General features: G+C 40.1%; 2 protein-coding genes and 2 pseudogenes across 3 annotated transcripts; 1 reads left to right on the top strand and 3 right to left on the bottom strand.

Annotated features, from left to right (window-relative positions):
• LOC101442747 (olfactory receptor 10J1-like) overlaps nt 1–611 on the bottom strand; it is a 996-nt pseudogene extending 385 nt beyond the window's left edge.
• A 23,794-nt stretch (nt 612–24,405) lies between these two features.
• On the bottom strand, nt 24,406–25,337 carry LOC101442306 (olfactory receptor 10J1-like; annotated as a pseudogene).
• Nucleotides 25,338–39,034: 13,697 nt separating this feature from the next.
• LOC101441870 (olfactory receptor 10J3) lies at nt 39,035–39,973 on the top strand. The gene has a single exon (XM_004474269.3). The coding sequence runs from the start codon at nt 39,035–39,037 to the stop codon at nt 39,971–39,973; it is 939 nt and encodes a 312-aa protein (XP_004474326.1).
• Nucleotides 39,974–44,382: 4,409 nt separating this feature from the next.
• FCER1A (Fc epsilon receptor Ia) lies at nt 44,383–50,747 on the bottom strand. Of its 2 annotated transcripts, XM_004474252.4 has the most exons (5): nt 50,663–50,747; nt 49,909–49,929; nt 48,594–48,848; nt 45,933–46,187; nt 44,383–44,789 (listed from the first exon to the last, which is right to left on the bottom strand). In XM_004474252.4, exons 1-5 carry the CDS (start codon nt 50,715–50,717, stop codon nt 44,629–44,631), a joined length of 747 nt encoding a protein of 248 aa, XP_004474309.1. In that variant the 5' UTR covers nt 50,718–50,747; the 3' UTR covers nt 44,383–44,628. The 2 variants fall into 2 exon arrangements, with proteins under 2 accessions (XP_004474309.1, XP_004474310.1); XM_004474253.3 differs by lacking the exon at nt 49,909–49,929 and having other exon boundaries at nt 50,663–50,741.
• Between the last annotated feature and the right edge of the window lie 21,342 nt (nt 50,748–72,089).

The raw sequence follows: 72,089 nt of genomic DNA, 5'->3' as shown, positions 1-72,089 counted from the left end.
TGACAAGCACCAGAACACTGATGATCAAAGCCAGGATCTCATTGACTGTGGTGGTGATGCAGGAGAGCGTCATTACAGGTTGGATGTTACAGATGGAGTGGGTCACCTTTGTGTTACAGAAGGGCAATTTGAACACAGCTGATTCCTGTGTCATTGTTACAATTGGGCCAATGCCGCAAGGCCCCCATGCCAGTTGTATGCACACCTCTTATTCATGATGACCGAATACTGCTAGGGGTTGCAGATGATCACATAGCTGCCTTACCCCATTCCTGTGAGTAGGTAGCAAAGTGATGAAAAAGAACATCTGAACGGCACAGCCTACCGAGGAAATGGGCTGAGTAAGGCCTATGTGGTTAAAGAACATACATGCTCGCAATAATCACCAGCATGTACACAGTCTCTGAAACTGACAGCAAGCTAAGGAAGAAGTGCATGGGAGTGTGGAGATGGCAATCAAGGTTAATGATGGTCATCGTGATGATATTGTCCACCAGGTTTAACAAGTACAGTGTAGAAAATATTACAAAGAGGGTGAACTGGTGCTTACAGAAGCTGGAGAAATCCTGGGAAACAAAATCACTCACCAATGTGTGATTATCTTTCTTCATTAAATCATATATGGTATCTAAGAAAAAAAATTATGTAAGGAACCTAAATAGGTGATCTCTGTCAAATATAAGTTGGGAAAATTCTTGTGGATAAACTACTTTATGTCTCTGCTTGTAGAAACTTTCTTTTCTCGCTAAGAATGTATACATTTTTAGAGTGAAATGTTGTAAACTCATATCCTAGTTCTATCATGCAATAACTTATCTTGGGTCAGGAATTAACATCTTCAGACCAATTTCCTCATCTTTAAATGGATGCAGCAATGATAACAACATCACAGAATTGTTGACAGAAAACTGTTTAATTATTACATTTATATTACACTTTTAGAAATCAGGTCATTCAGGTTCAGTGATAACATGCAGAATTCCAGGCTCTGTATCTGGAACTAGCTATCTACTAATTCCTGAGCTTCTAGAATTTGTATACCATGTCTTTCCCTGTGGCTTATATATTGCTTCTGCATTCTTTCTCCAGTCCTTCGACTCTGATGATACACTTCTCTCATCTTCTGTCCTACACCTCTCTTACATAGCATCGCTCCTTCTTCAAAGCTACACAAAGCCATGTTGTCCGTAAAATATATTCCTTTTATTCTCTCTCACTCTCTGAGTCTTAATGTCCTTTTACATGTAGGTAGCAAAGAACTGGTTACTGGTTCTTTTGTATGTAAAACACCATATAGTACATTTGGGATTGATTATAAAATATGTCACATGTCCTCCCTGGAGCAGGGAGGACAAGGATTAAAACATGGATCTGCTCTCTTTTCATAATTGTCCATGGACACAAAGGTATCAAAGGGCAAAATCAATACTTTGTCTTTTGATCCCCACGTCCATTATTCCTCCCACTAAACAAAACTGCATGTTAGCACTTCCCACACTATAGTTAGGTCACACAATTTTTGAGCACAGGGACAATGTCTTTTCACACTTTATGACCCCAGTGTGACCACCACAAAGTTGATAGAATCCTTAAAGGTCATTGTTCCATCATACAGAGAGCCCGGTACGAAGAGAATGCTGGAGCACCACAGTGAAGTCTTCAAGAAGAGGAAGGGTAAATACTTGCAACTTCTACCCCTTTCCCCTGATGCCTATGCCAGTTGACAGCAACAAAAAACTAAAGAATTGGGCTAAATTTTAACACTGGAATAATAATATTATAATACTAGAAGACAGCATGGTATTAGCTTCTAATTGGAAAATATACTGGTAACGCAACTTTTCTAGTAGCTTTCACACTATTACTGACTAACATATAATCATGTGTAACAGGTCAGCTGTAAAATAAATATGTTCAGTAATAGAATAGATGGAGTTGCCTGAAAAGTACCTTTTTCTGGAAGCAAAACAAATTAGCCACATTGCAAAATTATTTACTACTGGGCACATTTCAAAGGTAAACTCCTTTAGTGATTTAAAAATTAAGTTTAATTTGTCCTTTTTTTCCCCCAGAAGTCCATCATTTTCCATAATGGAAATCTACCAAAAGATCTTTATGAGAGTTTGCTGCACAGTTATGCTTCAACTCCTCAGCACATACTATGGAAGGAAAAGGGATTTATTTGCAAAAATTAACTTTTATATAAGATAGCAACAACCATTGCTTGAAAGGAAGGTTTTTTGACTTGATGTGTGTAGCATGTTGAATAACTGTAAACATGCTCCATGAGGCTTATAAACAGAGTCTCTGCTGATTAAATTTGTTTGAAGACAGGACTATGGACAAGGAAACACAGCTGATAAGTGGTAAAGCCACATTCTTTATTACCATATTAGTTAAGATACTCTCTAATTCTGGGAGATCATGATTTCTTTGAATTATTAGGAGAACTTTCAAAGTAGTAAATCAAGGAAAAAGAAAAACTCGAATTCGTAAATACCAGGATCCTTTCCCTCTTGATATAATTTGACTCTTTAACAATAATAACATCCATACATGTATTTTGATCCCCATCTGGTTCCCTCCTTTTTTCCAAATCTCACTTACTTTACACTTGGCAAATTTTTGACTCAACAGAAAAATAGAGGTAGACGGGAGAAATGTGACACATATCACAAGCATTCACAAATCAAGGTCATGAAGAAAAGGCTTCTGAATGTAGCCATTCTACCTGTCCTAGGGCTGGCCTGGAATGGCAATAGAAGGAAAGTTAGAGGGAGTTCTTTGGAAACTAGGCCCTCCCTCCAGCTAGAGGAGGAGCCTTTGACACACTAGAAGGCTTCTGAGGATCAGCTCTCCAGGCTCTAGATGTCATTCCCTGAGCACACTTGCAAGGCATGTGGGAGCTAAAAGGAAGCAGACAGCTATGTCAAGGAAACTAGTTATGTATAGGGCACATTTACCAGATTACATAAATTTGTGTCCTGGGAGTCTTAGGGCAGTTTTCATTGCTAGTAGAAACAGCAGTGGCTTAATTGTCAGGCTTGATTTTTTTAAACACATATTCTATTTTTATACAGTTGCACCTTGGAAAACCATGGTTACGAACCCCAAGTGAGCTCTAGCTAAGAGCCACTTGGTTTCAGCTCACTCTTTAGTCAGGAACTCTGCTCAACATTTGAAGCTGTTTGTTTGGAACTAAAGCAGTTAACTCTGACTATATTTTTTGTCATGTGGGATTCAGAAATGGGAGCTCAAAGCTCACTTGACAATAGAGACCCCTCTAGAAAGCAAGGAGACCACTGTGAATAATCAAACAAACCTGAATCAAGATTTCATCCCAAGGGCAGCAGTCCAGCAGACAGACAGTTAAATACACTGGACTGCATGAGTCTAGTGCTGGGTAGTCTCATAACTAGCTTCCCTGCCCCAATCCCAGAGACATTTTATGCATTTATTTATTTACTTACTTACTTAAAAGAGCACCTTATTCTCACTAATCAAACTCCATACTCTCTCTGCCTAGTTGTGTATGTAACCTGATCATCCTTTTTGGAATGCTTAAGTTCCAGGTATTCTTGGAAAAAATGAGAGGAAAATGTAAGCCTCCCAAAAAGGGAGATTCTAGATGTATTGCTAATTAGAATTTAAGACTATTTTAATTTGAGTTGAAGAATAAAAGAGATATACATTTAGTGTATTGGTTGATAACAGTAAAAGGCAAATAAAATTCCCTAAACAATTTACAAAATTAACAAATCTCTGGCTAGGCTGTAAAGGAGAATCTGAAGACACCATTTGGGATTTGCCTATAGGTTTAAGCAAACACGTGTAGGCTGGGCATATGTCTTCATCTTTTCCAATTTAAAAATATAACATTTCTTTATCATTTTAAATATAATATGTGGTATTTACAAAATATGTTTAAAATATGTAAGTTATGAAGCTTAATAAGAAAATCAACATTTTGGAACACATTGCCCAACTTAAGAGCTATATTCACTTAGGTATTTTTCATTTTTCCAATCTTCCTAACTCCTTAGCCCATACCCTACCACCAGTGGTTGTTATTATGCTGATTTTTATGTTTATTTTTACCTTACTTATTTTTATACCTTTCTCTATTTTTGAGCTTTATAAAATGTTATATTGTGTATAGTTTCCTGGGATGTGCTTCTCTTTAAAATTTAATGTTATTTTTCTAAGATCCAGGATAGATCTGAAGTTAATTTGTTTTAACTACCTTAATCCATTCCATTATGTGAATATACAACTATATATATATATATATATTTAACTCTTCTACTGTTGAAGGAGACTAGGGCTATTTACAGATTTTAGTTACTATAAATTGTAATGTTTTAAATATTTTTATACCTCCTTCCTTGAGCATATATGCAAGAGTTTTTCTAAAGTTTATATCTTTAAGAACATACTAGCCCTTGAAATATAAAGTTTTCAACTTTGTGAGATTATTCTAAGTTGAAATTTGAAATGGTTGTACCAATTTACACTATGACTATAAAAGAATAAGAATTCCATTTGATCTAAATCTTTTCAAACATTTATCAGACTTCCTAATTTTTGTCAAACTAGTGGGTAAAAAATGGCATCCCACTATGTTTTAAATTTACATTATCCCGAGTACTAAAGAAGTTGAGCATCTTTTCAAAATAATTGCCCATGCATATTTTGACTTCTGCAATATGTCTACTTATGTTTTTGCCCAGTTTTTTATGGGGTTGTTTGTACTTTTCTTATGCAAATATAGCATATTTTTATATATTCTGGGCACTGAACTCTTGTCCTTTATATGCCTTGCAATTATTTGTTCCCTTTTTGTGTCTTGTCTTTTCATTTTATTTATGTGTTTTTATTGAATAAAAAATAGTTTAATGCAGTCAAATGTATCATTTTTCTCTTTTACAGTTAGCATCTTTTGTGTTGTCTTAGACTTCCTTTAAAGAATAATCTCTGTTGTTTTCCTTCCACATGTATTGACATTATATATTTCATTTAAATCCATCTGAGGGAAACGGACTTGGCCCAGAGGTTAGGGCGTCCGTCTACCACATGGGAGGTCCGCGGTTCAAACCCCGGACCTCCTTGACCCGTGTGGAGCTGGCCCATGCGCAGTGCTGATGCGCGCAAGGAGTGCTCTGCCACGCAGGGGTGTCCCCCGCATAGGGGAACCCCACGCGCAAGGAGTGCGCTGCATAAGGAGAGCCGCCCAGTGTGAAAGAAAGTGTAGCCTGCCCAGGAATGGCGCCGCCCACACTTCCCATGCCACTGACGGCAACAGAAGCGGACAAAGAAACAAGACGCAGCAAATAGACACAGAGAACAGACAACCGAGGGGGGGTGGGGGGGGAATTTATTTATTTAATTTGTGTCAAGGGGCTCCAATACTACCCTCAGGCTTAATAGTTCACTAAAAGGACTCACAGGTCTCAGAAAAACTGTTATACTCATAGTCACACTTCATTACAGTGAAAGGATACAGATTAATATCAGCAAAGGGAAAAGGAGAATGGAGCAAAGTCCAAGGGAACCAGGTAAAAGTTTCTAGATGTCTTCTCCCAGTGGAGTATCACAGATGTGCTTAATTCTACCAGCAATGATAAACAACAACATGTGCAAAGTGTTGATAATGAGGATGACTCAAAAAGAAATGTTAAGTATAAATCATTGTAATTGACAAAAAATGTTACCATAATATAAATTGTTAGTATAAACAATCTGATATAACTGGTATTCTGTGGCTCAAGTCTTCAAGCATACACAAACAGATGTTTGCCATAAATCATATTGTTAGCATAAACTATCTGATCAAACTGATACTGCATGGTTCAAGGCCTCAGCCATACAAAAACACTCACATCAGGCAGAATATTCCAAGGGCTTAGAGCTCAGGTCCTAGTAGCTGGTCAAGGGGTAGTCCAAAAAATAGGCCTTTCTTGGGAGTATATAGGATTTGAGCAATGTAGGCCTGCTGAATTAACCCTTTTCTTCACAAATATCTTTAAAGAAATTTGTATAATTTTCTCATATGAGCTTTTTTGTTTAAGTTTTTTGAGATTTTTTAAGATTCAAGTTCAAACTTACAAAAAAGTTACAAGAATAGTACAAAAAATTCTGAAAAACTTTTATCCAGATTCCCCAATTATTCACATTATTACATTCTTTCTCCCTTTCTTTCTCACTGCTTCTGTCAAGCTATCTACCTATCTGTTTGAGTTAGCTAGACTGCTTAAGGCAGATAGCATCTAATAGATTGGCTTTAAACAATGGGAATTTATTAGCTTACCATGGAGGTTGTGAAAATAACCAAATCAAGATAATTCTTCTTGCTGAAGATGGGTTGCAGGCAATCCTTTTTCCTCTGTCGCACGGCCAGGCATGTGGCAGCATCTGCTGGTCTCTCCATTCTTGTCCAGGTTTCACTGCTTTCAGCTTCTTACTTCTGTTGCTTTTCTCTTTCTTGTCTGAATTTCATTCTCAAATAAAGGAATCCAGTAAAAGGAATAAGACTCATCCTAAATGAAGTGAGTCACACCTTAACTAAAGATCCTACATGCAATGGATCCACAACCACAGGAACGGATTAAATTTAAGAACATGCTTTCCTGAGGCCCATACAGTTTCAAATCATCACACTAAGTATTTTTCTAAATATGTGACATTTTCCAAATCACTTGATAGTAAATTCTTTAGTGTGCATCCATATGAAAAATATTCTTTTGCATAGCCATAATATAATTAAAAACAGAATTTATAAATAATATTATACAATGATGCTATCTAATCCACAAATTATACTTAAATTACCTCAATTATCTCATTAATATCCTATATATCTAAACTTCTAACATTTTTTCCCAGTCTAGGACCCAATCCAGGATTACTCATTGCATTTTATTGTCATGTTTCTTTAGTGTTCATTAATCTTAAACAGTATCTTGAATTTCTTTGTCTTTCTTGATGCTACTACTTTTGCAGAGTACAGCTCAGATATTTTGTAGACTGTCTCTCAGATTGTCTAAAGAGTGGATTTTAATTTTTTCCTCATATTCATCTTCAATTCCTTTCTCCCTATCTCTCTCCTTTGTAATTACCTTGGTTTAAACCCTTTCATGATTAGATTGTGATTATGAATTTTCAGCAAGAATACCACAAAAGTGATGTATCAAGAGGCACAATATTTCAATTTGTCCCAGTATTGGTGATATTAATTGTGATCTCTTGTTTAAGGTGATGTCCACCAGATTTCTCCATAGTAAAGTTACTATTTTTCCATTTTTATAAAAGTAATTTGTAGTGTGATATGTTGAGACTAATATTTTGTTCCTTATCAAATTCTTACACCCTTGTTTTAAGATCAGTTGATGACTTCCTAATTTTACCGTTCTTCTTACAGGTTGGAATTCTACTGTAAGAAAAACTATCATCAACTACAATATTATTTTTTTGATGTTTAAATCATCCCAGAATTTTCCAATAAGATCTGCCTCAACCTGACTCCTATGTTCTTTTGACAGGTCTTCATAATAGTGAAGTCGTTTTTTGCACTGTAGCCCAACAAGATATTCCAGACTTCCTGTACCTGCTCTGGAATCAGTTATTTTTCCAAGAGGCAATTTCCCCAAGGGGCTCCAGTACTATTTAGTGGAAAATGATATTTAAAAACCAAGATTTGGTAACAGATGCACCCATTGCCACTGATGTATCATTCATTTTAGGCTTTGTCAGTGATAAAACAAGAAATTATGTATATGGGTATGTGTGTCTTGATATCTATATCTTAAAAACCATGAATTCATACTGGTATTTCAATACCAAACTAATATATGCTAGTGTTCCTCCTTTCCATTTCCATTTTTGTAACTCTTTTCTCTAACAATAAGAAACCTTATTTCCATTATTTTCAATATAATGGCACATTTGCTTAAGTCTAAAATACACAGAAAGAAGTATCAGAATTATCAACTCCTATCACAGCAAAACAAAACCTACTAAGCAGAGTTTAGAAATGTCCTATGTATATTCCTATATGTGTGTATGTAATTTTCATGTAATACAATAATAAATAAATAAATGAATAAATAATTTAATCTATCCTGACTACTAATGCTTATACGTATTTAGGCTGTCTACAGTTTTGAGCAGTTATTGGTAGGACTGTGAAGAGAATCACTGTTCATATATAATTGTGTATCTCTGTAGGATACATTCTTGAAAGAAAAATTTCTTGGTCAGGGATGTAAACATTTAAAAACTTAATGGACATTGCCAAACTGCTACCAAAATAAGATGTACCCATTTAGACACTCAACAACACTGAGAATGCTTCCATACCCATGTTTCCATCAACATGGACATTTCCTACTCTTTAAATACTTGGCAAGCTCATAGGTAAACATAATGCTTCATGTTTCTTTGAATCTTTATGTATTTAGCTATAAATAAGACTGAGTATCTTTTCATAAATGCTTATTAGCCATTTGTATCTCATTTGCTGTGAACGTCTATTTACATACCTTGCATAATTTTCATACTGGATTTTTATTTATCCTTTTATAAGAGTTCTATGACAAGAAAATAAGTCTTTTATCATATGTGCTGCAAATATTTTTCTTCCATTTATAATTTTACTGGTCTAGTGGGTTTAAAATTGTATTAATATTATATTTATGTATTTATATTATATCTTGATATCAGACTTTATTGTTTCTGCCTTTTGTTTCATGTATAAAAGGTCCTTACTAACTCAAGATTTTTTTAAAATTACCTATGCTTTCTTCTATATATTTTATGTTTCAACTTTTGATTAATCTGGAATTTAACTGGTTACAGTAAGCAAAGTTGGATATACTTTCTAAACACATGTAGGATATAGCTTTTGATTCCCAGATACTATCCCATTGTTTCAACACCATATATCAAATAACAAAAAGGCTCAAACTGCTAATGACTTATGTTAACATCTGATAATTTTTCACACATTATTCTTTTAGAGTTATCTTAGTTTTTCTCACATTTAATAATACATGCTTTCTCATTGTATTCATAGAAACTCAAGAATCACCATCTTTATACTCTAAAACTCCAAGGTTTTCCATCCAGTACAAGATTTTTTAAAAACTGTTCAAGACTTTTTTATGTTTCAGTAAATTTTAAAAATATTCTTCATATAGATAACGTACATTTCTTATTCCCAATTTGATCTGGAATTAGAAGTGGAATCTTTTTTCCATTATATTTTCTAAAAACTGGTGTTTTCATCAAGTTTCATCTTTCCAGTTCCCTCCCAATGGTACCTTAACACAAATAATTCCTCAACATAAAAAAATCTTCCAATATATATATATTCATTCTATCATTTTCAGTATCTCTTATGCTGCTCTCTGCTTCCATCCTCTCCTCCCTCCCTTCCCTTTAAGATTCGATAGACTATCATTTAAGCTATTACCTTGCTTTCTCCTTTAATTTACATGTCCATATCTCACCTGGCGTAATATCAACCTTGGTAAAATCAAATTTTCCTCTTGCACAGAGCACCTATGCAGCTGAATATGACTCATGAAAAATACATTATTATGATGGCTGCTCTTACTTAAAATTAATGTCATTTAGCCTTAAGTGGGTTCTTGATGTTGCTGGGCAAACCTATATGTCCTGTCTACCTTTCTCTCTCTCATCCTCTTTGGCATCTTTTTACACATTGGTTTCTATCCTCCAACTTCCAAAATTTCTTCTCTATCTTCATTTTTAGTAGATGACATTATTTTCTATTTTGTTAAGAATCCAAAGCAATTACAGGGGAACATTTACATATTCCCACCACCATATCCACCCGTCTTGTGCATCAGTACCCAAATTCTAAGCCTTATGTACTTCCACTTTGGGTGAGCTCCTCATACACTTCTAACAAGGTATCAATTCTCTTTTGCAGTGGATCTCAATCCCTCTTGCTTATTCAAAGATATTGTTTCAAATTTGATAATTCATTTGAATCATCAAATTTGTATTAGATTATTTCATTTCCATTTACAAATGTATTTGTTCTTATTTCCCTCATACTAAAAGACCAAAGAAAAAAAAACAGTCTTTCCTGGGTCTAAATCTCCCTCCTACTACAGCCCCATTTACTTATTCTCTTTTCCAGCAAACCTCTAAAGGAATTGCATTGTCTTTCAATTCCTCTCCTATTCTCTCTTGAATTCACACTTTTATCCCCATCACTCTACTAATACAGCTTTTGTCAAGGTGACTAAACATGCTGTATTGACAAATTTTTGTCACTTCTAACTCTTCTTCTTTCATGGCCTACTGGTAGCATTTGACCCAAGTGATCAATTCTTTCTTCAAAACCTTTTTTATGTGGCTTTCAGGACAGACCATGTGGTAGTTTTCATACTCTTCTCTTTGTTTCTCCCTCCCAGTTCACCTTTATTCCCTTTTTCTTTTCTCAGTGTCTTGATGTTGAAGTGTATCAAGTTTCAGCCACAGACCAATTCTGTCTTTATACTCTCAATCAGTTGACCGTTTCTTATTGTGGCTTTAAACAATTTCTATTACCACCTAGATGGGCTCATTGTCTGATGCACACAGAAGTCAATGTCATGACACGAGGATTTTGAGAGAAATTTATTGCAAGGCCAGCCCAGCAAGAGACAGGAAACAAGCCTCAGATTTGCCACCAAGCTGAAAGGGTTTGGGATTTTTTAATATGGCTTGCAGAGGATTGGTCCAGGGAAATGTGGTAGTTTGAGGCTTTCATGGACCCCAGAAAATTATGTACTTAAATTAATCATTCCTGTGTATGTGAACCTGTTGTAGGTAGGACCTTTTGGTTGGATCACTTTGATTAAGAGCCTTTGATTAGATTGCTTTGGGGTGTATCCCAGGCTGGGTTTTGGTCCTCTTGCTGGAGTCCTTTATGAAAGGGATGGTTCGAAGAGACAGACAGAGAAAAAAGACCCAGGGAGTAGGCTTTCCTAAAAAGATAGAATTTTGTGATGTGAGGTGATTTCATGTAGGTGCTAGGAAAAAAATTGAGCTTGAAACAACTCTAAGAGACCATTTTAAAAATTAAAACTTTCTATTCTGATTTGACAGAATTAAAATCTTCCCTGTTGCCAAGAATGAGTATATTATTTCATTTAGGAACTATATGCCAAGAATGTACTGGGTGGGTTGCTTACAGATAACAGATCATTGGACTCTAGATGGGCAGCAGGGAGTAGAGGACATCCCAGGAAAGAAGAAAAATATGGACATAGGCACAGATTTGACAATGGGTTTTGGAAGTTTCCTGGACCTTGGGGAGGTTGAACTGCAATGGAAGAGATGGTAAAGATAGCAGATTGGCTGCATAAGAATGGTGTGGTACTTTGAGACCTTTATGGACCCCAGAAAAGACCATGTCCTTAGAGCTAATCCATTCCTGTGGGTGTGAACCTATTGTAGGTGGGACCTTCCTTTTAATTAGATTACTTCAGTAGGATGTGATCCAGGCTGGATCTTAATCTGCTTACTGGAGTCCTTTATAAACAGGATTAATATGGAGAAAGGGAGCCTTAGAGACATAGAAGCAAGACCCAGGAGCTCAGAGAAGAACCCACAGAGGCTGAGAGAGAAAGACACAGATGGAGCAATCAGAAGTTGAAAGAAACAGAGCCTGAGGAGAAAGTAGAGACCAGCACACTGTGACAGAGGAGACCAGGATCTCCAGGGAAAAGCATTGCTTGATGAAGCCTTGATTTGGACATTTTCACAGCTTCAGAACTGTAAGCTTTTAAGTTAATAAATCCCCATTGTAAAAGCCAACCCATTTGTGGTATATTGCCTTAACAGCCTTTTGCAAACTAAAATAGTGAGTGACACAGGATGGGGTGTAATGACATGGGTTAAGGAGCAGGGTTAAGTGGAGCATGCGCTGTTAATAAATCATGAGAGTTCATGTACTGCGTATTCAAAACTGGTGGCTTAGCATGATGAGTGGGTGTGATTTTGCTATTATAATTAGGTATAGGGAGCAGACTTGGCCCAGTGGATAGGGTGTCCGTCTACCACATGGGAGGTCCGCAGTTCAAACCCCGGGCCTCCTTGACCTGTGTGGAGCTGGCCCATGCGCAGTGTTGATGTGCTCAAGGAGTGCCATGCCACGCAGGGGTGTCCCTGCGTAGGCAAGCCCTCTGGGTGCAAGGAGTGCGCCCTGTAAAGAGAGTGGCCCAGCACGAAAGATAGTGCAGCCTGTCCAGGAATGGTGCCGCAAACATGGAGAGCTGGCACAAGATGATGCAACAAAAAGAGACACAGATTCCCATGCTGCTGACAACAACAGAAGCGGCCAAAAGAACAAGCAGCAAATGAACACAGAGAACAGACAATGGGGCGGGTGGGGGGAAGAGAAGAGAAATAAATAAAAAATAAATCTTTAAAAAATAATAGTAATTAGGTATAGGTTAACTTCTGGTCAGGGCTTCTTCTGTCTGTGCATGTCCCTGTGGCCTGTACTGGTTAGGGCCAGCTTCAGCCGGTGATGCAGGGCAAGAGAAAAACAGGAACTTACCTTGCTGTGAAGCAAGTTTCTTGTGGATAACCATAAGGAAGTGGGAGTTCTAAAAAAAAAGGGAAATGGAAACTTCTACAAGCTAGTAAGGGAGGGGCTACTTTGGAAAATGGGTTAATAGGTGGTGGTTTTATTTCCAAAGTTAAATCTCCACCCCACACATCTTCTCCAAGCTCCAAAGTCAACAACCAGCCCAATATCTCTACTTGGCATCTCAAACAAAACATATTCCAAACTGAACTTGTCAACTTCCCATTCAAATCTACACCTTATTCTAAGCCTCTATCACCTCTAACTTGGACCACAGGGAAAAGGTTCAGACTGGTTTTTTCTCATTTTCCCCTTTGGTTCCTGAGGTCAGTTTTTATACAGATCTGTATAAATCAGATCAATTTTTTCAAATGTCTTTACAATGACTTCCCATGCCTCTTAGAATAAAATACGAAGTCTTTTCCTGTAACTCATAAGACCCTGGGTCAGACCTTCCCCTCTCCATTACTCTCCAGTCATGCTGTCTTGTTTGCTGTTCCTTACACCCAAAGGTAACTGCCTCCTCAGGACCTTTCCCTCCCTTTTCTCTCTGCCTGGAGCACGCTTTCCCCAGGTTTTTGTATTGTTCACTCGTTCCCTCACTTGATTCATTTTTTATCTCCAATATCCTTCCCAGAAAAGCCTTTCCTAACCACACTACTTAAAACAGCCACTGTCCCCTTTCCCTCAGGAATGACTATCCTTTTATTGATTTTTTTTCTTTTTCTTCAGAGCACTTATCACTTCCCATAATATTCTATATTTACTTATAGACTTTTGGCATCCTCTATTTTCCTCTTGGACTATAACTGTCATGACAACGAGAAATTTGTTTGTTCACTTCTTATTAGTCCTATTAATGCTTAGCAATTGCCTAGTATACAATTTTCTATTCCTTATTTTCAACCTCATTATTTTATTGCAGAGAGTGATAAGTGTTATGGAAACCATAGTACAATGTCAACTAATGAGGAGTGACATTGGCAAGCATTAATGTAGGTGAGATGCTTGGGAAAAAAATCTCTGAGGATTACTTTTCATTTCCATTTAGGTCTGAATGATAGACTGAATGAGAATAAATGAATGTGACTCTGAAGAAAAGATAACACTGTAAACAAAAGGAACAGCAAGCACAAAAATCCTAAGTGGGAATAAATTTTCTATGTTGAAAGTGACTGGAGTAGTAAGTAAGGGGTTAATCATGGGAGATGAAGCCTTAAAAGCACGTGTTAACAAGGACATATAGGGTGTTACAGGCCATAATAATGAAAGAGAATTTTATTCCAAGAACAATAGGAATCCACTGGATTGTTTTAAATAAAGCAGGGACATAATCTGATTTCTATTTCTAAAAGATAACTTTGGCTGTTATGTACAGTAGGGATTGGAAAGGACAGAAGTATACAAAGAGAGTAGATAGTGAGAGAAAATTGTTTCTACACAAGGGAAGTTTCAATGGCAATAAAAAGCATAGATATATGGTGATCCATTTTGTAGGTAAGCTGACAAACTTTGTCAGAGATACCAGTTTTTCAGGGCCCAAACATTCCTTTTCTTTCTCTTTTCCACAGTTTGCAGTTCTAAGTTAGTTCACTGGAAGGACACGTTGATACCAGTTGCTGAGCTCTTCATGCCCTTTATCTAAAAAGGCTACTTCTTCAACAAGGCAGCTCCTATCATTACATGATATTCCCCATTTCTCTTTTCTCATAAAGATGAAAATTATGACAGAGGCAGGCTCCTATGTTCTACCCAGTCTAGTTGTGCTTAGCCTAAATTGCAGGGTAATGAGACCTCACAGGATTGTCTGTACCCTGCCACTTCTCCCCTTGAAGATTTCTCCCCATGTAATCCCATAGTCTTTACAACATGTGATGTAACTCTTTGACAACTTTACCTATGACTTCTTATAAAGAACTTATCTGTTTAGGTTGGTTCTTTCTGCTTTACGCTGATCGTTGAGGGGAATAAGGGTAAACCCCAAATGTATAATTCCAGCTTTGATTCTTTCTGGATCCAGACTTATCTAACTAACTGCTTATTTTTAACACTTCTATTAGGTGTCTAAGATAATCCCAAATAAAACACATTAAAAAATGCTTAGTATGCATTCCCCAAACAAGTCGATGCCACCATCTCTACCCTATTGCTTAAACCAAAGCCAATGAATCCATCAAGCAAAAGGGACACACATGCACTTCATGGGAACTTGTTTCATATACTTAGTATCTATAACTGAATTAAGGCCTATGACAGTTGCTAGAGGCTTTCACTAAACTTCATCATGGCTATTACTGTCTTGCAATAAACTTCATGGACTATTAATGCTATACCTATATAGTTAATGTTTCAGAAATTCTCAATTAATGCTGATTGCCAGTATATGTGGAAAGGGAAACTCAACAGAGGTTGCCAGAGTGATTGTAATTCTGCTTTCGGATAAAGAAAATACATAATAACTCTGCTGAATGATTCATAAACATATCAATACATGGAGTCTTAGTGTGTGAAGATGTTCACCAGTTTTCTATGTATGGTAAGACAGCAAGCTAAAATACTTTTGTTCCACTCTCTATATCTGAAAAAAAGAAGTGTGTTCTATGAATAGTTACCTACAATGACACTCTGTAAGTATATAAAAACTTATTGCCATAAAAAGCATTAAATATGTTTGCTATTGTTCCATTAATACTGATGGTTCTGAATGTTTAAATCTATTAACAAATTTCACCATGTAAATGAAAAGAAAAAAAAATATGTTTTTATCTTCAGGTGCTGAAAAAGATATTTGACAAAATGTAACATCCATTCTCCATTTTCAATACCAATGAAATAGGATTAGATATATAACTCCTTAACATTATAAAAATATGTGTATCTCCACTAACAATTCCAGCATCATGCTTTGCGAGAAAAAATAAGAAACATTCCCAATAAGTAAAATAACAAGACAAAATGAGCACTATCACCATTATTAATTTTTTGCAGATATAGCAACCAACCTAACTCACTCAAAGGAAAGAATTAAAAGGTATAAAATTGGAATGAACGTGTAAAGTTATAATCACTTCCAAATGATATATTAGATTATCTGGAAAATCCTATAGAATCCACTAAAAAACTAGTGATGCAACTAGAAAAAGACCTTGAATAAAAGGGGCACGTGGTAAAGAAAAATGAATGTATATGACTAAGAGACTTCAAAATGAAACAGGAGGTCATCAGGAAGGTTGTGTTTATGCACATCTCAGCAGGATCCCAGAGACAGCCAAAGTAGATACAACCCCAGGTAGTGGTTCTCCTGAGGACTATGGAGACACACACATTCTATAGTCATGGCAGATGGCTCTGGAGTTCAGTGCCTTGCCAGTGGACCCTACTTTGGAATTTTTTTTTCATTTATTTATTTATTTATTTTTTATTTTTTTATTGATTTTGCAAAAATATTACATTAAAAGAATATGAGGTCCCATTCAACCCCACCACCCCCACCACACCCCTCCCCCCCAGCAACACTCACTCCCATCATCATGACACATCCATTGCATTTGGTAAGTACATCTCTGGGAATCTCTGCACCTCATGGTCATTGGTCCACATCATGGCCCACACTCTCCCCCATTCCATCCAGTGGGCCCTGGGAGGATTTACAATGTCCGGTGATTGCCCCTGAAGCACCATCCAGGGCAACTCCAAGTCCCAAAGGAGCCTCCACATCTCATCTCTTCCTGCCATTCCCCATACCCATCAGCCACTATGTCCACTTTTCCCACTCCACTGCCACCTTTTCTCTGTGGACCTTGGATTGGTTGTGTCCGTTGCACCTCTATGTCAAGAGGACGCTCAGATTCCACATGGTTACTGGATGCAATCCTCCTGCTTTCAGTTGTAGGCACTCTAGGCTCCATAGTGTGGTGGTTGTCCTTCTTCAATTCCATCTTAGCTGAGTGAGGTGAGTCCAATAAATCAGATTGTAGGAACTGGAGTCTGTTGAGGCTCAGGGCCTGGCTATCATATTGTCAGTAAAAGGATTCAATCCCCTAAATATATCTTAAACCCCAATACCAACTACAATTCCAGTAAAGTAGCATGATAGTCTTATGAAAAGAGATCCTCTCTGGGTCCAGTTTCATCATGCAGAAACACCAGCTCCAAAGAAGGGCCATCTGACATGGCAGTGAACCCTATCTGCCATGACCATAGAACCCGTGGGTCCCTTTAGCCCTCAAAGGAACCAATACCTGGGGATTGTATCTACTTTATCTGTCTCTTAGACTCTGCTCAGTTGTGCATAAGGGCAATCCTTCTGACAGCCTCCAGACTCTTTTTTTTTTTAGAGACTCATAGCCATATAAACTCATTTCTCCTTTCTATTTCCCCCTTACATTAGGTCAAACAGCATGTGATGGAGTTGGACTCAGATGTGACTTTTCTACACATGCTTCTTCTGTCACTTTTACTGAGCCTGTGGTTGGTGCTACGGTTGGTATATACTCAGGAGACTTGAATCTCTGGACTGGCCATGTTCCAGCTGGGTCCTGAGCCTCAGCAGAGTTGTGACACCTACTCTCCAGTTTGCTGGACTTACCCAGGTTAGTGAACAGGGAGGGAAAGATGGCCAACCACCACACCAGGGAACTGAGAGGGTCTACAACTGCAAGCAGGAAAATTGCTTCCATCAACCATGTGGGATCTAAGCCCCCTCTTGATTTAGAAGTGGAGTGGACATCACCATTCCAGAGTCCACAGAATGGAGGAATAAAATATGGACTAGAGTGGACTTACTAGTATTCTACTATAGAACTATTGTGACTCTAGCAATGGAAGAAATTGTATCATTGATGTGGAGACAGTGGCCACGGGAGTTGCTGAGGGCAGGGAGAGGAAAGAAGAGGCATTTTTGGGACTTGGAGTTGTCTTAAATGATATTGCAGGGACAGATGCAGAACATTATATATATATCCTGCCATAACCCACTGAATGGACTGGGGGACAGTGTAAACTACAATGTAAACTATAATCCATGTGGTGTAACAGTGCTCCAAAATGTATTCTCCAAATGCAAAGAATATGCCACAATGATGAAAGAGGTTGTTGATGTGGGAAGAGTGGGGTGGGGTGGGGTTATTGGGCATATGGGAACCTCTTATATTTTTTAATATAACATTTTTGTGATCTATGTATCTTTAAAAAAAAGACAAATAAAATTTAAAAATTTTTTAAAAACTAATACATATGTTAAAATGATTCCATAATAGATCTGGATACAAATTTATCATTATCTTAGCTATATACAAATAAAAGCAGTAAATAATTAAATGAAGGAAATGACATAATTTTCAATATTAAATGTATAAGAAACAACAAGGACTTAAGAAATGTACAAATCTACAGAAAAATGGATTTTGGTCTAGACAAAATTGTTTCTCCCTAGTCTCCCGCTAAGGACAAAAATTAACCCTGGAAATATTCCAAGAGGCAACCAAAGGAGAACAGTGAAAGCTGGTAAGAGGAAGGTGAACCTGCTTGGAACTTCAGGACTGGAGGAACAGTGCAGTGGCAGAGAAGCTCATGTCCCCCACCCAGCAGATGAAGGCCACCTTGCCAGGTGTTTCCTGACTGCCAGCCGACCAACAGAAGGCAGCACAGGTAGGTTCATTCCTTTCCTGGAGAGAATGGGGAGTTGGGAGTCCCTCCACCAATACCAGCTCAGCCCAGCACCACCAGCAAGGAATTTGGATAAGGACCCCAGCTAACAGTAAGAAGCCAGGGAAGGTATACTCCTTCCTTGAAGGGCCTGTAGCTCCTCTTCCCCACTGAGAAATACCCAGGTAATTGGGTGGCACCAACTCAACAAGCCACCTAGCCACTCTGTCCCTTCAAGTCTCAGACTTCCCTCCCGCCCTGGAAACATCTGGGTACAAGGTGGCACTGGCAAGAGGGACCTTGACACAGTAAGTGACTAGCTCAGGAAGGCTCTTTTATCCCTTGGACCTTAGACATCCCTCCCCACAGGCTGCCCTGCCAGCAGAACCAGCAAGGACCAGTGGGCGTTCCAGCAGCACCAGATAAATCCAGCAGACCAAAATACATTGTAAATGCTCTGGAAAGTAAACTGTCACTGGCACCACAACCCTTAAATGTAGGCTTGGACCTGCATGCTAACTCTAAATTGAGGACTAACTGCTGAAATAAAAGATTTAAACAGAATGCAGTCTCCTAACATAGTAGACAAAATATCCAGGATACAAGCTAAGAATCAATAACAGAAAGACAAAAGAAAAATCTCACGAAAAATAAATAGCACATATCTAAATAATTGTGAGTCAAGAAGTTTCAAAGTAAAAGAAAACATAAAAAGGAATGAAAATTAATATGCAACATAATAAATATGTGAATGCAGCTAAAGCAGTGTTAACAGAGAATTTATGCTAACATCAAAAAGGAGAAAAATCTCAAACCAATAATCTAAGTTCCTACCTCAAGAAAATAGAAATAAAAGAGCAAAGTAAATCCAAAGAAAGCAGAAAAAGGGAAATAATAAAGATAAGGGTAGAGATTAATTTAACTGAACATAGGAAAATAAAAGAGAAAATCAATGTAACAAAACAGGTTCTTTGAAAAAAATAATAAAATTGATAAACCTCTAGCAAGACTGGCAAAAATAAAAAGAATAGACAAATCACCAATGCCAGAAATGAAATAGAAGATATCGCTATAGTTTCTGTAGTTATTAAAAGGATAATAAAGAAATATTACCATCAGGTTTTTGTTCACTAATTAGGCAACATAAACAAAATTACCCAATTCCTGGAAAAACACAAACTACCAAAACTCAACCATATAATCTGAATAATCTTGTAACTAGTAGATAGATAATAGATAATATGAATAGTCTTACAACTATCTATTAAAGAAATGAAATTCATAATTTAAAAATTCCTGAAAAAGAACTCTTCAGGTCCAGATGTTTTCACGGGGAACTCTCCCAAACATTTAAGGAAGAATTAACAATAATTTTACACAATCTCTTCCAGAAAAGAGAGGAAAAGAGAACTTCTCAATGCATTTTCTAAGTCCTGTCTTATCCTGCTACCCAAACCAGACAAGACAGCACAAATAAAACTACAGGCCCATTTTGCTCATGAACTTATATGCAAAAATTCTCAATAAAATATTAGCAAACCAAATCAAAGATGTTAGAGGAATTACACACCATGACCAAGTCAGATATATTCCAGAAATGCAATCTGGACCAACATTCAAAAACCAAGCACTATTATCTGTTATATTAACAAGCTATAGGAGAAGAATTATCTGATTATATCAGTTTGACACAGAACAAGCATTTGACAAAATTCAACACCCATTCAGGACAAAAATTCTCAGCAAGTTAAGATTATAGGAGAATTACCTCACCTTAATAAACACATATCCTGAAAACTTGCATCTAACATTGTACTTACTGATGAAAGTATGCATGCTTTCCCTTAACATCAGATGCCAGGCAAGGATGTTCATAATTACCACTGTGATTCAAAAAAATGCTGGAAAGTCTAGTTACTGAAACAAGGCAAAATAAAATAAAAGGCAAATAGATTTAAAGGAAAAGTAAAACTGTCAACTCTCCTTATTTGCAGATAACTTGGCTTTCCACACAGAATAAACCAAGAAAAATAATAATAAAATTCTCTTAGAACTAACAAGTTAATTCAGCAAGAATACAAGATACATCATCAACATGCAAAAATGAATAAAATACTAACAAAGAACATGTGGAAACTAAAATTAAAAAACACAGGGCCATTTACAATTGATTAAAGAAAATGAAATACACCTAATAAAACATATATAATCATCTGTATGCAGAAAAGTGTAAAATACTGATGGAAGAATCCAAGACCTAAATAAATGGATTTCCTTGATCTAAACTTCATGCCTTATACAAAGCTTAACTTAAAAATTGATCATTGACCTAACTGTAAATGTAAATATAGAAAAATGTAAAAGCTCCTGATTCAAAAGATTTGAACCATTGGAAAATAACAGCATGTTCTTGAATAGGAAGACTCAAATATGAAGATGTCAATTTTCCAAAAGTTAATTAATAAATGCAATGTGATGCCAATAATATACCAGCATAATTTGGTTTACATGCTGTTATGGATTGAAACAAAGTTCTAATTCAGAGTTCTGAAATGTGAACTCATTTGTAAAACAGATTTTAGAATATCTATTAGTTAAGATGAGGCCAAACTGAATCAGGGTGGGCCTTAATCCAGTATGACTAGAGCTCTTATAAAGAGAGGAAATCTAGACAGGGATACAGATGACTGAGCAGAAGACAGGAGGAGTCAAATGGCCATGTGATGAAGCAGAGATTAAGTTATAGATTGCCAGCAGAACGCTAAAGACTTCAGAGAAAGCACAACGCTGCCAACATCTTGATTTTGGACTTCTACCTTCCAAAACTATGAGATAATTCCTGTTGTTTAAAGGCAACCATTTACAGCACCCCTGGCAAAATAAGACGCATGCACATGGGTGTCTGTATTCCTGAAGGAGGTGAAGTAGAGGTGCTTCTAAAATTTATAAGGAAAATGCAAAGAAGCAAAAGCAGTCAGACAAATTTCTGAATCAAATGCTTCCCCCCTTTTTTTTCATTGTTACTATTATTCCACATTGTTTGGGGAGACATTAATTTGCCCCAGGGAAGGGTAAACAGAAGAATCCAGGAAAAAAGTCAGCTGAATTTTTCAAAAGATTTTTTTAAGTCATAACTGAAACACTTGTTTTGGAAGCTAAATCAGTTTTTAAACAAACTTTTCCAGAGAAGAAAGCCACTTTTAGTTTACAAAGAATGGTCTTAGATAGCAAAAGCTTAAATATTAAAATATTAAAGTTATATATTAAGTGAAATATATAACTTAAACTATAGAGTTTGGGAAGATGTCGTGTTTTTCTTACAAAATAAATGGAAAGGATCCAGCTGTGTGGAGAAGAAGGGAAGGAGATGAGAGCACTAGAGCATCACTGTAGAAGGGATCCTTCCCTCTTGCTCCTCCCCCAGCTAAGCCCTGCTGTAAGGAAGGAGGGCAGGAAGCTGATAAAAACAGAGCAGGTCTTGTCCCCTACTTCCAGAGGGGACACAAGCATCTTAGATATGACCTGATTCCCAAAAAGTTGCCAAAGTGGTGGAGCAGAAATGGATGAGTGAGGCAAATAAGTGGATTGTTTGAGGATACCTCTGTGGGTCCTGTGCACTCCCTGTCAAGGTCAGCTTGATATCCAGGTGCATTCAAGAAATGGCTAAGAGAAGACAGTGGCCCTAGAGTGGCCTCAGGGTCTTCACAGGGAAGATATAAAGGAAAGATCCCCAATTAAAGAACATGAGAGGACCAAAGTCATCTTTTTAGAAGCCAACAAGGATGGCCAGTGGGGATCATGTATCTCCTTAGGGCAGGTGAAAGTTGCCATGAGTCAGCTTCTTTTTTCTCCATGTTAGGAAAACAAGAAGCCTTGACCAGAACTTGTTCTCCCCAAGGATAATGGGGAAGATGAGGAAGGAGAAGAAACCTGAATTTCATTGTCTTTATTCATAAAATAATTTATTAATCATGAATGTACTTGAGTTTACCTGAGTTTTTCTCCATCAAGCAAAAAGGGAACTCAGAACTCAAAAGTAGATGGAAGCGGCGGACTTGGCCCAGTGGTTAGGGTGTCCGCCTACCACATGGGAGGTCTGCAGTTCAAACCCCGGGTTTCCTTGACCCGTGTGGAGTTGGCCCATGTGCAGTCCAGATGCGCGCAAGGAGTGCCCTGCCACGCAGGGGTGTCCCCCGCGTAGGGGAGCCCCACGCACAAGGAGTGTGCCCTGTAAGGAGAGCTGCCCAGCCAAAAGAAAGTGCAGCCTGCCCAGGAATGGTGCCGCACACATGGAGAGCTGACACAAGTTGACACAACAAAAAGAAACACAGATTCCCATGCCGCTGACAACAACAGAAGCGGACAAAGAAGACACAGCAAATAGACAGAGAGAACAGACAACCGGGGTCGGGGGGAGGGAAGAGAAATAAATAAATCTTTAAAAAAAAAAAAAAAGTAGATGGAACTGCAGAATATTCTTACAGTTAGATTTTATGTACTTGCATCCATATCTCATAAAATTCATAATTGCTTTATACATGGTAATTGATATTTGTGTATTTTTAAAATATTTTGTAATGAAAATACTGTGTAGTCATGTATTTCTTGATCATACTTTATAAAAATCTCAGTAACTACAAATGTTAATCATTGTGGTTTTATTCAACACCTATTTTATCTTACAGATTGAGTCAAAATTCACCCTGATTTTTTTGAGGAGAGGAACAGTAAATCATCTTTTTACTATTTCATTTATAATAATTGCTTTTTACAGAAGTTTTCATGTCAAAATTCCTTACTGTTGACTTTTTTCATCTTTTTAGGAGTGTTAGGGATTGAATCAGATCCTTCACAAAAGGCATGTTCAAGTCCCAACCCCTGATCCTGTGGTTAGGAACCCATTTGTAAATAGGACTTTTGAAGATGCTATTAAGGTGTGCCCAAAAAGAATGAGAGTGGGCTTTACTCTGATATGATTGAAGTCCTTATTAGCAAAGGAAACTGAACAGAGAAAAAGCAACAGGGAGTGGCCAGAAGCTGGAAGTCAACAGAAGTCAAAAGAGGAGAAAATGCCATCATGTACATTCCTATGTGATAGAAAAGCCAAGGAACCCCAAAGATAGTGGGACAACAAGAAGATACCAGTCCTGGGAAGAAGCTAGCCTTCTACTTTATGAAACCATGGGGCAATCAATTCCTGTTGTTAAGTCAACCCATTTTATGTTACTTGATTTTAGCAGCCAGGAAACTAAGACAAGGAGTAATGAAATATCTAATATATATCAGAAAGGGTTCTGTTAACTTTTTTGCATTTCCATTTAATTCTCTTTCCTTGCCATTGGACCTGGTTTACAAAGGGAAGTAGCAGACTCAATTAGAAAAAGCTTTGCTAAATTCTTTTGACTCCTCTTGACCCTCTCCTTATCTACCTTTGCCTTCTCTTTTATCACAGGAAGCCTCAATTTGGATTTGCTTTCTCTTCCTCCTCCTCCTCCTCCAATTTCATAATATTTTTTTCAATATTTGGCTTCCTGGGCATATTACTCTTTCTCTGAAAACATCCCTCTCTGATTCCCCCTATCATTTAAAAAAGGAGCCTAACATGTGGGTGAATGGAAACTTGGTATTGGTTGCTTGAAAACATCCACTCTGGAAGAATTTTAGCTCATTCCAAGTCTTAAGAGCTATCTTTATTCTCCTTTGCTTATCTTATTAAAACAAAAAGCAATTAGCTTTCTTCACAATAACCTTTCTAATAACCTCTGATCAGACATCCAATTTTGGTTAAGAGAAGATTCAGTTGAGTGGTGGTGATTTTATTGTGGTGATACTTCAGTCAAATGGGCTGATCACTTTAAATTTAAATTTAAGCTTGGGGTGAACAGTAGGTCACACCTTGAACTTATAGTCATTTCCTGGAAGAGCACCAATGGGATGTCTGTTTACAGATCTGTGGAGTAACTGCAGAGTATATTGTGTTAACAAAGAGGCTGAGAAAGTGAGAATCAATTATTAGAGGTTAGCCCCCAGCTTTACTTTTGCCTTGGCCTGACTATAATGTATGAAAGCTTAATAATCACTTGAAACCCGGGCTCTATAACTACCTATAAATTTCCATCTGGAAGATGGACAACTATTGAGTAGAAACTTTCATCTTAGGAAAGAGATTTCCAATACATCACTCTCCTCAGAGCATCCTGGACTTCTTTATTTCTCAGCCTGTACACAATAGGATTCAGTAGGGGGATGATGACAGTGTGGGTCACTGAGATCAGCTGATCCTGGTCCTTGGTGTTCTCTGATTTCGACTTGAAGTTAGCAATGGAGGCACAACCATAGTGGACGATGACCACAGTGAGGTGACAGGCACAGGTGGCAAAGGTCTTCTTCTGACCTTCAGATGAGGCAATCTTGAGGATGGTGGAATTAATGAGGATGTAGGAGATGGAAAGAAAGGCTGCAGGGGCTATGATAGCCAGTAGGCTGATAATTAAGGTCAGGATATCACTGATCATTGGAATAGCACAGGCAAGGTCCAGTTAAGTTTGAACATCACAGAAGAAATGCTCTATCAGTGAGTCAAAAAAGGGCAGTCTAAAAATAGCCACAACCTGAACCAGGGAGAGAAAGAACCCTGTGGCGCAAACTGAGGATGCCAACATGGCACACTCCCTCCAATTCATGATGATTGAGTAATGAAGTGGGTTGCAGATGACCACATAGCAATCATACCCCACTACTGCTAGCAGGAGGCAGTTGTTGATGGCAAAGCCAAGGAAGAAAAAAACCTGAGCCCCACATCCCTCCAGGGAGATGGATGGGCTCAGGCCTATAAGGCTGGAGAGCAAGCATGGGATAATGACCAGGGAATAGAAAGTCTCCAAGTGGAAAGGACACTGAGAAAAAAGTACATAGGGGTATGGAGATGATGGTCAAAGCGGATAATGGTCACAATAATGATATTGCCAGCCAGAGTTAGCATGTACAGGATGAGAAACACCACAAAGAGTGTGAACTGATGTTCTTGGACATTAGAGAAACCTTGAAAAACAAATTCTCTTACCTCTATGTGGTTGGCTCACTTCATTGAAGATCTCAGATCTGAAAGATAAAGAGATCACACCATTCACTGGCATCAGAGAGCATTCTCACCTCCGGTGAGCACACTGTATGGAGCAAAGATGTGACACGGCAAAGACCTGGTTCAAAACTTCGTGATTTACCTGCCTTTTCCAGGACAAGGCAGACAAGGCTTTTGAATTGAAAATAAAGACATAAGAAGTTTGAGCAACCATATTTAAAAGTTTTATGGAAAGTATTATTTTCATGTACACGGGGGACATTTTTTAAAATGGCCACCTGTGTCCCATAAAGTTGGTCTCAAAACATTTGCAAGACTAGAATCACGTAGACCACATTCTCAGACCAAAGTGCAATTAAGTTAGAAAATGGAAGGGAAAATAATAATAAAACAGATATTAAGCATACATAAGAAATGAATAAAATAGAGAAGATGCACAAAGGTAAAACTTTATAAGCTTTAGGTAAACTGCTAATGAAACTGATCAAGAAAAATGAAAGAAGAAATAAATAAACCCTATTATGAATTCATAAGGTGATGCAATTACAGAAGTTTCAGACACAAAAAGATGAAAAGTAATATTAGGAACAGTTTTATCCCAATACATTTTAAAATTTCAAATGAAATGGATCAATTTCTAGAAAAAAAATCACTTACCAATATTGAAATCAAGAAGCAGAAAACTTTAAAAATCCTGTAACTAGTTTAAGAAATAGAAACAGTAGTTAAAAATCCATAAATAAACAAACTTTAAAGTCAAGGCAATTTTGCTATAAAACATTCAAGGAAAAATTAATTTCAATCCTATGCAAATTTAGATACTAGGAAAGAAGGAATGTTCACAGCAAATTTTATGAAACTAGAATTACCTTTTTTTTTCAAATTCTACTCAATTTATTCATTTTTTAAAAGATATTACATTCAAAAAATATGAGGTCCCCATTCACCCCCACCAACTCCACCCTACCACTCCCCCCACAGTAACACTCTCCCCCATCATCATGACACATCCATTGCGTCTGGTGAGGACATCTCCGGGCATTGCTGCACCCCGTGTCCCGTGTTCCACACCATAGCCCACACTCTCCCACGTTCCATCCAGTGGGCCATGGGAGGCTAGAATTATCTTGACTCCAAACTCAACAGGCCAATCTAACTCAAAGATCTAGATATAAAATTCTTAAACAAAATGTTATCAAACCAAATCCAGCAATGTATAAAATGGGTGCATGACCGAAGTATTAGTCAGCCAAAGGGGTGCTGATGCAAAATACCAGAAATCTGTTGGGCTTTATAAAGGGTATTTATTTGGGGTAGCAGCTTACAATTACCAGGCCATAAAGCATAAATTACTTCCCTCACCAAAGTCTGTTGCCATGTGTTGGAGCAAGATGGCTGCTGACATCAGCAAGAGTTCAGTCTTCCTCTTCCTCTTAAGGCTCCATGGTCCCAGCTTCTTCCAATATCAGTTGTAGGCTGGGATAAGTCTTGACTCTCTCTTGGGGCTTGAGTCTCTCTGGGCTCAGCTGCTCTGCTCTCTCCATAAGGTCAGCTGTAAATTCTCAGGTGAATGGTTCGTCTCTCTTCCTGGGGCCTCTATAGTGTCTAATGGAGCCTTCTTTCTTTTCCTATGTATCTGTTTCCCTGTGTGTTTATTAGCTCCAGCATTAAAACTCCAACTTTCTTTTCTACCATGTCACCTTTGGTGGGCAGGGACTCAATGTCCTACTGATGTGGCCCAAACAAAACCTTAATCATAATTTAATCAAGTAAAAGTGAAATCTCTGAATTCGATCCAATCTAATATGCCCAGAGGAATAGACAAGTTTACAAACAAAATCCAATATCTATTTTTGGAATTCATAAATAATATCAAATTGCTACAACCAAGTAGGTATTATTTCAGAATGCAGAGTTTGTTTAACATTGAAACAGTCTGGTTATATATTTCCTCAGATAAACCACTTAAAGTTTTTTTAAAAAACACCACATATGATTATTTCAATAGCTATAAAAAACAGCATTTGTAAAACTCAATGGCCCTGCTTATGAGAAGAACCCTTAGGACTCTAAGGATAAAAGATTTTATTTAAGCAGATAAAGCATATGTACAGCAATTCTACAGCAAACATCATACTTAGTGGTGATATGTTGAAGGATTCTCTTTAAGATTAGGAACAAGATAAAAGTGATTGCATTATCCACGTCTCTTTAATATTGTATTGAATATTCTAGACAGCTCAGTAAGGTAAGAAGACATTAGAATTGAAAAGGAAGAAATAAAACTGACATTCTTTACAGATGATGTTACTGTGTACATAGAAATGCCAAAAGAAATTGCAGTTGGATTAATAGAATTAAGAGGTTTTGCAAGCTTTCTAGTAAATATATGTAAAGGCTATTGCATTTCTATACTTCAACAAACTGATAGAAAATGAAATTTAAAGGGGTTATCATTTATAATAGCTTTACAATACTGTAATGAAGAACACTAAAGACTGAGATAAATTGAGAAAAATACTATGTTTATGTAGATATTATGAAGATTCCACTTAACACAAAATTGATCTATAGGTTCAATGCAATTCAATAAAAATCCCCTAAAAAGCTGTTTTTGATTGTTTGTTTGTTGAAATGTCAACTGTTATTAGGTTGGTGCAAAAGGAATTGTGATTTTGGACAATGAATTTTAAATCATTATAACTAGGCTCAAACACATCTTTATTAATCAAAGTAGGAACCATTGCAATCAACATAGTTTTGACAATGAAAAATAAGTTTGCTTATTCCTATAGCATAAAAATCCATGTTTCAGGATTCGACAAACTCTTGGAAAGCATTTTCTGCATCCTGCTGGTTATGGAAGTGTTTTCCCTGCAAAAAATTGTCAAGATGCTTGAAGAAGTGGTAATCAGTTGGAAAGAAGTTAGGTGAATATGACAGATGAAACAAAACATCATAACCCAAATTCACTCAACTTTTGAAGCATTGGTTATGAGATGTGCAGTCAGGCTTTGTCGTGGAGAAGAATTAAACCCTTTCTGTTGACCAATGCTGGTTGCAGGCATTGCAGTTTTTGGTGTAACTCATCGATTTGCTGAGCATACTTCTCAGTTATAATGGTTTCACCGGGATTCAGCAAGCTGTAATGGCAGCAGACCACCAAACAGTGAGCACGACTTTTTTTGGTGCAAGTCTGGCTTTGGGAAGTGCTTTGGAGTCTCTTCTTAGTCCAGTCACTGATCTGGTCATTGCTGGTTGTCGTATAAAATCCACTTCTCATTGCACATCACAATCTGATCAAGAAATGGTTTGTTGTTGTTGTGTAGAATAAGAGAAGACAATACTTCAAAATTACGATTTTCTTTATTTTTGGTCAGCTCATGAGGCACCCACTTATCGAGATTTTTCACCTTTTTAATATGCTTCAAATGCTGAATGACTGTAGAACAGTTGACATTGAGTTCTTCAGCAACTTCTCTTGTAGTTGTAAGAGGATCAGCTTCGATGATTGCTCTCAAATGGTCGCTGTCAACTTGATGGCCAGCCACTGCTTTCCTCACCTTCGAGGCTCTCATCTCCTTTGCAAAACTTCTTGAACCACTACTGCACTGTACATTCGTTAGCAGTTCCTGGGCCAAATGCATTGTTGATGTTGCAAGTTATCTCCATTGCTTTACAACTAATTTTGAACTCAAATAGGAAAATTGCTCAAATTTGCTTTTTGTCTAACTTCATTTCCATAGTCTAAATAAATATAAAATAAGCAGCAAGTAATAAGTTATTAGCAAAAAAAAAAAAAAGATAAAACAAGAAATGCTCATTAAAATTATGTACAACACAACCATATTTATTTAAGAATATATTCCAGGGGAAGCAGACTTGGTCCAGTGGTTAGGGCGTCCATCTACCACATGGGAGGTCCGCGGTTCAAACCCCAGGCCTCCTTGACTGGTGTGGAGCTGGCCCATGTGCAGTGCTGATGCGTTCAAGGAGTGCCGTGCCACGCAGGGATGTCCCCACGTAGGGGAGCCCCACGCGCAAGGAGTGTGCCCCATAAGAAGAAATGTGATGTGGGGGCTTTTTCGGGACTAGGAGTTGTCCTGGGTAGTGCTGCAGGGACAGTTACCAGACATTGTATGTCGTCCCATGGCTCACTGGGTGGACTGTGGGAGAATGTGGGCTATGATCTGGACCATTGACCATGAGGTGCAGCGGTGCTCAGAGATGTATTCACCAAATGCAATGAATGTCTCATGATGATTGAGGAGGTTGTTGTTATGGGGGGAGGAGTGGGGTGAGAGGGGTGGAGGTTATATGGGGACCTCATATTTTTTGAATATAACAAAAAAAAAAGAAAAAAAAAACAAGGGACAATCAAGAGTTAGTATTTAATCCTTAGTCTGCATTTTGATGAACAGCTCTTTTCTCTAAAAAATGGTGGAAAATTTAAATGAATTTTTGCATTTTACAGTTTCCTTTATTCTTCATAGTATAACACAACTTCTCAAAAATAACTAGATGGAAATGGGAGGAAACTTAATTCTTAAAACGGTAAAGGATTTGCCTAATATTGCAAATTTAGTTCATGGCAGAGCTAACCCAGAACCAGCTCTCTTTATACTGTACCCTGAGTCCTTTGTTCTTAAAACATCTCATAACTGAAGGAAAAGATTCTTTTTCAACTGAGATACTGACCATTATCTAGTCCACAGAAATTGATGAACTTTCTTTAGGAAGATATTGAAACACACAGGAGATCACTGTCTCTCATTTTGAGTTTGTTTGGGTTTCTCTGTGAGAAAGGAAGGGCATAGATTTTATAAGTGTTACCAATTTCCTTTTGGTCCCTACCATAGCTATTAACATCTTTTGGGAGGGTGGGGCACAGAGGAAAACATACTCAAGCTCAGCAAGTATCTATCTAGAAGTCCCAGCCCCAGCCCAATTAACATCCATCCACATCATACACTCAGATTATGCCAAGAGCACACTTTTCTGAAAGTAGTGATCTGGGTGTTCCCACATCACATCATCAAGTGGCATCAAGGCAAGGAACCCAATCCAGACTGAGCATAGTAAACAAGGGGATTCAGCACAGCATATAGGCCTCCAAAGCTGATTGGAGCAATAGAATTGACCCTTATACTCTAAATAGCTGAAGTGGTTGGAAATCTAAATGCAGGAACTAACATCTGGTTAAAACATATTACATGCCAGCAAATTTAGACAGGCTACATAATTTAAAGTTTAGTAACTACTCTGCAAGGAAATAAAATGCTCCCACGACATTAGATGGAGAATTTGAGACTCAGAGGAATAAATTACTTGTTCACCATAACATACATAGTAATTGGCAAGGTCAAGTGTGAAACCCAGGTATGTCTGGATCCTTACATTTCTGTTGGATTAAAACCCTATTGAATGAATACTTAGGCAAGAGGGAAGGGAGACAACAGACATATGAAAAATGTCTGACCCTCAACTTTAATGACTCAAAAGATACCAGGGACATCAGTGGTGAATGACAACATGGGATTATAAAGGTTGTCTTATTTGCTATCTCTCCTCCATGACTTTCAACATATTCTTCTATTATTTATTAAGGAAACTTGTACCACCTCACAGGCACCAGATCTCAATCAGCCGTTATGCAGGATGCAGAGCAAAGATGAAACTCTGAGTTTCAAGAAAATTATCAAAGAACCAGCATGCCAAAGGAAAGAAACTTAGACATTTAAAATCAACTATCTTCCCCTTTTTGTATACCAACAAAAACTTACTCCTTGCAGAATCGAAGAGCTGAACCTGGAGAAAAGATCTGAGATAGAATTCTCTCCAAGAGGTCTATATGGGAAATTTTGAAAACTCAGACCTAGAAGGTCAGCACTTCCTGAGTGTCAGAAGGAAGCTCAGAGTGAGGTGAGAACTCAAAAGTGAAAGCATTGACACCTGTAGCCTGGGAGGATCTTCTGCAGAACCCTAGTTCCAGGAATTATGTCTGTTTGTTCCTGAAAGAAGAGTAGATCTATCTGCTCCAGGACTCCAGGGACTTTCCCGTGAGAATCATTCCAGGGCACAAGAAGCAACAGAGAAAGAGTTTGAGACTCTACCCCAGGGGACTTATTAGAAATTTGAGCAACTAGTAGAACAAAACACTCTGCATTTTGTTATTGAGTTTCAGGAGCATCTTCTGTCTTAGAAACTGAAATGAGTTTTCTTAACACACCAATGAACACAGAAGAAATATACAAAAAAATATCTGTTGCTCTATGTCTAAGGGTCATTACTTCATTTATTTCATCAACAAGTATTAATGAGCATAAACTTATGTGCCAGGCAATACGCTGAGTATTGGAGATTCATAATGACAAAAACAAGTCATGGTATTTGCTCTCAAGGAGGAATGCATACACTCTTCTTGCTAATCCAATGTGTATCTTTGTGCAAAATAGAAAAACGAGACTTCTGGGTATGTGAAGCACATGTGCATACAGGTGGATGAGCAGACAGTGTATTTTTGCAGTTTTTAAAAGTACATCTCTTTATCTGAACAGATGCAGCTCTATGGTAGGATGCAAGGTTTGTCAAGTAGACTGTGGACTGGAGTTCATTCCTCACGCCCCCGCTGATTGAGTATCCTTGTACAGTGCACAGCCTGCAGAACAGATATATTTCAAACAGAAATCTCACAAATAAACAAATTATTACAAACAAGGATACCCACATAAGATTTTGTGAATTAGTGTAGTATTCATCCTGTTTGTAATTCAGGGTGATTCTTGAATCCATACCTTAATGTTTCCCTAAGTTTTGGAAAATTCTTGATTATTATTTCTCCATATATTGCTTCTTTTTTTTGTCTTTATTTTTTTTAATATTACATTAAAAAAATATGAGGTCCCCATATACCCCCCACCGCCCACCTCACTCCTCCCCCCACCCTCTCCTTCCGAAATTCCAATTATACATTTTTGAAACTTGTACTAAGTTCATATGTACCTTATGCCCTTTTCTATATACTGCATTCTTTTCTCTCTTTCTCTGTTATATAGCCCAGATAGTTTCTACCAGCATGTCTTCTAATTTACTGATTTTTACCTTTAGTTATTTCTAACATGTTGTTAAAATATTTATTGACTTCTTAATTTCAGTTATTGTGTCTTTTTAGTTCTTGAGCTTTCATTTTATTATTTTTAAAATAGATTCCAATTTTCTTGCAATTTCATACTTTTTCATCTACTTTACTCAATATAATAATACTTGTTTTTCATTTCTATTGCTGCGTAATGAATTACCACACATTAAGTAACTTAAAACCACACACATTTATCTCAGGGTCTTACAAGGTGTTGGCTGGACTGTGTTTCTTTCTGGAGCTTTGGGTACTCTTTGAAACTTGGGTGGTTGTTGGCAGAATTTAGTTCTTATGGTTGTGGGACTGAGTTCCCATTTTCTTCCTGGCTGTTGGTCAGGGGAGTGCTTTCTGCTGCTTAGGATGCTCACATTCTTTGCCTCATGGCCCTTTTAGAACTAATCACAAAATATGGCAGCTTACTTTATAAAAGCCAGCAAGGGCTTGTTCTATTCTATTAAGATGAACTATTGTATAATGTAATCTAGTCATGGGAGTTACATCCCATCATTTTTTCATGTAACATAATCTAATCAGTGGAATGACAACCCATGATTCTTGCTATATTGTATTCATTAGGGGAAAGTCACAGATTCCACCTAAACTCACGGGTTTGACTCACTGGGGGTCACCCTAGGATATATTTGCCAAAATAACATTTATTTTAAGGTTGTGTCTGATAACTTTAGTGCTTTCATGTGGGCTTCTCTCTATTGAATGTTTTTTTAAATTCTTAATTTTCAGTCTTTTGGCCTTTCCTCTTTATAAGCCTGGTATAATTTTATGGCATCCTGGACACTCTCTATCAGGAGTCAAAAATTTTTTTCAATAAAGAACTATAGAGTAACTAATGTAGCATTTGGGGGTCATAAATATCTGTTATGGCGGCTGACTTGGACCAGTGATTAGGGTGTCCGTCTACCACATGGGAGGTCCGCGGTTCAAAACCCGGGCCTCCTTGACCCGTGTGGAGCTGACCCATGTGCAGTGCTGATGCGCGCAAGGTGTGCCCTGCCATGCAGGGGTGTCCCCTGTGTAGAGGAACCCCACGCATAAGGAGTGCACCCCGTAAGGAGAGCTGCCCAGCATGAAAGAAAGTGCAGCCTGCCCAGGAATGGCACAGCACACACGGAGAGCTGACACAACAAGATGATGCAACAAAAAGAAACACAGATTCCCATGCCGCTGGCAACAACAGAAGTGGATAAAGAAGACACAGCAAATAGACACAGAGAACAGACAACGGGGGTGGGATGGGGGTGGGGGAAGGGGAGAGAAATAAATAAATAAATCTTAAAAAAAAAAACCTCTGTTACAACAATTAAATCCTGCCATGGTACCATGAAAGTGGCCATAAAGATTATGTAAATGAATGTGTGACAGTGTTCCAAAAATGTTATTTATAGCCACTGAAATTTGAATTTTATACAATTTTTATGTGTCACAAAATGCTATTCTCCTTTTGATTTTTTTCAACCATTTAAAAATATAAAAATCATTGTACAGTTTGTAGGTTGTATACAAATAAACGGTGGGCTGATAGACTGGAGGGCAATACTTTGCTATGGGTTTCTGAGGGTTAGTTTATCTCCACTTTTCCTTTCATCTAAGGTGTAGACTTTCAACATACTGAGATTGCCAGAAGCTCTGCAGACTATTATTCTTTTGACCAAACACTACAAACTACAAATTGCATTTCCTCAAGGCAATGGCAAAGAAATGGATCTCAGGCTAACACTTCTGCACATCCTTTCTTCCTGGAATTTCGTCCCTTTAAGTGTTCACAAACTTGGTAGCTATATCCACAGCTTATACTCATTATCCCATCACACTAGAGGTAGGGGAGAACTGATTCTACTAATTTTTTAAGGATGTGAAGTTTAGCATGACAGAAAGAGCCCTGGTAAAAAGTAACATTTCAAGTCTATCACTTAAACTTAAACAGGTTCTTCATTTGTAAAGTGGAGACAGTAGTGTTTACTTCATGTTCTTCTTAGATTACATAAAATGATGCAACTGATGCAGAGTGAAAAGCAAAATCTGATAGATAATAATATTACTCCCATCATCATTCTCATCACCACATCATCATATCATCATTCACAGATGAATAAACAAGGGCTCAGATAGGATAAGTGCCTTATTCAAACATTTTTAAGTGAGTAGCAGACATGGAACCACAACTTAGGTAAACTGATCTCTAGTGTAATGTTCCTTTTCATCATTACCAAGATGCCTTCTTAGATTGTTACCACTAGCAGTACAACCAATGAACACAATTTCAAGTTAAGTTGAAATTAACTACTATATATTGAGAGATTTATTTTGAGTCTAGAATTGTGCTAGCACAACATCTAGAGCTGGTCTACCTTGATTTAAATCATGATTTCCCACTGACCAGTTTCGTGTCCTGGGGAACATTACATAGCCTCTCTACCTCAGTTTTCTCTTTGGAAAAATTAGTAATATACTACTGCCTAACGTAAAGATTTATTGTTAGGATTAATTGAGTTAATATATGTGGATTGCATAGGTTAGTACATAGCAGGTAATAAGCACATATAATAAGTATTATTATTTGTATATGTAGAAGCAACTATAGGTACTCTGAAGAGTAAAAGATGAATGAGAAAGAACCTAAATGAACTTACAATCAAGCAGGAATATAAAATAATTACTAAGAAAATGATTAAAGAGTTTTAAAAATGTAAGAATTGAATGGCAATTTTTATACTTTTTAAGACTACAGACAGGTAATCATTAAATCTATGTGGGCCACAATATAATGAGATTAATTTAGTACATGGAAGATGCCCTAGGGGCAAGGGTGAGGCCTTGGGCCAAACTGAGCTTGGCCTCCAAAATGAATGTAGGGTATGTGGTATACAGAGCAGAAATGAGAAAGATCAGATGAAAAGCATAAACGTTATTATGAAAGAATTTGGGATAGGATTTATTCCACCCAGAGATTTTTAATTGATTTCAAGTGTCAGAGATCTGAAGGTCAGTCCTCTGCGTCCCTGGCATCAGGGTCCATGCTTAAATTGTACTTAAAGTCATTGCTTCTATTCCTCCACTTTGAAGAACCTTTCCGTACAGCTTTTAAGCTCCCTGCCCTTGGTGCCAGAGAAATACACAGAAAGTGTGAAGTGGGGCTTAGCAGGATGATTTACCACCCTAACAAGGAAACACAGCCTTTTAAACCAGTTATTGTCCCTTATAGCCAAGCCAAGTCTATTCTCCAAAGTGTTATTCTAGGATTAGGAATCGTACTGCCTTGGTAATGAGGTCTCCAGGTAATGTGCTCTTTGGAGTCTGTCTTCCACTGTTTATCACTTGGGAGTAAACAGTGCCATTTGGGGAAGAGAAACCTGGGAGTTTAGAAAAGAAAATTTGGTTACTTATTAAGAACCCGTAAGTCAGAGACCTAAAGAGGAGCGTCTTCCAGTGGATGGGCTATGAGAATCTAGAGAAACTTAAAGTGTTTTCTTCTGCCCTTCGAATTTTAGTCTCAGACACTGGAAGACTGTAAGGCATTATTTCTTTCTTCTCTTAAATATTTTTTTGAGGTATCATATTCTGGGTGGTGTCTGAGATTTGCCAGTGAAAGGAGAATTCCTGTTGGACCATAGCTCTTCCAGATGAGGAAATTCATAGATGAAATAGCAATATTTTTAAAATGTGATTTAACTTAAATAACTGGTGGATTTAAATAATGCCTAGAAATGGCATTGACAAAAACCTTGTAATATTTTATAGCTATTGGTAAAATTGCATAATCTGTTATTACAGGCAGTCCAATTTCAATGCTCAGACATGAGCACAGCTCTCTAGAAGACTCAAGAAACAGTTATTTGGTGAGTTTCACTTCCTTATCTGCTAGGATGTGGGATGTTTATTATAACATGTATTCATATATCACCTAGACAGTGAGAGTCTAGAGAAGAAAAATGGACATGTTCTCTCATGATGTAGATTGTGACTGCTAAGATTTCAGAAATGTAGATGTATAGACTAATGTAGGAAAAAAGGAAAATGAGACTTCAGAGGGCTTTAATCGAGTCCTATACCAAAGGCTGTTCAAGATTCTGAGTTCCATGATGGCAAGAATCATGCCTTGCTCATCTTTGTTTCCCAGCACTAATACATTTCTCTACACATTAGCAAAATTGAGCTATTGAAGAAATGGTTCTTCTTGGATTTGAAGCAAAATTTTACTATATATAAGGGACCAAAAATAATTCAGGAAACAATGAGATAAATACATATATTTCTCTACCAAAAAATGTAAGCAGTATACTCATCCAGGGATTACATAAAGGACAGGTCTTGTTTAACTTTTTTGTCATTTATTTGAGAGAAAGGAAGGATAGTAAAAACAACAAAGTCAACAGCATTATCTGAATTTCAAAGTTTCTGTCCATTTGTAGCCTCCCTACTATCTTTCTTTCCTCACCCACATTTCCTATACCTTCAATGAGCAATCCTGCTCTGGGAAATAATCTCCCCATCCCTCTCTACATATACCCCTTTACTGATTATTCTATCTATTAAAAAGAGTTTTCCATATAATGGTGCTGCAAAAGGTGTGGACTAATGGTCTGCAGAAGAAAGGAAGCTGAGAAATATCCTAGGCCACAGGCACTAATAAGATCTGATGAATAAAATGAAATTCAGTTATAAGAATACCTTAGATGAACTTCAATGTGTGTAATTGTAATGGAAACTGTGGTTTTTACGGTGATGGGCCACAAACTATCAATTATAACCCAGGAAAGGGATCTCGATGTTACTGCAGACTGTGTCCAGGTATATTAGCCAGATGAGCTACGATGACCATAGGGTGAAATGAAATGGTGGGCATCTTCAAGAAAGGAATTAGAAGTGAAACTCAAAATCTTACCATACTTAATCCACAACTATGTTGGGACAGTACATGCAGCAAATACATCTCAAGAATGGTTTTTAAAGATCTAAAACAACAAAAAAGTCTATAAGGACAACTAGAAAGGAAATGATAAAATTTTATAAAATCAAGGTATGAGTAATCAAAGATTTATTTAAAAATCCTAAAATACTAGATGGATGCAAATTTCCACCCAGGTGGAAATGAAATATAAACTGGTTCATTTATGGAAAATAAAAAGTAGCGACTAATAATAACTACCATTTAATAAGGCCTTCTTATGTGTCAAATGCTATGCAAAAACCATTCAAATACATTAACCCTTTTAATCCTCAAGCAACTCCATGAGTACTGTACCAATTTACAAATGAGTTTGAATTTTATGCTTAAAATTTTGAGGGTTATTGAAGGACTTTATGGAAAAGAGCTTCATGAACAGATTTTTAAAAATAATGTTATGACAACATTCAGGATTGGATTAGGGCTGACTGAAATGAGGGAGTTTTAAGACTATTACAGAGTTCATAGAGAATGATGATGCTAGTCAGAAGTTGGGTGCTGGCAGGATGCATGGAGAGAAAAGAACAGAGGGGAGAGAATTTCAAGAGATACTGTCTTTGCAGTAGAAAAGGGAAGGGACTCTGGAGATAATAATTAAACATGGTATATTTCATCATGAGTAGATAATGAATAAAGAGGCAAGGTTAAATCTTCCCCAGTTAGTCTCCTATGCTGGTTTCATATGGATTAATACAAAGAGAAGTTGGGCCCACTCATTTCCATCCCTTTAGTTTTCACAACTGAAGTATAAAATAGAACATATGGTCCTTTGTTTGATCAAATAAATTTTATCTTTGTTCTCATACTCTTCTCTACTTGAAGGGGGATCTGAAGATTTGTTCAATTCTCTTTCCTGCCTTTGGCTAGAATTCAAGTGGGAGATAAGCTACATGGTCAGCTGCAATGTCTTTTCAAACCATTTTTCATTATCTTAGAAGATATTGGATGCAGGGTATCCAGGAAGGAAAGACAGTAGAAGGGCTCTCTTTCCTAGTCTTTCAATCATGAAATCATGCAGGGAATTCTAGGTGAAGAGACTCATGGAAGTGAAGCCTAGGACATAGGGCTCTGGGAAGGAGAAGCCATTCTATGACCCTCACAGGGCATTTGATGTTCTCAATGCATGCTGATAGTGTTGGAAGGATATCAGCATATATCTTTTACCTTTCACCAGGTCACTGTTTCTCATTGGGTCCTTGGGAGCTTAATTCAAGAGTGTGTTGAAGAAGAGCTATAGAGCTGGGCATATTCAATTCATCACCTGCTCCTTTCTTGACCTGAACCCACTTCTTCAATGGCCAAGTAGTTATTTCTACAAACCTACCTTTTAACTTGTCTCTACTCTTCATCATCTCTACCTCTTCCCTCAATTCCAGAGCCCTGGGATAACATTTCTATAGTACCAAAGAAGAGGGAGGACACAGTGATGACTCTGAGCAATTAACCAACAGCTGAACATTGATGGTCCCTGGGACCTACAGCATTGTTCAGAAAATGAAAACACTCTTAACCAGTAACCTTGGCCAAGCCTACTCTGTTTCATGGTTGCATCATCACCCCTCCTTTTCTTTGTCCAGCTTTTTCAGATCCAGACTTTCTTCAATGCTGAAGCCAAACTCCACCATGATTGAGTTCCTCTTTGAAGGTTTCTCCAACTTTGGAAGGCAGCCCAGGCTTGTCCTCTTTGTTGTCTTTCTAACTTTGTACCTGCTAACTCTCTCTGGTAATATTATCATTGTGACCATCATCCATTTGGACCGTCATCTCCACACCCCCATGTACTTCTTCCTGAGCTTCTTGTCCATCTCTGAGACCTTCTATACTGTGGCCATCATTCCTCGAATGCTGTCTGACCTCCTGAGTCCTCATCAGCCCATTGCTATCCAAGGCTGTGCCACCCAGCTCTTCTTCTATCTCACTTTTGGCATAAACAACTGCTTTCTGCTCATAGCCATGGGGTATGACCGCTATGTGGCCATCTGCAACCCCTTACGGTACTCAGTCATCATGAGTAAGAGGGCTTGTGTCCAGCTGGCATCTGGATCACTTGGAATTGGTCTGGGCATGGCAATTGTTCAAGTAACATCTGTGTTCAGCCTGACCTTCTGTGATAACTTTGTCATCTCCCACTTCTTCTGTGATGTGCGACCCTTGCTGAAGCTGGCCTGTGCTGACACCGTGATCAATGAGATCATCACCTTTGTTGTCAGTGTCTGTGTTCTTGTCCTGCCCATGGGCCTGGTCTTCATCTCCTATGTCCTCATTATCACCACTATCCTTAAGATTGCTTCAGCTGACGGTAGGAAGAAGGCATTTGCCACTTGTGCCTCTCATATTACAGTGGTCATCATCCACTATGGCTGTTCCTCTATCATCTACCTCAAGCCTAAGTCCCAGAGTTCTCTGGGGCAGGACAGACTCATCTCAGTAACCTACACTGTCATCACTCCCTTGCTGAACCCTGTCGTATACAGCCTGAGGAACAAGGAGGTCAAAGATGCTCTGTGCCGAGCTATGGGTAGAAAGTCATTCTCTCTTTAGAGAAGAGATTGTGAAGGCTTTTCTTTGAGTTCATAAAAATGTTTGATTTTAATGCTGTTTTAATATGTCATTTAAATTTTGGGAACAAGAAAAATAGACTAATTTGAATTGCGTGCTAAAACTTGAGACTTCCATTTGGTCTAGTCATGGTTCTCTTTGCCCTACTCCAGAAAGATTGGAAAGTGGCTTAGCATAGACTTAAGAATGTAGAGGGAAGATTTCCATTCCTAGATTTTTCATATTCACATGCATTCACACACATGTGCACACAGATACACATACACTGAAAATATTCTGAGTTCCAGAACTCCATTAAGACACAAATACTAATGTCATTCTAGAACATTAGGGAACAAACATTTTGGAAACCATGTCAGAAAGACTTTTTTCTTGTTAAGGCTGTACAGATAACTTGTGATATTCTTTTAACAAGTGAGGAGACACACACACACACACACATATATCTATCTTTTCTGTGGAAAATTGAAGGCTTTCTTGTACATTGTTGCTACTTGTTAATATGCCATCACAGCCTGGGGAATCTTCTAAAGGATTGGCACATACTCTTTAAGGGGATAGAACTGCCCTAAATGATTATTCTTGAAAAAAAAGGATTGCAAATGTGGGAAAGTAACAAAGTGCCACTGACTACAAGCAGAGTTGGATAGTTCATATTCCTGAAAGTCCCAGATAAGAAAACTCAAATGGCACAGTAGAAAATACTGAAAAATTCAACTCATCTCCATCTGGAGTGAAAGAGAGGATAGAGGTTGGAAAAAGCCAATCAAAAAATTTACATTATATTTTACACTCTGTCCCGTGAAATTCTGTAAGTTATGACAAAAGATATAATGGCCTGTATCCATTATTGCAATCTCATGCTAGAAAATTCCAATATCCCAAAAATTTCTGCATAGAGCACCTATTTTTCCCTCTCCTTCCCCTCAGAGCCTTCAGTGGCCACTACCTCCACATCAATGATAAAAGTTGTTCCATTGCTAGAATCACAATAAGTCTAGTGTAGAATAATAGTAAGTCTACTTTAGTCCATTATTCATTCCCCAATCTTGAAGATTTGGGGATGTTGATATCCACTCTGGCTCTAATTGAGAGGGGGCTTAGATCCCATGTGGCAGATGGATGGAACTCTCTTGCTTGCAATTGTAGACTCTCTCTGTTCCTTGTGATGGGTGTTGCCATCAAATGTACCACACTAATGAAGGATGCTGTAATGTGGGAAAGTGTGGGAGGGGGAGGGAATGAGGCATATGGGAATCCCCTATTTTTTTATGTGACACTTATGTAATCTAAAGTTTATTTAAAATAAATAAACATAAATTTTTTAAAGTATGGTTCCCTTTCTAACCCCGGAAAGACTGTTATATCAGTATTATAACTACAATCCTGAAAATATTTACTAATAAACAGAAGTTTGAGGATTGGCTTAAGAATTTCCTAAAAAGCTCCTAAGCCAACAAGGGTTAATTTTTAGAACATTCTTCTTGGACATTCCAGCTTCAAACCTCAATTTAAACAGCATTTCATTTCTGAGCAGAATGTGAAAGTATATGCTATGGTGCATGGAAGAATACTTTCCCTCATTCTACACTGAGCAGCAAACATTTGCTGAGTTCTAAACATAGCTCCTGAGGCATCCAGAATCCATCTAATCTCTAGAAGTGACCATACTGGGCAATATATCATTTGTGAGAGCATCATGAAGTCTTCTGAGTGTTGAAGGTTGGAAAAGTCGGGGGAAATTAGCAAATTTCTAAACCAAATTAGTATGTCTCTCTTTGCAGAAAACACTGGCATTAATAAAATGTTGCATAATAATTCTGCTTAATCTAGATAAAAGTTTTTGGGTAGAGTTCTTATGGCCAATGTCATTCTGCCTTCTACCTGAAGTTGAATTTAGTAAAAGCTGTAGTGGACAGCCCAAATCACCTTCAGGCACTGTTCCCTCAGCTACTGGGATTGTTATGAGCTGACAACAATCCATTAGTCCCTTTTTATTAATTGCTGTGCTGCAAACCACCTCCTCCAAGCTTACACCTCCCTCTCATGGGTAGGCTGCCTCACATGATTTATCTAGTCTATTTCAGTTTATAAAGACTGTTCCCCTTGTCTCAATTTAGGGTAATTCTGAAGGGCCCTTGCAGCTCCAGGGCTCTTATCTGTAAGGGTCTGAGGTTTTTATTGTGACTGTGTCATAGTTCAACTTCTTCCTCTGCCAAGTCCTGTGTCCTTAACTTCCTCACAGATACTGCTGCTGAAAGTACTCCTCAATAAAACTTTTGCACTCAAATAATCTCTATCTCAGTGTCTTTTTCCTAGGGATCCTGACCTGTAAACATTTTAGCAACTCATTTCTACAACAGCAATAACTTAAGTGGAGAACTCAAATTTTCAGCCCTGATATTTTCTATCATTCTAGATCTTCATTCTAATGAAGACAGAGGTCTGTAGCTCTATATTTTAATTTAAGAAAAATACTTTCATATTTATCATAACTCAATTTAGTCAGCCTCAGGGAAATTTTATCTTCTTGGAAACTAGTAAAAAAAATTAGTATTTTTTCTCAGAATCATCAAGAAGTCATTCCTTTGTCTTCAAAGATTTCTCTATAAGCAATTTCAGTTTCATTGCAGCCTGGTGCCATTAGCTTACAGTAAGATTGCTGACCACTCTCGGTGATATTTGAAAAATTACAAATGACAGGAAAGACTGGAAGTGAATATATGTGATTCCAATTTTCATTAGGGGAAAGTATGGCTGCTATAAGTGAAAGATACTCGTGGACTTGATAGCGACCCTGAAGAGATTTATAGAGTGAAAGGTTGGTGATGGGAATATTTTGGAGGTTGATGAAGCACTAGATGGGGACTCAGTAACTGTTCAGACAATCTAGATTGGGCAGGCAATCTAAGACAGGAAGACAGCTCTGCTAGGTAAGGTTATTCAGGGGCACAGAATGGCAGGTGCCTCTGCCATTCTCAAAATAAGGTTTACTTCTCTGGTTTCAAGGAGCTGTTCTTGTTGTCACCATCTCCCAGTTTATGAGAAGAAGGAAAGGAGACAGTATTTCTTTAGGTATTCATTTCCCCAACATTTTAACAATGTGAATCTTTTGTCTGAGTCTCTACTCTGGAAGTGGCCACCACTACAGACCTACTGACATGATTTTCAGGCAACCAACCTCTACCTATTGGGACTTTCTGACAACTGGTGGTAGCCAACATGTAGAAACAGTCAAGGGAGAGAAAATTTTTCTCTAGGGATTCGCCTAGATAGATTTGTAGGAGTTAGGAGTAACAGAGGAGGTTCCAAGAATGGGGATGGGGTAATTTATTTCTATTCCAATCATCTGTATAGCATACACAATCCCTTTATAAATAGATGGAAGGTATTTCATGTGTCTTAAAGTAAAGAGACCTTTATAAAGACCATATTTTGGAGATCCATAAAATACTCAAGACCTAATTCCTTATTTCAAAGTTGTCATAAAACAGGAGATGTATGAATATCAAGAAGAAAATAGGTAGAAATGGTAGGCAAAAATCTGAGGCAAATCTAGAATACAGAGACATGGAAGAGGAAAGTGAAAATATATTACCTCTATTCCCCAGTGCTCTGCCTCAGCCCCCAGTATTATTGGCAAGTGGGGGGAAGACTGAGTCTCATAGTAATTCTAAAAGTCCTAAAGTTTTATAAATCTTTTCAATTTACAGAGAATTTCTGGATACAGGCTCTTTCTTGATTCTCAGAAGAACCTTAGAAAAGTCAGGATTTGGATCCATATGTTCTCATTTACGGTTTCACCTCTTTCTTAATGGGTGGCTTTATAAGAGGCAGAAACTTAATCTCTATCTTCGTGAGAGAAGTCTGGGACTTGAATGAGGAAATAAAATTAAAGGGAAAACAAACAAACCAAAAATGTTTAGTTCCTTTGACTGAGATCTTATTCAGTCTGGGACCGTATGCAGAGCTGAAGCCCCTGTTTATTGTTTGCTGAAAATTTTCAAGATGCCTAATTTAGGAGCTGTATGAAGTATATTAAACATATAAGTTTGGGAGATATTACAGGGGTAAAACATCACAGAGGAATCCTAGAATTAGCCTCATTGCCAGGGTCCTATTGCCCAAGACTGTTTCAGATCTTGCCAAGAATCAGACACATAGATAGCTAAGTTTAAGAGAGAACATAGTTATCAACCTCAACAGCATTCTACTATTTCTTCTCATTCCTGAATAATATTTACAATGATCAAGAAACGACATTGCTAATCTAGAACGTGGTTCTTGCTCCTAGAAGGAAAAAAGAAACTAGCAAGCCTTGAGTACTTAGAAGCACTATGTTACATGGTTTCATACTTATTTTATTCAAATCATCCTTCTCTTTTAACAGGTGCAATGCATGTTTATTTTTTATTTTTTCAACCAATTTTTACTAAACACTTTATTACTAACAATTTTTACTAAACTACTATTACAAAAAAAACTCATTTAACCAGTTTCAGTTGGTTTGATGAAGCAGTTCTGTAAAGCTTTGAGCATAGACCTTCTATGTATGGTGTGAGCTATATTTGACAATAAAGAAGCAATTACTGACGCTGGAAAGAAATTCTGATTCAAATGTTTCTTGAACAGTGACATCATTTTTCTTTGGGGTCTCGGTTGCCTTTCCTGGTCCTCTTAATCTTCAAGAGAGATGTGAACTCCTTCTGGGTTGAGATAAGCAACCCTGTATCCCCAATAAACAGAATCACCACCAGAAATGGAACAAAAGTTCTTAGCCAGTGGTAGTTTTCGGAAGCTGCAGTGAAACAGAGATGCAACAAGAAACATAATTCATATTAGAAATTGAAAACTGAGATTCAGGGCTTCAACCTCCCTAAGATAAGGTCCCAACATGACTTTCTATCTGCTAGCACGATATGGAGGCCAGGAGTAAAGGAAAAAAACTTATCAGATTGGGGTCCTCGGTCTGTGCTCCTTGGAGCCCTGGGGAGCCTGGAGCATTTCCCAACAACCCTGTCTAACAGTTCCTCCAGCAGGTGTACCCAGCGGGAGTGGTCACAGAAAAGACGATATCTTTCTTGAGGCTGCCAAGACCAGCATCCGCATATGGTCTGGGAGTGGGAAGGACTCAGTGTGAGGACAGGGGGTCACCCTTGCCTTGTTTTTAAATCAATCAATCAATATTTCTTGCGTGCCTCTTGGATAAAATGAAAATCTTAGACTAGATCATCTTTAGATTACCTTCCAATTCTCCTATTTTGTGATTTTTGTTGTTCTATTTACAGAACTGATTTTTATGGTTATCTAGAATTATAAAGCCCAAGAATGTCATTGCCAGAGATCTCTTAGAGATGACTTAGACCAGTGGTTCTTGACACTGGCTATAAATTATCAGTTTTCTTATAGGCCATGGAGTAAGCTCACTTGTCTACCCTCTCCTCATCAAGCCCTCTCCCTCATCCCCCAACGTGCAGGCACATGGTCGACTGCTTTGTTGATTTTCTTTGCAGCCCTCGTAGGCTGGAATGGACTCTCCAAGCTCTCCATAGCCTTTATTTCTTAAACTTTGAAATTCCCTTTCAATTCTGTAAGTATAAGTGTTCCCAGGAGTAAGATGAATTTGAAATCAAAATCATAATCACAACCTGCTATGCTTAGTAGTGCTTAAGAGTTTATGGAGTCATTTTATAAATATTATCCCACTTAATCTTTATAAAAATTCTGTAATATATTAGGTAATACCATTACTGTTTAACAATAAGAAATCTAAGACAGAGATTAACAGACATACTATTACCCAGGTTTCCTCTTTGCAAATCTAGTAGCCTTTCCAAGGTATCAGAGATACCCTGATCTATACACTATAATCACTTCAACCTCTAATACCCACTCCTCTTTTCCCTGATGTGGACTCCTTCCCTTGCCTTTTCTGACTCACCTTTTACAGTAATTTTGAGAGCATCAGAGGCACGTTTATGCTGCCTTATAATGCCCTCACAGTGATAGTTGCCACTGTCTGTGAGTTTAGCTTGGGCGATGGAGATATTGTGGTTCTCATACCAGTACTTGAGGGCTTTGCCATTCTTGTAGTAGACCACTTTAAAGACATTCCAATTCTTCCAACCATGGCACCTGATGAGAATGGGCTTGCCCACTGCTACCACCTCAGCAGAGGCCTGAAGGAGCAGCCAGTCTAAAGAGCATTCATTATATTATTACATGGAGTTTCAGAAACCAGAGATTATCATTAACCCCTTTCTCAGCTCACAAGGTCAATAAAAAAGGAAACACAAAATAGCACATAGGAAATGTCTTCTATATGGATAGATCCTCCCTCCTCTGAAAAATCATTCTTGGGGGGATAAGGTCTTTCTGACCTTTCTCCTAAGCCTATGCATAGAAGATCTGAAGACTGGAATTCCCTTCAATACATTGCTACTAATTCCAGCAACTGAGAGTGAAATAAACTTAACCTGCCTGGGAAGTCTTAGTCTAGGAGAGTGTCTATTTTGTCCTCTCTAACCTTTTAGGGGTCTACCGGTTTTACTGCTAATCAAATTCCTCAGAACATATATTGCAACTTTAATCAATTATTTGTGTAATTATCTATTTGATGTCTTCTTCCCTATGTGGTACTATGCTCCAGAAGGTCAGGGGCGACATCCATTTCTTATATTACATCCCCAGTGTCAAACACAATGCCTAAGAATTGGTAGATAATCAACAAATATTGTCAATAATGAATTAGAAAAAGATAAGAATAAGGTTCTGTGGCTAATGTTATTATAAGAATTGAAAAGCATTCACAAAAGGAGAATTTTGCATGGAAATATGGCTAACTTGTACAAGCATAGTTTATTTAAGAGAAATCCTTGAAGACTTCCCTAGAATCTACTTCAAGGAAATAAAAGAAGCTACTATAATACATTGATTTTGTTTGAATTTAGAATTTGTATATGGATGTGAAATCTCTTTTTACTCATGAGAAAAATGTAAAGTATAACAGTGACCTAGGGAAAATGGACTTGGCCCAGTGGTTAGGGCGTCCGTCTACCACATGGGAGGTCCGAGGTTCAAACCCCCGGCCTCCTTGACCCGTATGGAGCTGGCCCATGCATAGTGCTGATGCGCGCAAGGAGAGCCCGTGCCATGCAGGGGTGTCCCCGCGTAGGGGAGCCCCACGGGCAAGGAGTGCACTGGTGAGGAGAGCCGCCCAGCGCAAAAGAAAGTTCAGCCTGCCCAGGAATGGCGCCACCCACACTTCCCGTGCCGTGCTGCTGACGACAACAGAAGCGGACAAAGAAACAAGACGCAGCAAACAGACACAGAGAACAGACAACCGGGGCGGGGGGGGGGGGGAGCCGAGGGCCGAATTAAATAAATAAATAAAGGCAGAATTAAATAAATAAATCTTAAAACAAAAAAAGCAGTGACCTAGTCCTCCAAATGAAATAATTGGCTTATTTGTTCCACATTTATTGACTAATCCACTTATACTCAAGCATGCTGTATTCATTCTGGCAGTAAGAGAGTGATAAAGATAAACACAAGATTTATTTTAAGTAACAATAGAGGAGATGAGGAAAGTACACAGATATCTTCCATAATGAAGAGTGCAACCTAATATTCAGATCATGACACATGAATTATGCAGAACAAGTCTTTAAATCAAGCCCTTGACTCTGTTTCAGATCTATGGCTCTTTGCAATGTCCACATATCCAACATGATATTTGACCACATAATATACATATGCCTATGTATGGAAAAGATACAGTCATAGGAAGAAGAGGTACTAATGCTTAATATATGTAGTATTTTTAATTAGCTTGACTATGAAAGTGTGGAAATGTATAGAGTTGATGAAAACACATAGTGTGTATAACTAAAACAGCTGGTTTATAAATGGGATTGTGGCTTAAAGGGGTAGTCTAGGGATATAAAGGTCAATTGAAGGAAAGCTAGAGAATAATCTAGGGACTGAATAACATAGTGAATGCACAGGTGGATGAGAACTGTGGTTAATAGTACAAATACAAGAATATTCTTCTATGAACTAGAACAAGTGCATGTCACTATTACAAAGTGGTAAGAATGTGGTTACGCACAAGAAAAATACAACGATATAACTTATGGACTATAGTTAAAAGCAATATTATAATATTCTTGCATCAATGTCAAAGAAAGTACTGATTAATAATAAAGGGTATGGGGAAAAAATACCAATGTAAGCTATAGACCATAGTTTGAGGTAATAGTCTGATGATGTTCTTTCATAATCTGTAACAAATGTTTCACAACATTGTAAGGTGTGGATGGAGGACTGTTGTATGAGAATTCTGCACATCATGTATGATTGTTTTGTAAATTCACAACTTCTCTAATATGTATATGTAGTCAGAGGAGAAATGGAGTAGAAGGATAACACTGGGAGATGACTAGAATATTGAAAGAAAGAGTTGTGGTGAAGAAGAAATGTGGATGGGGTTTTAGTCCTATACTAATACCCCTAATCTTTGAAATAATCTGTTTCCTCCCCATTTTCAGAAAGCCTGTTCCTCAAATGGGAAAACCTAGATTTCCCTAGCCCTAGAACTTACCACTGAAGATTTCCAGGTGTACAGGTTTACTTTGTTTTAAATTTTTGTTCTGACATCTATATTCTCCACTGTTCTCGATTGTGGCATTCACGATGTCGAAGCTGGAAGTTTTCACATTTGAAATGGTACCATTGTGGTACCACTTAGTAGAATTGACTTCAGAGGATTTGTCCCCATTACATATAAGGGTCACATCCTCTCCTACGAATATTCTATTCCAAGGGGGATCCAAGGATACTATAGAATTCCGGGTAACTTAAAAGAGATAGAATGGTGGAAAAAGACATAGAGAAAAAATTATTGAAAATTGCCAAGACTCAAAAGTACATATATATCAATATCTGGACAATTATTGATCATTCTACCCTGATAAATCTCTGTCCTGATTTCCAGAGAAAAGATTGAAATAAGGAAGTAATAGTGTTGTGACCCCCAAGAAATTCCCAAACTAGGGGGAAAGACAAGATACACATACAGGACAGTAAAAAAAAAAAAACTTACTATGTGACATAGGACAACTTACTTTAATTCTCCTGATTTCAATTTCAGTATCTGAAAATGAAGGCTGCCACCTCTTCTCAGGTAGAGACAATGTTTACATGTACAACCACTGCTCTTTACAATGACTGGTGCATAGTAAGTGTTCATTAAATATTTGAGTGGATGAATATATGAATAATAGGTGAATGAAGGTATTGGACTAAAAGACATACAAGGTTTCTTTCAGTTCTAAATTGTTATGATTAAGTGAATATGGAGTACAAAATATATGCCAATATGGGAGGGAAGTGTGAAATACTAAGAGAATCAGACTTGGATGGCTTCCAGGAGAAAAGAGGTAAGGAACAGATTTGGACAGAGGCCAAGGAAGTGGCTAGATGGTGATAAGCAAGGGGTAAAGTAGTTGGAAGACTACTAAACTTGGATTCAAGGGATCTGTTTTGGAATTTTGTCCCTTACTAGCTGGGTAACCTCCAGCAAATAATTTAATCTTTCTGGTTTTTAGCATTCTCTTATAAAATAAGATGAATGTGACTCATGAGATTACGAGAAAGTGCCTGGGAGAGTGGGTGAGATAATTAGATGTGCAGCAGACACAATGGTTGGGTGACTTGATAGAGTGAAATGAAAAAGATTGAAATAGGGTGAAAGAGAGAAGACAAGGCAAAGTGGAAATGTGAAGCATATTGACCAGGAAGGAGCAGACTCATAATCTCTAGAAAACACAGATGATAGGAGAAGGGAAACAGTTGGTGAAAGGAGAGCAATGCCTAAATACATTGAAATGCTGAGGGAACAAGGATAGAGAACTCACCTGCTAACATGCCATTTGGAACTGCAAAAGTCCAGAGAGGGTAAATTAGTGCCCCCTTAATGTCCATCCCCAACCTTTTGGGATTCCTGGGGGCTGAGATCTGGGTGTGAGGATGAGGTCTGCTTCCGTGGAGTTTTGTTCTTTCTCCTTCTTTGTTTTTTTTTTTAATGTTATATTCCAAAAATATGAGGTCCCCATATACCCCCCAGCTCCCTCACCCCACTCTTCCCACATCAGCAACCTCTTTCATCATTGTGGCACATTCATTGCATTTGGTGAATACATTTGAAGCACTCCCGCATCAAATGGATAGTGGTTTACATTGTAGTTTATACTCTCCCCCAGTCCACCCAGTGGGACATGGTAGGACACACACTGTCCAGCATCTGTCCCTGCAGTACCACCCAGGACAACTCCAAGTCCTGAAAATGCCCCAACATCATATCTCTTCTTCCCTCTCTGACCCAGGGAGAAACAAAGTTTCCCTCTTACCTCTACCTTCCCTCTCTGATAGGAATCTTGCCCTCTGGGAAATGCCCAAGCAATTTAAAAGAACCAGGCTTTCAGGTTGGCATTCTCCCCTTAGGGGTTTCTCAGCCCAGCTTCCTTTGCTTTCCTGCTTGTTTCCACTGCAGACCCCCTGGTTTGCACATATCTTAGAAAAGGCATCATCAAGATGGTCAATGCTCCCATCCCAGCAGCTCCTCAATTCCATTTTGTCCCCTCCAGGAGTGGTAACGGAACCCCTACTCACAGAACAGCAGCAAAGCTATCCACAGCAGGGCAGGGCCTCCCATGGAAGCCGGCATCTCCTGTGTGGCACCCAGAGACCAATTGAACTGGAGAGATCGCTGGCCTTAAAATAGGCTTGAAACCCAAAAAGGAGAAGGAAATGATTTCTGCATAATATCTCATTAACTCATCAGTTGAGCCTTGGTTTTTCTGCCTTCTCCAGAGATTATATCCAGGGTGGTGCTAAATTGGGCAATTTTATTTTTACCCCCACTCTACTCACCATTCCATCTCCTTATACATACCTGGAATCTGTTGGGAGAGAGGTACAATGCTAGGCACACACTTGCAGAGCTCTCTTAAGCTGTCAATCAATGTACCAGTAATTATTTAGCAACTTAGAAAAGTGAGAAGCTGGGAAGAGCAGAATAAAAACAATAGCAATTATTATATGCCAGGGACTATGCTAAATATTTAACATGTATTGCATTCATTTTTCACAGTAATTCTATGAAGGTATCATAATTATCTACTGTTTACAGATAGGAAAAGTGGAGTTTAGAGAGGTTAAGTAACTTGCCTTAGGGTATCACCTAGTAAGTGGTTAATTTGGGGTACAAATAAAATCAAACTCTGGAATAAAACTCCTACTAATCCTTGTCTACTTTTTTTGCACGTTTAGGATTATGACCAGCAATTGCTGAAAGTCTTCAGGGGTTCTCCTGAGTTACTAACTCTTTTGTCGCCCAATTTCCTGCTGATAATTAGCCCACAAATTTACAAATTTTCATCAAATTCTTTGGCGATCCACTATTTAGTCAGGCAAAATGAAGAGATTTTCATTACTTCTTTTCTCCCATGGTACCCTGATCTGGCCCACAACACAGGAAGACTGATGTTAAACCATAACTAAGAGGAATCTAGGCCCTAGAATTTATTTTACTTTGCTTTCCAGCTTTTGGCCATTTTTAACTTTCTAATTCTCCATCATGATCACCCTTTCTCCTTTAAATCCACATCTGTTCTCTCTGCCTCCAGGAGCCCTCTAATTAGTCTGTTTTTTAGCTCTAGGTCAGGATTGGTTTCCTTCTTCTAAGATTTGGTATTAATGATACTGGAGATGATAACCCCATAAAGATCTATAGTGGTTTACCATTTACAAGGTTTTCTCCACATACAGTATTACGTTTAATCCTTTGCAAAACTCTGAAGTAAGCAGAGACACTTTCCTGTGACTCAAGCAGTCTATTTAAAGTCTTCCTCCTACGTCTCCACACTGTCCAAGTAGCTCCTAATTGAAAGGTAGATGGGTGTGGCTCATTGAGAGGTAGCATTTCCTAGTTTACAGAATGCAAACTTTGGGGTTAGGGAGAATAATTTCACTTTCTTCACCATGCTAAAACTTTTGCTTCAGTGTCCAGCATTGAAATGAAGGCAGGATTTTGGCAGTAGTAATAGGAAAACTTTAGCAGGTTCAACAAAAGCAGTACATTAAAGCTTGGAAAACAAACCAAAATCACTAACCACACCCCCCAAGAAAAGCAAAAAAAAAACAAAAACAATAAAAAATCATGAACATGAAAAAGAATAGCCCCCTCCCATTATTCTATCGAATATGACTACAGGTACCCAAAGGAACCAAATAAAAATTTAGAAGGAAAGAATAAACACTAAAATCAAACAATACCTCCACCTCAACCTAGCATACCTAGTTACATCTCATTGTTGAAACCCACATTTCCTTTATCTTACAAAAAAAAGTGGCCTTCAAATTTTATATCAACTATCTTGGTAGTGTAACAGGTACTGTTAATTCCTTGTATCCAGTCTATCAACACCAGGAACAGGTGCTCACTAAAATCAATGGAGTATGTCTTAATTTGACTTCTCACTACAAGCTTTTGAATCTGAGTACATGTGCGTTCATCACTTAGAATGAGAGGATCACTGTCCCCAAAATTTGACCTGTCATTGGTTCTCAGAAGCCCTAATCTGTATTTTACTTCATAGTAACGGCCAAATTGCCATGCATGAACTCTAACTCCTATGGACTGTGAGTGTCCCTGTAGCTGAATCCAGAGTGAGAAGTAATTGACAGGAACTTTTGTGTTTTGGGACTCAGCTGGAAAGAGGAATTCAGAGCACAGGGTACCTGGGTATTTGTGCCCTTCTCCAAAATTGGAAAGAGAAGGATAGGCCAATCTGCTGGATCTTCCTAAGTTCTCCAAAACCAAGTGAGATCCAAAAATAATTGCATATTATGATGGTTTGAAGCTGTATGCACCCCCAGGAAAACAAGTTTTTAAATTTAATCCATTCCTGTAGATGTACACCCATTGTAAGTAGAGCCTTTTGGTGAAGTTTACTTGAGTTAAGGTATATCCCACCTCAATCAGAATAGGTCTTAATCCTATTACTGGAGGTCTACATAAGAAAATAAAGAACTTGCAGAACAAGGAGATTGGACTAGGCCAATGGTTTTCTTTTTGTGGACTAGGCCAATGGTTTTCTTTTTGTGGATTGTGGAGCCCTGGCAATCCAAGGAATTTTGCAAGGGGTTCATGAATGCATGTGTACTTCAAGTACAATCTGTAAATTGAATGGATGATGCCATATGCACACACATATATACAGGGAAGTGGTTTTGTGTGTGAGCTCTGGAGCCACATTGCCCAGGTTTAAACCTGACTCTCTCACTTACCAGCTGGATGTCCTTGGTTAAGTCACTTACTACTTTGTGCCTTAGTTTTCCTCATTCTCCAACCACAGAGAATTGGTAGGAGGCATAAAATAGATGTGCCAATCTCCTTGTTCTGTAAATTTTTTATTTCAGGGGATAATTTTCAATCCACAGACAGGAATTACTGTTGGTACTGTTTACAGATTGGCTATGTGTATTTCATAGCTGTACTTAAGAAGAAGAAAGCTGTACATTTTCCCTCTAGGTTTTTATAGCCAGCAATGCATCAGCTCTATCTTCCATGTCCTGTCACCTTCATTAGGAAGAGTTGCCGTCGGGCTGGAGGGCTTAGCCTCGCTCAGGCCCAAGAGTCAGGGGGGGGGCTCGCTCCTGCCGAACCGCTGGCGGAGGGTACTCCCGAAGGGAGCACCGGTTCTCCAGGCGTGGGGGACGCGCGGTTGGGGAAAAAACCACGGAGACCGCTTGAGCGCAAGAACAGGTCTGCTTTATTATGGAAGTGCACTAGGTTATATAGGGTTGAGAGGGAGGAGTAAGATGGAGGGAGGGCTAGCTACGGGGCAGTAGTGGACAGGCTGAAACTGATGGACAGCCCCGAGGTAAGCAGTTACCGGGCAAGAGGGCAGATTGTACGTTGGCAATATGGGCGGGACTGGCGGGAAAGATAGCGACAGCTGGAAAGGGGAGGAGGGGTGGAGAGGCAGCAACAATTGCTCTCTTTTTGTTTTTAAAAGGGAAACAATGAGGAAGGGGAGGGAGATGGGTCGGGGGAAGGCGAAGGGTGAGGGGGCGAGACCGGCTGGCTATGGGTGGACAACATAGCATCTGGCCAGGACGCATGTGTCAGCCCTCAGGGTCGGTGCGCGCCGGCGCTAGGCGCACACCGAGCCTTACCAGCAAAACGGTCTCGCGATGCCCCTGAACCCTCCTAGAGGGGGGGGAATGACAGGAGGTGGCTAGAGGCATGAGGTACGAAGTGGGTCTCGCGGGCGGAAAGGGCGAGGAGGGCGGCGGGGAGGGGACTCAGTGGTGGCGAGGCGTTGGTAATGGACTTGTACGAAGGAGCTGAACACTGCGTTGGCTTGATCTTTGGCAAGGCGGACCATCTTTTTGATGGCCCAGGGGCCCACGGTGAGGGCTAAGATGACGATGATGAGTGGGCCTAGGAATGGAAGGAGGTAAGGGAGGAGGGTATGAAAAACACTGGAAAAATAGTTCGCGTTTTCTCGCTCTTTGCGGCATCTATCTAGTCCCTCTTGGACTTTTTTTAGATTGTCCTCAACAAGGCCGGTGGAGTTGGCGTATATGCAGCATTCTTCTCCAAGGGTGGCACATAGACCTCCTTCTTTAAGGAGGAGGAGGTCGAGGCCGCGGCGGTTTTGGAGAACTACTTCGGAGAGAGAGTTAAGAGAGTCTTTTAGGTATTTTACAGCATTACGAAGATAGGTGATGTCCTCGTCAACGGCCTGCCTGAGAGATGAGAGGGCAGAGGACTGTGTGGAGAGGGTGGCGATCCCTGTGCCTGCTCCTGCGATACCCAAAAGGGAAGCAACTGTTAGGACTGCAGTGATTGGCTCCCTCTTTTGTAATTGGAGAGAGGTTTGTCTGCGCAACAAACGGCGGAAGAAATCGGTGTCAGAGTGGTAAAGGACTCGAGGGGCGAGAAGGATAAGCAGACAAGTTTCATTGGTAGCATTGAGGGTGGCGACATTGAGGCAGGGGGTTAATCCGGTGGAGGTACGAAGCCACTGGGAGGTGTTATGGGGGATTAAGAATTTGGCAGAAGCGCTAGGAGAGGAGTAGTTAGCGCAGGCATGCATAAGGGGATGGGAGCCTTGGCGGGGACGAACGCAGCGCCCTGTGGAGGAAACAGATTGGAAGGTTAGGGGAACAGAGGAAGTGTTCCAGTTGCATCCAGTAGGAGAATTTTCGGAGGATTCGCTGAAGGTGAGGTTTGTGGCGACAGGTTCGTATAGAGGAAGAGAGGGGGAGAGACAAAGCCAGCAGCTCCGGGTGAGATTGGGGTGAGATGAGTTCAGAGAGGTGTATGAGGCTTTGATTAGGCTGATGAGAGGACTGGGAAGCTGACCAGGGGGTAAGTGAGGCTTGGGGTTGTGGGAGCTGAGAGAGGCAGTGGCGAGGGGGGTGCCAGGCGAAGGAGCAGGCAAGGTGGGGCGAGGTGGAGAAGGAGGCTGTGCCTTTGGAGGATTGAGAACTTGATTTGGGCCGATAGGGGTGGAGCGTGAGGGGATTGGCTCCTTTTTTATAGAGATAATGCCGCCGTAATCATGACCTACTGCATACAAGCGGGCTCCCCACGTGCGGCCCTGTAGCCAGAGGTCGGAGTTGGGGTCTTTAACTGTGAGTGTGATGGTGTTCCATCGAGTAGCATTACGCTGGAGAATAAGGTGTGGGTCTCTGTTAGGGGCGCCGGACCATCCGTGAGCGATGGTTTCGCACCCCCAAGAAGGACAGTAGTAATGCGTTGGGTCATGACATCCTCTGGCGGAGGATGGGCACATGTAGAAACCTGTGGCAGAGAGGTTGTTTGGCCCCAAATTGTAAGACGGGATGTTTATGCGTCCAGTGAGATTGAGGACATCAGTTGTGAAAGAGGGGGCGGAGGCGGTCACGTTGGAGGCGAGGAGCTGGTTCCGCCCTGGCAGCTCTCGCAGGTCAAGAGGGTGAGGGTCCAGTTGAAGGGCTGATGATTCGGGTTGGCAGCGGCTGGGAGAGCGAAGGAAGCCAGGACGAAGGAGACGGTCGCGAGGTTGCATAGAGGCATCATTTGACGGTGTGGCATCTGTGGAGACAAAAGAAAAGAAAATTCCTCGCTCTCCACACGCGGCAAGCGGGCAGCATGAGGGGGGTAAAGAGAGTGGGGTAAGGGTTAGAAACTTTTTATGAGGAGGCATTTCTTTTTTTTTTTTTTTTTTTTTATTATTTTTTTAATTTTTTTATTTTTTATTGACTTTGTAATAATATTACATTAAAAATATATATGTGAGGTCCCATTCAACCCCACCCCCCCACCCCCCCTCTCCCCACCCCCCCAACAACACTCGTTCCCATCATCATGACACATCCATTGGATTTGGTAAGTACATCTTTGGGCACCTCTGCACCTCATATACATTGGTTCACATCATGGCCCATACTCTCCTCTATTCCATCATGTAGGCCCTGTGAGGATTTACAATGTCCGGTGATTACCTCTGAAGCACCATCCAGGGCAGCTCCATGTCCCGAAGACGCCTCCACCTCTCATCTCTTCCTGCCTTTCCCCATACCCTTTGTCCATTATGTCCACTTTTCCCAATCCAATGCCACCTCTTCTATGTGGACACTGGATTGGTTGTGTCCATTGCACCTTTATGTCAAGAGGAGGCTCAGATTCCACCTGGATGCTGGATGCAATCCTCCCATTTTCAGTTGTAATCACTCTAGGCTCCATGGTGTGGTGGTTGTCCTTCACCTCCATCTTAGCTGAGTGTGGTAAGTCCAATAAATCAGATTGTAGGTGCTGGAGTCTGTTGAGGCTCAGGATCTGGCTATCACATTGTCAGTCCAGAGATTCAAATCCCCTAAATATATCTTAAACCCCAACATTAACTGCACCTCCAGCACATTGGCATGAAAGTCTTATGAAGGGAGATCCCATCTGAGTCCAGATTCATCACACATAAACACCATTGAGGAGGCATTTCTAAATGAGGGCTGGTGCTGGATCCGGGTGAATGGGGCGACTTCTGGGCCGCATCCTTTGTCAATGTTATCTCTCACTGAAGGCATAGGGTGCCGATCGTCTACTGGGACTAGAGGGTCGGTGGCAGGCCGGATGCAGCGCCCAGGGATCCAGAGAGGTTGCGGCTCAGAATCTGGAAAGACACAAGCAAAGCCTCTCCCCAGGGTCTTTCCAATGGACAAGGGGAACTTGTGAGGGTTGCCACATGGGTCCCCAGTGCTTATGGGTGGGGGAGAGCCCCTGGTTATCGAAGGTTAAGAGATTGTGGTGAATGAGGCAGGCAGTCACGACATCGGCTGGGGCCTTGTGGGGAGAGGAGGTTTTTTCTTTTTGAATGAGTAGCTTGAACTGTTGGTGAGTGCGCTCGACGATTCCTTGCCCCTGTGGATTGTATGGAATGCCAAAGTGATGCGTGATGTGATACATCCGCACGAAGCTGGCGAAGGCAGCACTGCGATATGCTGGTCCGTTATCTGTTTTGAGATCCCATGGGATTCCCATGAACAAAATAGCTTGGCGAAGCTCCTTGATGCAATGTTTGGCGCTCTCCCCCGCGAGGGGGACTGCATAGCACAGATGTGAAAAGGTGTCAATTGCCACATGAAGATATTTGAGGCGGCCGAAGGCGCTGACATGAGTGACGTCTAATTGCCACCTCGAGTTTGGGTGGAGGCCGCGGGGGTTGACGCCCTGAGGCTGCAAAGGTCCAAGTGGCAGCAAAGGCGCGCAAGTTCGGCACTCGCGCACAAGGTGCTTGCAAGTTTCAATAGGGATGTCTGGAAAGAGCTTCTGGATGGACCGCGCAGAGAAGTGAAATTGGGAATGTAAAAGCTTGGCTTGGTTGACAAAGTCTCCAAGCCGCGGTCCATCGGTGGAGTCTTCACGAAGAGTGACTGGGTTTATCTGATGGGCGGACACGGAAGCGTCAGCAAGGTCATTTCCCTGAGTCAGAGGTCCTGGTAGGCCAGAATGGCTTCTAATGTGAGCGGTGAACCAGGGCTGTTGCCGTTCTTCAAGCAGTCGCTGCACAAAGGCGAGTGCCCGGTCGATGTTTGAGTTACTTGGTAGGAAAGTGGCAAGTGGAAGGCTACGACACACTTGAAGAGTGTATAGGCTGTCAGTAAAGATGTTGAGAGGCTGGTCTGGGTGAATATTGAGGACTGCAGCGACGGCTAGAAGTTCGCCTACTTGAACAGAAAAGTCATTTGCGAACAGCAGTTGCCGCGGCTCAGGATTGTCGGGAGTGTATATGATGGCAGCAAACGTCGTTTTGGAGGCATCTGTGAAGGCAGTGATGGCAGAAGGAATTGGGTTCCGTGCGGGCAATGGACAGAACGGGTTGGAAAACGCTAATTGAGACATTCCTTGCAGCAATCGGTGATGAGGATAGTGGTTGTCAAAGGAGCCACGAAAGAGCTCTACTAAGCTTTGCATTTGGGCATTGCTCATGATGAGGGAGGTAACATCCTTGGCATCTAAAGGCCAGACAATGGTGTGCGGCGGGACGCCGTATGTTTGTATGGAGAGAAGTACTAAGTCAGTGGCCAATGCAATCCAGGCTTTTATAAAAGGGCAGATTTTTGGGAGTTTGCTTTTTGACGTATGCAGAAAAAGGAGAGGGCCATCTTGCCACAAGAGGCCTGTGGGAGTGATTGGCATTGGCAGGACTAAAGCTAAAACTGGAAGGTCAGGGGAAAACCGCTCTAGGCGGCATTGCTGTAGAGCGGCACTGACCTGTTGGACAGCTTCTCGGGCAGCGGGGGTGATGGTGATGTTACGAGTAACCGCAGTTGGTGGGCTATCCTTGGTCTGCAAGAGCTCGAAGAGGGGCTGCATTTGCGCTGTTGTGATGGGGAGTGCTGCTCGAAGCCAATTGATTTGCCCGCAAAGCCGTTGGAGCTCAGTGAGTGTCATTTTGTGGGAGACATGAATTTTTGGGCTCGCAGGTTGAATGGACTGGTGAAAATGAAAGCCTAAGAATTGAAAAGGAGGCTGGAGGTTTATTTTGTCAGACTGCACAGTAAGCCCGAGGCTGGAGAGGTTTGTTATTATTGCCGAGAGCAGATCATTGAGGAGCGCACTGGAGCTCGCTGCCAAAAGGAGGTCGTCCATGTAGTGGAGGATGTATGTGTGCTCCGGATTGAACTTGGAGCGCAGCGGCTCAACGGCATGGTTGACATACAATTGGCATATAGTAGGGCTGTTGCGCATGCCTTGAGGTAATACTTTCCATTGAAATTGCTGTGCTGCACCCTGGTTGTTGATGCGTGGAACTGTGAACGCGAACCTCGGACAGTCTCGGGGATGAAGAGGGATAGAGAAAAAGCAGTCTTTGATGTCGATGGTTGCTGCATGAAAATGTTGGGGGACTGCGGTGGGATGCGGGCATCCTGGCTGAGGTGATCCCATTGGCTTAATATGCTTGTTGATCTCACGGAGGTCGTGGAGAAGGCGGAACTTGCCGGTGTTTTTCTTGTTAATGACAAAGATTGGCGAATTATAGGGACTAGTGGACGGCTCAATATGTCCTGCTTGTAGCTGCTCTTCGACGAGGGCAGAGAGAGCTTGTAGCTTGTGAGCTGGCAAGGGCCACTGCTCGACCCAGATGGGCTCCTCTGTGTCCCATTCCAGAGGGATAGGGTCAGGTTTTGCGACGAGAGCAGTGGCCCCTATAAGGGGTGGGGGGGGGGGGCAGCGTAGCAGAGAAGGCTTCTGTGGTGATTTGGGCTTTTAGCTGGCTGAGGACATCTCTTCCCCATAAGATGGTCTGGACTGAAGAGAGGACGAGTGGGCGAATTTGGCCTTCATGGCCTTCTCTGTCGCTCCAATGCAGAGGCTGGGATGTTTTCCAGGAGGTAGCGGCTCCTGTGGCACCGATGACTTGAGGGCCAGTCTCGAGGGGCCAGTGATTAAATGCAGCGACTTCAAAAGGAACGCAGGAGATCTCAGCGCCAGAGTCTAGGAGTCCATCGAGCCATTGCCCATCGATCTTGAGCTCTAATGAGGGTTTCCAGTGACGTGAGATAGGCATTGTCCACATTACGGCTTGGGAATTTTTCTGAGGGCCTCTTGAGGGTGGGGCTGAGGCCTGCCCCGCTGGGAGTTTAAAGGCTGCTGGAAACTTTGGGCGGCACGGCAGTCTCGGGCCCAGTGATATCCTTTCCCACAACGCGGACATGGCGTAGAAGGGCCCCTTGGTCGTCGCGACGGCGGGTCGGAGCGAGGTGCCGGGCCTGGCTGAGAGCACTCGCGGACAAAATGGCCGGGCTGGCCGCATCGAAAGCAGACGGAAGTGGAGGTAGATGAAACAGCCATGGCAGATGCAAAGGCAGCGGTGAGCGTTTTGACTTGCGGGTCAACGTCACGGCAGGCAAGGACCCACTCATGCAGAGCCTTGTCACGTATAGGGAGGAATATAGCCCGGAATGGCGCAAGACATCCGTCTATGATAAGCTCTTTGGCCAGCGCGAACTGGGCATCCTCGCTGGAGATCTTTCGTTGGCAAGCTTCCAGAACACGGGCGACGAATGCTGGGAAGGTTTCATTGGGCTCTTGAAGCAATTGTGCGAGCTTGGTGGGCTGCTTGGTGGAAACTAGAGAGAATGATCGCTGGACGAGGACTTTTACCCGGTGCCAAAACCCTGGGTCGATTTCGAGATAAGAGCGAGGGTCTGCATAATTGTTGGTACCCGTGTATGCGTCGGATGGATCCAGGACGCCGGCTTGGGCATTCTCTATTACCTGCCGGTCAACAGCCGCCTGGTAGTGAGCGCGCCATTCAATAAATTGTCCTGGCGTGAGGACGGCACAGGCTAGGGAAATCCAGTCATATGGGAGAACGAGCTGGGTTCCTAGCTCCTCGAGGAGCTGTTGCGCATAAGGGCTGCTGATTCCATCCTCCTTCACAGCTTTGCGGAGGGTTTTAACTTCATCCGCTGTAAAGGGCAGCCAGGTTTGCGGCCGTTGCAGCGTGGGCTGCGGATTCAGCGGATACAGCTGGGGGGTTTGAGAAGGTGTGGCACCGGGGACAGCGGCTTGGGCAGGTGAAGGGCTATTGCCATACGGCGGCGGCAAGGGATAAGCGGAACACAGGTGAGAAAATGGCGGTCTAACAGCTTCCAGGCGACAACAAAATGGTGGCGGGACCCTTCCGGGCGCCGGCCAAGATGGCGAAGCAGCCACATCCGGTTGTGAACAAAATGGTGCGGGGGGCGCTTCCGGTTTAGCGGAAGATGGCGACCATACAGTTTCCAGGGCGGAGCCGGATGCTGACCGGACAAGAAGAGGCGGGTAGAGGCGGGAAGAGGGCATCGGTGAAGAAGAAGCCAGATGTGCGCCATCCTGGGCAGAGGTGGAGGAAGAAGGCGGAAGTTCGCCATCTTGGGGAGTGGCAGGAGCGGTCTCTGTGTGCCGCGGGGAGCTGGGACGGGGGGGCTCACGCTCAAGGGCGGCCGCAAGTTGGTCAGACAGAGAGTCAGTGTCGGCGGACTCATCGGAATCACAGTCTAGAGGCCGCTTGGGAGAAGCCTCACAAATAGTCTCGGATGGGGCGCCAAGGAGACAGGCGCGAATGGCAACGAGAACAGGTAAGAGGCCCGTTGGGAAAGAGCGTTTCTCATGCTCCATTGCGGAGGTGACTCGATCTATGAGTTGAGAGTATGTATCTGGGCTCCAGAGTTGGCAGGTGGCGAGCCATGGATTAAAAGGGAGCAAAAGGTCCCAGTATTTTTGGAGTTGCCGCAGGGAAACGCGGACTCCGTGGTGTCGAGCAGGGCAGCGAGGGCCCTAACTTGTGGCGCCTGACGCGATGATAGAGAGGCACCCATGCTAAAATAGAGGTGGGACGACGGCGAGGGGTCCCTACCTGGAGAAGAGGATGAGCCATCCAATTCACAGCAGCAGCAGCAGCAGAGAGGGGCCGGGGGAGGAGCAGCCCCACGTTGGGCGCCAAATGCCGTCGGGCTGGAGGGCTTAACCTCGCTCAGGCCCAAGAGTCGGGGGGGGGGGCTCGCTCCTGCCGAACCACCGGCGGGGGGTACTCCCGAAGGGAGCACCGGTTCTCCAGGCGTGGGGGACGCGCGGTTGGGGAAAAAACCATGGAGACCGCTTGAGCGCAAGAACAGGTCTGCTTTATTATGGAAGTGCACTAGGTTATATAGGGTTGAGAGGGAGGAGTAAGATGGAGGGAGGGCTAGCTACGGGGCAGTAGTGGACAGGCTGAAGCTGATGGACAGCCCCGAGGTAAGCAGTTACCGGGCAAGAGGGCAGATTGTACGTTGGCAATATGGGCGGGACTGGCGGGAAAGATAGCGACGGCTGGAAAGGGGAGGTGGGGTGGCGAGAGGCAGCAACAAAGAGTCTTCTCAGGAAAGAGCATTCAATAAAGGGTAGATTTTCACAATAAAATCAGTAACTTTTAATATTTTTTGCTTCCTGTCCTGACCTGAATAATTACTTACTTTGGATGGATCCAAAGGAAAGAAATGGAAACTGCTAGGACTCCCAAAGCAAATATCATTCAGAAAGAAATAGAGATGGGGGTTTTGCAAGCTGCATTCCTGAATATGGACAAAAATTCTCCTTGCAAGAAATAAACCCAAGGCTGATCCTTTCCTTCCATTTTTAGAGACTAATTTCTTTCTAACATGTAAGCAAGAATTGTGTGTAATTTCTCATACAAATAGCAACTGAGCAGAAACTAGTTGTAAAATACATTCCCAGCACCTGATTTTAATAACAAAATCTGCTATCTTGAAAATCCAGAGGTGACCATTATATTTGGACTTTATCCTTGGTACAGCTAGAGCTAATGCCCTACAGACTATTTATAGACAGTTCTACCAGACATACCAGTTAAAGGTTGTCAGCAAAAGTGAAGAAGTCAAAGGTCCTGGGTCAGGGACATGGTCATTTTCTGAGTGAGCATAAATTCTCAACTGACTGGGAAAAGATTTCCTACCTAGTGTTACAATTTTGGGGTATCCCCTTAAATACCTACAAAATGCAGAGCCAACCTTTGCATAGGTACCCTAAAATTTCTCAGTGTTAGACCACTGACTGAACATAAACTATAATATTTTATAGTGTATAGGTGTGGGCATCAGGGATATAAAGCTGCCTGTCTTTGAGCTGTTATTATCCAGCCACTCAACCTTTCTAGATGAGATATATTTGTGAGTCTTAAAGTTAAGTGAACAGTCTGGACCATAAGGTAAGCTCAGAAAAATTGATCATGACTTTTGACTTATAAATACCATCTTCCAGCCAAGAGACCCAAAGGGACTTGCCTGATGCTGTCCAACAAATTGAGTGAGCTGATCTTTCCTAGAATGGAGAGAATAATATAACATGCCTAATGAGAAAGAGTCTCAGGGCGACAGGTGTTAAAAAAATTTATATGCCAGATATTAAAATACATTTAGAAAACTGCAGCAGCTTGCTCGGTCGGTAGAGGTGGGGTCTGGCTGCGGACGAGGGGTCGGTCCAGCTCAGGACGAGGGGTCGGTCCCACTTGGGACGAGGGGTCGGTCCGGCAGCAGACGAGGGGTCGGTCTCACAGGGGTTGCGTGGTTCGGCTGATGGGGTCGCCCGGCGAAGCCGGCGACGAAGGGGTCGCCCGGAGAAGCAGGCGACAAACTGGGGACAAGGGAGGCCAGGCCCTTGTCGGGGGCTCTCAGGACTGGAGGGCGCACGGCAGAAGAACTACCGCGGAGACAAGGTAAACATGCAAGTCCACTTTACTGAGGGAGAGGCAACAGTTTTATAGGGGCTGGGGAAGGCTGATTGGTCGAAGCCACGCCCTGTTCTGATTGGTTGCCGGCGAAAGGTCAGTGGGAGGTACTGGACGGGGGAGGGGTGGTGGTTAGGGATTGGCTGTCGCTGTTGCTGGAAGTGGCAGGGTTTAGGGATTGGTGGCTGCTGTTGCTGGGGTGGAGGGCAGACTTGAGTTTCCCGCCCACGCCTTGCTGTTGCTGCTGTCGGGGGAGGGGAAAAGGGCAGACTGGAATTTTCCGCCCTGTGCCTGCGCAGGGAGAAAGAAGAAGAAGGGTGCCGCCCCACAAGGCATCGTGTGGCGCCATCCGGGAGGAGGGGCGGCCGCGGAAGCATGGCTGCCGAGAAGGGGAGACCCGAGGGCACTCTGCGCCCATGCCGAGCTTCCTTCAGGGGTGGCGGTGGGCCCGACCAACCACCCTATTATGGGGGCAGCGGAATTAGGCCTACCGCGGCGGCTCCCCCGCCAGGCCAGCAAACCACACTTCAGCCCGAGGGGTGACCGCAGAAAACTAAAAGAATAAAAATAATTAGTAGTTAAACATATTTCAAAGAGACTATGTATAAGATGAATTAAGAGTCCAGCCCTGAACAGGCTGCTGAGATTCTCAGATCAGATGACTCATTAACTTTGTGGCCCCAGACAAGTTGTTTAATCTCTCTGTGCCTCAGTCTCCTCATCTATAAAGCAGAGATAGCAGTATCTGCCTTGGGGTTGTAAGGATTAAATGGGTTAATAAAATGATGAGTTTAGAACAAAACCTGGTAGGTAGTAAATTCTATATATGTTAGTTATTATAGTTAGTATTTTATTTTATATGGTTAGATTTCGAAGCCCCAGAGAAAAAGAATCCTTTGCCATCCTCTGGGTTAGGTCTCAAGGGAAAAAGAATTCAAAGTCCACTGATGGGTCCAGAAGGCAAAATTGTGTCCTCAACAGATGCTCCTGGGACTGCATAGAAGCAGCTGTGCCCAGTGGGGCAGACCCAATTCACACAGGGGTGGAAGGGTAGATGGTTCTCTGGGTGTTCAGAGGACATTCCCTGATGTGATTTTAGACAGAGAAAACCCAGTCTTACAGAGTCATCCCTCAAGGCAAATGTAGTGTAGGCCAGGTCTATTTTATGCTTCCTTACAGTATTACACAGTTAAAAAATGGAAACAGCCTTTTCTTAAAGGAATCCCTTTAGGCTGTGAGCAGATAAGGACAAGCAATCTTAGCCCAGCCATGCATATTTGCATTTTAATAGGTAACTTTTGAAGCTTTAATACTTCAGGACCCTGGTTAAACAGGACTGTGACCTGTTTTGGGGATTGGGAGTGGGTAAGGGTAGGAGTTGAAGAAATGAGGGAGGGGCAGAGAGTAGCTCTGAACTTCTCAGATCACCCTCTGCGAATGTGTTACCATCAGCAGAAGGCCTTTTTTTAAAAAAGAAATCAATTTTATTGATACATATTAATAAACCACACAATTTATCCAAAGTGGATAATCAGTGGTACTTGGTATAATCACATAGTTATGGGTTCATCACTTCAATCATTATTAAAGTATTTTCGTTATTTCAGTAATAATAATAGTAAACAAAAACCAGACAAACAAACAAACAAGAAAATTCTTCACCTTTGGTATTAGTCAGCCAAAGGGGTGCTGATGCAAAGCACAAGAAATCTGTTGGCTTTTATAATGGGTATTTATTTGGGGTAAAAGCTTACAGTTACCAGGCTCTAGAGAGTCTAACTCAAGGTTCCTTTCTCACCAAAGTCAGTTGCCACATGTTGAAGCCAGATGGTTGCCAATCTCTGAGAGGGTTCAGCCTTCCTCTCTCTTGAGTCAGCTATAGGCTGGCATGGGGCTCATCTCTCTTCCCAGGGCTTTAGCTGTTTGAGCCTTCTCCTTTCTGTCACATGGCAAGACCAAAATGACCAAGTTCTATCCTCTTCCATGTCCTCTTGAGTGCCCCTTTATATCAGCCCACTGAGGGGGCGGGGACTTAATCTGAGTTACTCCCTACTGAAGTGGTTGAATCAAAGCCCTAATCTTAACATAGTTTAATCAAAAACATCTCAGCTGAATCTAATGCAATCAAAGGGGATCACACCAAGAGGAAGAGACCAGTTTACAAATATAATCTCTCTTTTTGGAATTCATAAATAATCTCAAACTGCCATACCTCTCATTCTCACTGTTTTCCCTGCTGTACATAGCTGCTAGTACTGGCTATTCTTGCAGAATTATTTATTTGTTTGTTAGCAGTTTTATTGAGATATGTTCACATACCATATGATCTATCCAAAGTGTATAATCAGTGGCTTTTAGTACAATCACAATGTTGTATATTCATCACCTCAAAAATTTTAGAACAATTTCAAAAAGAAACACTCCACACCCCTTAGCATTCATTCCTCAGCCCTACATAACCACTAATCTCATTTTATCATTGTGAATTGATTTATATTTACATTTTATATAAATGGAATCATACAATATGTAGTAGTCTGTGTCTGGTCTCCTTCACTTAGTATAATGTTTTTTTTTTATTCTGATATTAACAATTTATAATATTAACATACATTTTTCAATTTCAGAGAAAAATGGTTTCATATATGCATTTTACCCATTATATTTCACATACTAAATTTAGTTCATAATTGGGCAATCATACAGTATTTGTATTTGTCCTTTTGTGTCTGGTTTGCCAGAAGGCCTTTTTGAAGTGTGTGTGTGTGTGTGTGTGTGTGTGTGTGTGTGTGTGTGAGAGAGAGAGAGAGAGAGAGAGAGAGAGAGAGAGAGAAGAATGAGAGAGCAGGGGTGGTGGTAATGGTGCTTGTCTCAGGATGGGTGTGCAGGAGACAGTTTTGGCATTTAGTATGCAGCCAAACACCCTGCAATGCCAAGGTTGCCTTGCATAATAAAAGATTGTCCTGTTTCTGCACAAATTAAGAATGTCCAGCCAGATATTTTATAATTACTTGAGCCTTGAAACTGCTTTTGTTTTATAAATAAACACAAAGTAATTTTTGCAACTATTCATGTATACTGGAAATGACAGGAAAGACACTATTGCATGTACTGGAAGAAGACTATTCTTTGGTTTTCCTCAGACAACATCCTTCATTTGTTCCCTAATTCAGAAAATCAGATCACCAACAGCTAACCGTTCATAATATTTGTGTCACCGCTACATCATCTTCATATCAGGCTGAATTTGTGACTGCTACATTCATTATGGACATATTATCTTATTATAAGTTTATTTCCTTTTATTTCTCCTTTATATTAAAACCGGGAATAACATTTTTAAAATGTACGTGTTTCTCCAAAGAAGATACACAAATGGCCAAAATACACGTAAAAAGATGGGAAATTGCAAATGATGAGAAACCACTTCACCCCCACTAGATTGACTAGTATAAAAAAAATAAAGGAAAGTAACAAGTGTTAGCAAGGAAGTAGAGAAATTGTAACTCTCGTGCATTGCTGATGGTAATGTAAAATGGTACATTTGCTGTGGAAAGCTGTCTGTTCCTCAAAATCTTAAACATAGAATTACCATATGATCCAGCAATTCCATGCACAGATGTATACCCAAAACAATTGAAAACAGGGATACAAATGGGTAGCTATACACCAATGTCCACAGCAACATTATTCACAATAGCCAAAAAGTGGAAACAATCCAAGTATCCATAAAAGATGAATGGATAAACAAAATGAAGTATGTCCATACAATGAAATATTATCCAGCTATAAACTAGAATGAAGTTCTGATGCATGATACGACATGGATGAACCTTGAAATCATTATGCTAAGTGAAATAAGCCAGCCACAAAAGAACAAATATTATGTGATTTCATTTATATGAAATATTTAGAATATGCTAAATTCTCAGAGACATAAAGTAGATTAGAGGTAGCCACAGGCCCAGGGGAAGAAAATAGGGAGTTATTGTTTAATGGGTACAGAATTTTTATTTGGGAAGATGAAAAAGTTTTGGAAATAGATAGTGATGATAATTGAACAAACTTGTGAATATAATTAATGCCATTGAATTGTACACTTAAACATGGTTAAAATGGCATATTTGTGAACTGGATGTAGCTCAAGTGGTTGAGCACCTGCTTCCCATATAAGATCCTAGGTTTGATCCCTGCTACCTCCTAAAAGTAAATGGAAAAACCAGCTCTCATGTGGAGCAGATGTAGATCAGTGGGCAAGTGCCTGCTTCCCATATAGGAGATCCTGGGTTCAATACTTGGTACCTTTAAAAAGAAAAAGGCAAGTTTAATTTTGTATATATTTACTGCAATTTTTAAAAAAGTGTGCAGATAGAAAAAGTAGATTTATTTTCAGGGACCTGGAAATTATACAGTTTGAAAGATTGTCTTTTTTAAAAAAAGAATAGAAAATTGTTAATATGTCATTTGGTATGAAAATGACTATTTGCTTAAAATGAGAAAATAAATTTTAAAAATTAAAAAGTTTTAAAAGATGACAAATGACATGAATAATACAAAATCTAGAAAAAATAACAATTTGGTGCTAGACACACCTAGCAAAGAATATAATACTTCTGTTTTCCTGTATATATATTGATACATGCTTTTTATCTTCTCTTCAACATATAGTGATATTGTAAAATCATATTCTATAAACAAGAACCAAAATTCTTTCTTTCATTTAGCACCATAATCAGCCTTACTTTTTTAACTTTTTTTGGTTGAAGTTTATCTTCATACATGAACATCCATAAGCAATAAATGTATAGTATAAGTTGTAAGCTTACAAAACAAACATGCCTGCCCACCTGAAGGGCTGCTACACATTCTGAGTCGCTGGATAGAGAAAAAGTGTGCACTCTCTCAATTCAGCATTTATTTTTCATTACTGATAGTTGGGGTACATAGAAAATTCAGGTTCAAATGAAGTAGACTCATTGTTTGTGGTACTGCTACAGGTTACTACAAACACAGGAATTCCAATAAATTTTATATTGGTTGATTCCCCTCAAAAAAAGTAAAAAAAAATGTGATGTATTTATATTTTGCATTGCTGAGTATATTATTGATAGGAGAGAACTTCCACTAGACTCAATATGAACGAAATCTTCTACTTGCAATTTTACATGCATCTGATGATTGGAAAAATATTTCACAAAACTAACTTCTGGCTCCAAATATTTCAATCTTGGTTTTCAAATTTCCAGTGCTGGGTACTATAGGACAGGTTCATGCTACAATATGATATTTGGTCTTATACTTCTGTGTCTTGAAGTCAGGAGTCAGCTCAGCCCATGATAGTATTTTCCTGCAAGCCATTCCTGTGCTCCAATGGCTTACAATATACCATACCTGAAAATCATCGAACCACCTATATCTATTATGCTAAACCAGAATTAAATATACCCTCAACTCAAGATCTCTTTAGCTGGGTCCTCAAAACTGCCTTCAGCTACTTTTATGTCACGGATAGGAATGGAAATGTGACAGAGGGAAAGTCTGAGTGGAAAAACACAGTGGTCTTATCCAAATGTGGTTAAAATATCTTACTTTTGTAAATTTTACAAAATCATAGGGCCATGGGGTGTCCAATACAAGTGACTAGTGATAAAGCTTGACTTTTATTAATCTTACCATAGCTCCATCTCTGCAAGATAAATTCAAACTATATGGATTTCCTATCAAGACAGCAAAGAAAGTGTGGCAAAATGGGGTCTGATAGGCTTGAAAACCGCTAGTCTAGATATTGAAAAGGGGACAAGGGCCACAGGAAGGTGAAATAGGGACTCTAAATAGGCAGTTCCCAGAATAGGCAACATGTGCAGATTACTGTAGAGGCTCAAGAAAAAAAAACATTGAGTGCTAAACAAAAATGAAGACACATAGTCTGACATATGATTTCACCACTGGACTGACTATTTGAAATTCATGCAATGCCAGAAACTACAGAATATTTTTGTGTCCATTCTTATTGACCAGTGTTTCTTATAATGAAGGGTTTGCAAACATTTTTAATGAGAAAATATATTCATTTTTTTTGTTGGAGCTAATCTAAACAAATGAATATGAGTATATTGTGGCTCCTTGGGATGACCATTTAATAAAAACTTGTCACTCAATTTCAATGCCTACATTTGCATTTTTTGTTTAGAATTGTTTGCAATTATAAATATGCCCAATAACTAGCAAATTATGTCAGGGTGCACCTATGACTACGGGTTTCATATTGCTCAAATAGGAAAAGTAGAGAGGAAAAAATAAATCAGCACAAGGCCTATCACAGAAAAGGCTGTCAAGCAATCCTCTTTATCACAATTAATACACAGTCACCCTGCAGGAAGATACACAGTATGATGAAAATACTTTTTTCACATGATCTAAGAGGCAACACAGTTAATTAGCTGGAAAGTATAATAGAAAATTTGAAATAAATAATTTTCTGTTCTTGATAAATAAACTGGATTTATACCAACTTAATATATATTTCAATAATTTTGCAATGCTAATCTTTAAGATAACAAGAGTACTATGTAGTATTATCAAGGGTCACCTCATTAAAGTTAGCATTTGAACATGGCTTGCTGATAGAGTTTTTTTTAAGTATATGCCCAAGGTTTCCAGAATAAACAAATAAACCTTGAAGTTATTAACATCATTTTGTACTTTTTACAAGAATGTCTTAAATGTAGGCACAGACAGGCTACTTGATCTTTCTACCATTAAACCTAACGTCCAAAATTTATTTTCAATATAAGAATATCATTCATCACCTATAATCATTTCTTCATTTGTGTACTTGTTTATCAAATATTTATTTGCAAACCACTATATCATTTGTTGGACATACAAAGAGAACCAGATAGGTGAAATCTTTTCCATCCTTTTTGAGAAGATAGTCAATGAACAAGTAAGCAAAATAGTAAAGTTTGTAATTAAAGTTTGTAAGAAGAAAATAATGTTGCTGTAAAGAATAACCAATAGGGTGGTTAAGGAAGACCTTTCAACAACAACAACAAAATATTTTAGCAGAGACTTAAAATATGAGCAAAGATGGACCAAGCAAAAAGCTGGGACAAAAATATTTCAAAAGTGGGAAGAGGAAATTCAGAGTCCCCATAACAAGAAAGATTTGGGGGGAATTCTAGGTATTCAAAGAAGATCAGTATTACTGTACTATTGTGACTAAGGATGACAAAGATATAAAATTAGATTGAATATACAAATAAGGACCAGATCATGAGGGATCTACCAGATCATCTCATAGAACATGGAAAAGTGTCGGGATTTTATTTGAAGATTGTATTTGTCAGGGTTCTCGAAGGAGACAGAATCATCAGGAGATCATCTGTAAATAGTATGAGATTTTATTTTTAAAAATTTAAAATTTAATTTATTTTCTAATTTTCTTTTTTAAAGTTAATAGATCACACAAAATGTTACATTAAAAAACATAAGAGATGGGAAGCAGACATGGCTCAACTGATAGAGCATCCATCTACCATAAGGAAGGTTCAGGGTTCAATACCCAGGGCCTCCTGATCCATGTGGTAAGCTGGCCCTCGCACAGTGCTGCCGCATGCAAGGAGTGCCATGCCACTCAAGGGCACCCCCGCGTAGAAGTGCTCCACACACAAGGAGTGCTCCCTGCAAGAATAGCCGCCCCACATGAAAATTAGTGCAGCCTGCCCGGGAGTGGGGCCACACACACTGAGAGCTGACGCAGCAAGATGATGCAACAAAAAGAGACGCAGTTTCCCAGTGCTGCCTGACAATGCAAGTGGACACAGGAGAACACACAGCAAATGGACACAGAGCAGACAACAGGGGGGACGGGGAGAGAAATAAAAATAAATCTTAAAAATAAAAATAAGAGGTTCCCATATACCTCACCCTCATCATTTTTTAAATTGTATTTTTTTGAAGATACATAGGTCACAAAAAATGTTACATTAAAAAATATAAGAGGTATCCATATACCCCACCCCCCCACCCCACTCTTCCCATATCAACAACCTCTTTCATCATTGAGGCACTTTCATTGGATTTGGTGCATACATATTGGAGCACTGCTGCACCACATGGATAATAGTTTACATTGTAGTTTACACTCTCCCCCAGTCCATTCAGGGGGTTGTGGCAGGATATATAGTGTCTAGCATCTGTCCCTGCAATATCATTTAGGACACTCCAAGTCCCAAAAACGCCACCACACAGCACCTCTCTTCTTTCCTCTCCCT

Source organism: Dasypus novemcinctus, chromosome 13 (genome assembly GCF_030445035.2).
Source record: "Dasypus novemcinctus isolate mDasNov1 chromosome 13, mDasNov1.1.hap2, whole genome shotgun sequence".
In the NCBI taxonomy this organism is placed as follows: Eukaryota; Metazoa; Chordata; class Mammalia; order Cingulata; family Dasypodidae; genus Dasypus; species Dasypus novemcinctus.
Note: the sequence above shows the minus strand (reverse complement) of the source record. Positions and strands in the feature narration are given on the sequence as shown.

Bases quoted from the DNA above. Each gene is read 5' to 3' on its own strand.
- LOC101441870 (XM_004474269.3), top strand. From the start codon at position 39,035: ATGCTGAAGCCAAACTCCACCATGATTGAGTTCCTCTTTGAAGGTTTC.
- FCER1A (XM_004474252.4), bottom strand. From the start codon at position 50,717: ATGCCGGCTTCCATGGGAGGCCCTGCCCTGCTGTGGATAGCTTTGCTG. The intron at 49,930-50,662 runs GTGAGTAGGGGT...GGACTTTTGCAG, and splicing joins GATAGCTTTGCTGCTGTTCT to TTCCAAATGGCATGTTAGCA. The intron at 44,790-45,932 runs GTGAGTCAGAAA...GTTTCACTGCAG, and splicing joins TCTCAAAATTACTGTAAAAG to CTTCCGAAAACTACCACTGG.